At 33.7% G+C, this 72,089-nt stretch overlaps 2 protein-coding genes and 1 pseudogene across 2 annotated transcripts; 1 reads left to right on the forward strand and 2 right to left on the reverse strand.

Moving 5' to 3' along the window:
* The first annotated feature begins 17,353 nt into the window (after positions 1-17,353).
* Positions 17,354-20,002, forward strand: LOC136207222 (cation/H(+) antiporter 15). Its single transcript, XM_065998533.1, has 3 exons — positions 17,354-17,569; positions 17,645-18,640; positions 18,731-20,002. The coding sequence occupies exons 1-3, from the start codon at positions 17,354-17,356 to the stop codon at positions 20,000-20,002; spliced, it is 2,484 nt and encodes an 827-aa protein (XP_065854605.1).
* Positions 20,003-30,267: 10,265 nt separating this feature from the next.
* On the reverse strand, positions 30,268-37,971 carry LOC136205985 (ethylene-responsive transcription factor ERF113). Its single transcript, XM_065996867.1, has 2 exons — positions 37,501-37,971; positions 30,268-31,165 (listed from the first exon to the last, which is right to left on the reverse strand). Exons 1-2 carry the CDS (start codon positions 37,643-37,645, stop codon positions 30,495-30,497), a joined length of 816 nt encoding a protein of 271 aa, XP_065852939.1. The 5' UTR covers positions 37,646-37,971; the 3' UTR covers positions 30,268-30,494.
* Positions 37,972-45,042: 7,071 nt separating this feature from the next.
* LOC136207504 (5S ribosomal RNA) lies at positions 45,043-45,161 on the reverse strand (annotated as a pseudogene).
* Positions 45,162-72,089: the final 26,928 nt, after the last annotated feature.

A 72,089-nucleotide genomic window follows, 5' to 3' on the forward strand; every position in this document is an offset into this window, starting at 1 on the left:
ACTCTTCAATAATAAATTATTAATAAAAAATGAAAGAAGGAGGCACTAAGAGGTGGAGAGAGACTCTCTATTAATAGAGATGATAAAGCTCTTAGTGATTTGAGGAGCCACTAAGAGACTGTTGGAGTTAATTTTTGACTCTCCCTTCTCAAATTTTAACTTAAGAGCCAATTTAAGAAACTGTTGAAAATACTCTTAGGGTGCGTTTGGTATGATATAATGCAATGTAATGTAATCAAAGTTGTAATGGAATGGAATGGAATGATGATTCCATTACCATGTTTGGTTAAAAAAATAATGAAATGTAATTAGCATTACATTACTTATGTTTGCTTAGTTAAATATAATCGCAAAATTTTATTTACATAATTAAAATCAACAAAAAAAAAACATGAAAATCGTGAAATTAGTATATAATTTTCTGTGTTTTCATAGTTTTTTTTTACATTTTTCTCGTTTTTCGTTTTCCATTTTCACCATTTTTTTTCTATTTTCTCATTTTCTTATTTTTCATTTTTTTCGTTTTTATGTTTTCTAGTTTTTTCGTTTTTAAGAATGATGAGAAGTGAGATTTAACAAATGAGAGGTTAGAAGGAACTTCAAAGATAGAAATTAGGATTACTTGTTGGATGTAATGAGAATTCAATCTATTTTTTTTTATGTAATGGGGATTACAATGGTTGTTAAATAAAATTTAATCTATGAATTTATCATTCCATTACAACAAAATTTTAAAGTGCAACTAAACATGGTAATGACCCTTCAATGTAATGCACATTCCATTATAAAATCCATTATATCTTACTAAACGGACCCTTAATTAATTATATTTTAAGTAAATTAAGGAATTATTGAAATAATTTACGTAAATTGAAAGAGCTATAGAAATCCTTTAAAAGTTCGGGAATCCAATCAATTTTTTTTTTTTCAAGTTAAAAGAGAAGTCTATTTAATATTTATAGATTTATGGAATCAAAGAACAAAGTGAATTCAAAATTGGACACATGTGATTAATAATTTGAACTTTAGAAGTAGAGAATGCAAGTGGAATATCTTAACAATATTTATAGGGAAAAGAGTCCAAACCAAATCATAATTGTACTTTATTGTAAGAGAAGAGCCGCAATTTTTGACATGGAAACCGAAAGCATTCTCAAACCCCTTCGGCGTTTTCTCACATCCAATATTTTTTATTTATAACTATCTAACAATAAAACACTATATTTATACCTAATCAATTCAAATTTCTTTCCCAACCCACATTAATATTAGGGTCCTAACATCATAGACATGAGCAATTTTATTCCTAATGTCTAAAATAGTATAGTCCTGTTTGGGAATTAGCTGTTAGCTGATTACATTAGCTGTTAGCTGTTAGCTGATTATATTAACTGATTTGACTAGCTGATTTGATTAGCTGTTTGTGTAGACCTGTTTGGTAAAAATTAACTGATTGATAATAGCGGTTTGTGCAAAAAGACGAATAAGGACATTAATTTTGGCGCAAGAGAAGAGGGAGTCTATCTATTTTTTTTTTGGTAGAAAAGGAAAAGAAAAACGAATAACAACAAACTACCCAGGAATTAGCCTAGGGAAGCTAACCCCAATCCTATCTTCTAAGAGAAGATGAGAGATGAAACTAGGGGAAACAGGAAGGGTAGTAACGCCTAACGTCCCTTCATGGCCCGCCGCCGCCAAGCGATCAGCAACACGATTCTGCTCTCTAAAAATGTGTCTGAACTCTACGAACTCAAAGGAGGAGCAAAGCCTTATAATAGCTTTGATGAGGTTGCGACTGTTAAGACCCATAGAATGATTCTCAGAAATCATTTTGATTGCTTCCAAATTATCAGACTCCACAGAGAGCCTCTTAACACCCAGCCTTTTAGCAAGATTGATTCCAGTAAGAATAGCCCAGAGCTCCGCAGAAAAGGAAGAACCCAACCCTAAATTCTGGGAGAACCCAGAAAGCCAGACGCCCCCTACATCTCTAAGCACACCTCCAGCCGCAATCTTACCGTTACTGAGGCAGGAACCATCAGTATTCAGCTTCACAACCCCCTCTCTTGGCCTGCTCCATCCCACGAGATGGACATCACAACACTGAGAGGCTCTGGCAAGGGACTCTCCTTTGAAACTATCGATAATAGAGAAAAGTTTTTTCGAGAAGAAATCAGCTAAGTTTGTCATAAAAACAGTTTTATCTCCAAAAATCTCCTCGTTTCTCCATTTCCAAACTTGGTGACAGATAATAGCAAAGAAAATGTCACCATGCTCCATGTATGGAAGCAACTTTCCTCTAACACCATCAGAGAACCAGTCGACCTCAGAATGTGCCATGAAGGAAGAGAAAATATGGTGTGGGAGAATTTTCCTCCAAACCTCTTTACTATTAGAGCAATCTCTAAGAGCATGGCACAAAGTCTCAACATGGCCTCTGCATCTACTGCAAGCTCCAGAATCAGCCAAGTGCCTTCTGTGCCTATCCGAATTAGTAAGAAGCCTGTCCTTAACGCCCAGCCACAGGAAACTCCTAATACGGAAAGGAACTTTAAGAGTCCAAATCGACTTCCACACATCCGAGGGAGGATCAGATCTAAAGAGAGAGAAAGCTTCAAAGGCCGATTTGCAAGAATAAACTCCATTGTTAGTCAGCGCCCAACAGTGCCTATCCAAGTCTTCCTCTTGATTACTCACCTTCACTCCCCGCATTCTAAGGAGAGTCTCAAGGCTAAAGAAAGTATCAAACTTTGACCAGATCCAGTCCCCTTCCGAGTCAACCATATCGGCAATCCTCCAGTTGCGTATATCACTAGGCGGGGGGGAAGAACACACCTCAATTAACGGTTTATCCCCAATCCAGTTATCAAACCAGAAACTAATGGACTTACCATTCCCCACCTCCAGGCCAACTCCCAAGCAGAACTCATCAAACACAGCACTAAGTCCTTTCCAGAGGAAGGAACAATTAGCAACTCTCTCTTTCGGGCCCCCGAAGATTTTGTCTTTCCGATACTTACCACAAAGGAGGCGAACCCAAAGAGAGGAAGGGTTTTGCCACATACGCCAAAGGAGTTTCATTAATAAAACTTTATTATTGTCCTTTGCTTTCCTAATACCCAGACCCCCAGAATCTTTAGGCTGGCAAACCTCACTCCAAGGCACAAGATGGATCTTCCTGCCCTCCGCAGCTTCCCCCCACAGGAACCTACGGTTAATCTTGTCAAGATCATTAAGCACAGGATCCGGAAGCTTACAAGCCTGCATGATGTGATTGGGAGCAGCACAATTAACAGATTGAATTAACGTGAGGCGGCCAGCGAGAGACAGAGTCTTGGCTTTCCAAATGGCACACTTTGAATTAGCTTTATCCAAAGTCTCTTTGAAGGAGCCTTTAGACACACGCTCACTATGGAGGGGAACGCCCAGATACTTCCCAAGAGAATCAGTAAGAGGAATACCTGAGAGATCACTTAATCTCTTACAGACTCTCTGATTCATATTCTTAGAGCACATCATCCTAGATTTCTGGATATTAAGCTTCTGCCCAGAGGCCGAACAAAAACAATCCAGAATATCCATAATGACTCTCAACTGCTCCTCATTACCCTCAAGAAAGATAAGGACATCATCTGCAAAGAATAAGTGAGTCACCTGGGGACAGAAGCTGTTGATCGCCACAGGGTGGAAACTCCCATTATCAATCGCATCCTGAATCAGGTGAGAGAGCCTCTCCATAGCAATAACAAAAAGGAAAGGGCTCATAGGATCCCCCTGACGGATTCCTCTGCCCGGGGAAAATTCCTCCGACATATCCCCATTGACCATAACTTGAAACACAGGAGAAGAAATACATACCTTAATTAAACTTCTCCAACTGTCCGGGATTCTAGCTCTCTCAAGGCTCTCCATCAAGAAATCCCAATTAATTCGATCATAGGCCTTCTCTAAATCCAGCTTCAGAGCCACAATGCCTTTCCTCCCCTTCCTAATCTTCATCGTGTGGACCATCTCTTGGGCGATCACCACATTATCCATCATTTGTCTACCAGGCACAAAGCTACCCTGATTCTGACAAATGATCGCAGGAAGAATGCCACGGATTCTATTAGCCACAATCTTTGTAACAGTTTTGTAAAGAACATTACAAAGACTGATAGGTCTCATATGCAAAAAGGAAGAAGGCTTATCAATCTTAGGAATCAGAACCAGGAGGGTTCTATTAACCAGCTCAATATCCTTCGAACCACTGAACACCCCCAAGACAAAATTATAGATGCCTTCCTTCACTACATCCCAATGCTTATGGTAAAAGCCCGCCGGAAGACCGTCAATCCCAGGAGCTTTAGAAGCCCCAATGCTGAAGATAGCTTGGTCAATCTCTTTTCGGGAAATAGGTTGAAAGGCCTCCTGACTACAATCCTCACTGATTAAAGGAAATGTAGCAATAGAGTGAGCCCTCTCCAAAAGAACAGGTTCCTCTTTGAACAGCTCTCTGTAGAAATCCAGGGCTAAGTTCCGAATAACCTCATCTTCATAAACCCAATCACCATTAGAATCCTTAATGGCCTCAATTCTATTTCTCTGCCTTCTGATCAGGGTAGAGAGATGGAAGTATTTGGTATTACGATCCCCATCTCTAATCCAGGACTTCCGAGACTTCTGGAACCAAAGGAACTCCTCCTGCCTAAGCACAGCCTCCAGCTCCTTCTGAAGGGTTCTGAGGAGGCCCTCAAGGCTATGATCAAACCTCCCCTCCAACCTGCGTTGAATGCCCTCCATCCTCTTTAATAACTTGTTCTTCCTTCTGATAATATGCCCAAACACATTCCTATTCCACCCCTGCACCTTATTCCTGAACCCTTCAGCAGCTTGCAGTACATACGAATGAGGTCTCCAACTCTCATGAACGAACTCTTTAAACTTAGGATGGGACTCCCAAGCCAACTGATACCGGAACGGTCTCTTACCCCTAGGGTGCTTACCTCTCAAAAGTCTAAACAAAATAGGACAATGATCCGAATGACGGAACGGGAGGTTCAACACAGAGCACTCGGGGAAGGAAGTTAGAGCTAAAACATTAGCGTAGACTTTGTCCAATCGAACAAAAGTATTATTACGCTTCCAAGTGAATTTATGACCAGAAGCCCCCAGATCGGAAAGCCCACATAAATCCATACTATTCTTGTGATGCAGACAGCGATTAACATAATGATTGGATCCCCCTCTCTGATCACTCATAAAGGCGATATCATTGAAGTCACCCGCCACAAACCAGGGCTCCGAAATGCTGACACTCATAGAATAAAGAACCTCCCAGAGCCGTTTTCGATTAGACAAGATAGGGTCAGCATACACAAGGGTAATAAAAAAGGAAGTATTGCCGGAAATACTCACTTTACAATGAATGAACTGCTTATCCATGCTAAGAATATCAAAATGAATCCGATCTGGCCTCCAAAAAAGCCAAATCCCCCCAGCCCGGCCAGTTGCCTCCGATCTAACACAGTGCCAGTTCTTAAACTTCTTAACCACCTCATCTGCTTTCTCACCACTAATCTTAGTTTCCAAAAGAGCAAAACAAGATGGATTAAACTGCTTAATAAGATCATTAATATGGATACGGGTAGCCTTGCTAGCCGCACCCCTAACATTCCAAAATAACAAATCCATAGAAAGGAGGACAACTGACCACACCCCTACCTAAGCTAGGTATTTACTAGGGGCTCCTGAGAGCCTTACCGAGGTACCCCCGGGCCCCCTCTTATCTGGAAACGCCAAAGTGTTAAGGCCACTTTTTTTGTTTTCCTTTAAGCTTTTTCATATTAGTTTTGTTAACTCCCATAGATTTCCCAATCCCAGGATCAATACCAGGAACAGGAATACTAACCTCATTTGAATTCTTCATCCTTCTAGCTGCAAGGGTCAGGGTCCCCCCCTGGGCTTCATCCTTAGAGACAAAAAGTGGGTTCACAGATTCAACCACCTTCTCGACTGGATCTACAGACTCTAATCCTGGAATACTCTCATCCATATGATTCTCATCTTGGTCTGACTCTTGAACTTCCTCAATCATCAGGGCCCCAAATCTGGACCCAGGCAAGGCTACTGAAGAAACCCCAGCCTCCTTTCTAGCTTTGAGGACAGGCTTCTCCTTGACATTTGGAATAACAGTAGCTTTAGGAGAAAGGGACTTAGAATTTGTGTTGATATCAGGAGGACGATTGTGAACCACTGCAGGTTGATTCCTACGTCTAGCGGGCCTCTTTGCCACCATCCAGGGACCAAAGTTCCCTTCATACCCCTGGTTCCCTCCAGTAATCCGCACACTACTCTCAACCCTCTCTATAACAACCCTCTCCCTTTTAGGGCAACCCTCCTGAGAATGACCATACATGCCACAATCATAACAGATGTTATGTAAACCTTCATACTCAATAAAGAACACTTTATCCTGAACACAGAACTTAGAAAGTAAAGGTTTAGCCAGATCAACATCTATACATACCCTAGCAAACTTACCCCTAATGGCCCCAATTGTAGTCTTGTCCACATGGTGGACCTTACCAACCAAACCTCCTATTTTACTCAGAAAGTTTTCACTGTAGTACTCAATGGGAAGGCCCGGGAATCTTACCCAAGTCAAGATCCTGTTAACCGAACAGTCGTGAGGATTAAAATTAGGAACCCAAGGCCTTAAGGCCAAAACATGATTGGAAATGATATATGGGCCTCCCTTGATAACCGAATTATAATCCTCAACCCTAGTAAATTTAATGACATAGTAGTCATTTTCCAGGTCAGTAATACTGACTTTACCTTTCCTTGCCCACTGCGCTTGTATTCTTTGGGCAAAATAGTTAAAACTAATTCGCTTACCCAGGACAGTAACAATCAAAGACACCTTCCACTTCTCTCTAAGCTCACGCTTCTCTGCAGCGGAAAGTCTAATGACCGGACAGAGAGGATCCTCCTGGCCATTATCTTCCTCATCAGAATCCGAGAACATATCATCAGAATCTCCCACCATTAAAACTTCCTCTAAAACCGGCTCTTCCTCAGCCACCCCCATGACCGTGTCCTTCCAAGAGTTTTTACCAATCTCGCTCATCTGAACCCTAGGTCTGGGGGAGACCGTCTTCCCATGAGCTACTCCTACAACACCCACCCTTCCCGAATTATTAGAAACATCCAGACCCGAGGCAGCCTGCCTCCCCGTCGTAGCCCCTGCCTGCCCCTCACAGCCCGGAGAAGAGGATCCCACGCAAGGCACTGCGCCGACAGCCCCAGCCCACTGCCCGACCGAGGAGCCGGCAGCGCCTGGGCAGTGCCCGGCACTATCGGCGTATAGCCCTGCGCCAGGCACCCCCGGCCCCACTTCTCCCCTCGAGATTGGGGGAGCCTTACCCCCGGCATCAGAAAACCCAGCCGCCCGTATCTCCCATTGATCCGCACCCAGCCGCGACAACCTTGTCGAATCTGCCGCCTGTGGATCGCAAAGATCCGTCCCCAGCCGCACGGGCGGCGCCCGCGAGAACCCTGCCGACGCACCATCCATGCCCACGAGATCCCTACCGACGCCCCTGGATTCCCCTGCCTCCACCCCGCCAAGCGCCCCGCCTCGATCTACACCAGGTGCACGCTCGCCGCCAACAAAACTTGCCTCACCCTTCTCGCCCCAAACCACCAGGCCACCGCCCCCTTCCTTGCCGCAAATCCCCTCCAGATCCGACCCCCCTCGCCGGCCACAGCCCCCCTCTCCCTAGATCTATCCCTAACACGCTTTACCATGAACCCTAGCCGAGAGAGAGAGAGAGAGAGAGGAGATAGATCTAAAAGAGAGAAAAAGATCTAAAAGAGAGAAAAAGATATAAAAGAGAGAAATAGATCTGAGAGAGAGAGGATAGATCTAAAAGAGAGAAAAAAGATCTAAAAGAGAGAAATAGATCTGAGAGAGAGAAGATAGATCTCAAAATTCTCCATCTTCATAAAAATTCTTCACCATGACAACAGATCTGAGAGAGAGAAGCCAGATCTGAAAAAGAGAAGATAGATCTAAAAGAGAGAGGGGGAGTCTATCTATTAGGGTTAAAGAAATCCATTAATTTTAATATTGCAAAACGCTAATTGAAAAAGCTCATTTTAAGAGCTTTTTCTAAATTAGCGTTTTCATCCCAAAACTCTCTCCACCAAACACTCCAATTAGCGGTTTTAGTGGTCAAACCTCTAAAGTTGGTCAAAACCGCTCTTTTTATTCCAAAACGCTCTTTACCAAACAGGGCCTATAATTTTATCCCTAACGTTGAAAGCCAATAGCAATTTTATCTCTAACATTGATAAATTTGGTCAATTTCAGACACTGTTATAAAACACAGATATTTTTGTTCCTTATTCTGCACCAATTGCATAACAATTCGTTTTAAAGAAAGATTTCATGTTTTTTATAATTTAATAATAGAATTGAAGATTAATATTTATAAAATCAGTGAATTTTTTGAATATTTTTTTATCTAATTCGTACAAAAAAAAACATGATATTTTATTATTTTTTTCAGATCCCAACATATATTTGTGATTTGTTATTGATAAAATGACGTACGTGTCCAGTGTAGATGACAAGATTCATGATCGAGAAGACATTTTGATGAATTATTTCTCAAATTGACCCAATTTATTAACGTTAGAGATAAAATTGCTCTTGGCTTCCAACATTAGAGGTAAAATTGCACCATTTAAGATGTTAGGGGTAAAATTGCTCCTGACCCAAAACGTTCGGGGTATTTTTGCACCTTAACTCAATAACTTAAATATTTTTTTGAGAAAAAGAATTTGTTTTAAAAAAATACCACGTAAGTAATTAAAAAATTACAATCCAGAAATACATAAGGGAAGTTTGAATGTATATTTTCAATATTATAGATCGTGATAGAGTAATAATAGACGTTGCTTGAAACTATTTTTGACACAACAATGGAAAATACACTTCACTCAGAATTGACTTCATAGTCTTTTTGAAAGATCATGAAGTCATTGCTAGAGAAAAGAACTATGAGTAAAACGTCGGAGCAAGGAGTGACTTTCAGGAATAACGACAGAGGTGTAAATGAACTGAATCACATATCGAAAATAAAGAGGGAGAGTGACCGAGGCTTATTAGTAAGGTGAATTTCTAATATATGTTGACATGTTTTAAAGGCATGAGGCCCAAGGTTTTTAGACTTGGGCCAAAACACATACTATCTACATGGGTCAGACTGTTACAATTTGTATCATGTACAATATGTTGTTTCAAGGATGAATCAGGTGGAAACTAGTGGCCTTGTAATGACCCGCAGAGTGGGTAGTGTCGGATGAACTAGGGGTAAGCGATTTTACACGTGTGTGCATAATTTTTGTTTTTTTTGCTAAATCGAATTTGCTCAAAATTTGTCCATATATATGCGCGTTATCATCTAAGTGATCCAGAACCAATTTTTATATACCAATATAAAACTTCTCAAAATTAAGCTAGATTTGGACTATAAAAATAAGATTGAGTCGTTTTGAACAAATTTAGAGAAATTTATCACGTAATCAAGTTGAATTTTGTAATTAAGTACAAACTCAATGAGTTAATTAACCATTCCGAATCTTAATTTATCAGAAACAGTGGGCCGAAACCATTCATAATAGGGATGGTTTCACGACCGGGGATCCAAAACCATCCATGGTAGGGGTGGTTTCGGCTAGGGGTGTAAACGAGCCGAGCTGAACCCTAGGTAGGCTCAATATTGGCTCGTTAATATCTCGAGTCGAGCCCTCTCGAACCGAGTTTTGACAAGCTTTGACCGAATCTGACCAAGTTTTGATCAAGCTGATCTTTTATTGAGCTTCTAACGAGCTTTAACCAAATTCATCATACATGCATAGAATAAGTAGCGTAGAAAACAAAAAAGCCTTATAACATACTCCATATGAGTTTAAAACATTTATAAACAAAAACAATCATGTTATTGTCGAGATTTCAGAATAGTAGATGATACTTATAGTCGGAATACACAAACTTAGAGAAAATTTCAAATAATGAAATATATATTAAAGTTTGTAGTGTATTTTGTTCTTTAACAAAACCTAATTGTCTAGCTAAAGACTCAAATGTCTAAGCTTTTTGTGCCATTTTTTTATGGGTTAAATCTTATTTGAGTTGTGAATTGTGATGAAAACTAATAATAACCAATGAAATATATATTAAATAGTAATTAAAAATAATCGAGTTTGTTTTGCGAACTTTCGAGCCGAACCTGAGGAAGCTCAGACTCAGTTCGTTAGTGCTCGAGCTAATCCCGAACTCGAGTCGAACCCTATCGAATCGAGCTTTCACCGACCCGAACTCGAATAGTTTGCGAACTACCAAGACTCGTTTATGCCCATAGTTTTGGCGGCTGAGGGGTCTTAACCCTTCCAGACCCCGTTATCTCCGCCTCTAGTTATCTACGACCTTACATATAGATACGATTTAAAACCATAGATCCAATATGCTATTTTAATCAAAGTGAATAGTAAACAAAACTTTTAGGTCACATGAATAGCTAGAAGAAACATTATTTGCATTGCATGCGAGCATCTCTATCTCATCCCATCCAATGAGATAATGTAAGAAATTATTGATGTGCAATATCTATCTATCACATTGACTGGTTCCAGTCCAGTCCATGGCAGAAGTAGTTCTAGACACACACACTATATACCTTATAGGGTAAGTTGTAAAAAAGATACTTCAAAGAAAGAAAAGAAGTTTCTCTAGGGTTTTCTTTTTTGTCGTTATAGGTTGAGGTCCTATGATTGAAGTGAAGTTATAAGTAAGCAAAAGAACCATTAACAACCTACCATTTTTGGGGTTTTGAAGATCTCTTATGACCCACTTCTTTTTCTTCCTTTATCTTTTGGAAAATAAAAAATTGGCCTAATACACAAATAACCTCCTGAACTTATCCAAATGTTGCAACTGCCCCCTTCAACTTTCAATTATAACAACTTATCCCTTAAATTTGTCCAATTGTAAAAAATAACCCCAAATTGGGAATTTTTTTTACCCCGTACTTGAAACAACCGTAAAAACGTTTTCCCGGATTCGTATCACGTCAAAAATCTGATTATCACATTCCACGAGCGTTGCAGCTTTTGTATTTCACGTGTTTCTTCAATTGCAGTCCATATCAGCAATTTGGGGTTATGTTTTACAATTGGACAAGTTTGAGGGGTTATCTTTTACAATTGGACAAGTTTGAGGGGTAAGTTGTTACAATTGAAAGTTTGGGGAGACGGTTGCAACATTTGGACAACTTCAGGGGGTTATTTGTGTATTAGGCCTAAAAAATTATGCCTCTCAACTTTTCGCGTTTTAAGGATCAAACTTCTGATTAATTATTTTTCACATTGAGCTTGATTATTGATTTCGTTATAGATCTGGATTTTATTTAACTTTTCTATCGAGTTTGAACAGAACACGCCATTAGGGCAATCCGGTGTGTTGACGTAGATAACTAAAAATAAAAGTGTTTTGACTATGAGCAAATTATTAGAAGTACTCGGTTCTCTATGTCAAATGGAGGACCTTCCATATATATTTTGTCATGTGTAACATGGACCCATACATATTATAAGAGGATCCACTATTTTAATTACTTAAATAGGGTCACAATACACTTGTCCAAATGTGAATTGGGGATTCTACAAGTGACATGGAAAACCAGATGCTTAATATAAGAACTTCTTGACTATGAGAGATATAGAGTATAAAGTAAATTTTTAAACGATTTCCAGTAGGTTCTTCTAAGCTCGATCTTCTCCTCTCCCCTTTTGCGATTTCCAGCCAAATCGATCTTCACCCTAACACTAAAATCCATTTCCAGCTGTAAAAAGTAAATTTTTTTATAGAAATTTCCAGCAGGTTCTTCTAAGCTCGACCTTCTCCTCTCTCATATCGCGATTTCCAGCCAAATCGATCTTCACCTCTAACACCAAAATTCATTTCCAACATGTTCTTCCAATCTCAATTTCCAACTTGGAAGAACGTACTGGAAATCGATTTTTATAATTTTTTTTTTTACTTTTTACTCCCCCTACTTAAGAAACTGTTTTTTTTATTTATTCACATAGCAGTGAAAATGTCGACGTAAACAGGTCGAATTTCTCAACGACGCGTGTTGTCCAAACTTGACAGAAAAGTTAAATAAGGGCCGAATTCCATAACAAAATCAATTACCAAAGCCTCAATATGAAAAAATAATTAATCAGAGATTTGATCCTTAAAACATACAAATATTTGATACTTAAAACATGACAGTGAAAATGTCCACATCAACATGCCAAATTTTTTAACGACACATATCGTCCAAACTCGATGGAAAAGTTAAATAAGAACCGAACCCTTTATATCAAAAAATAATTAATCAGAAACTTCATCTTTTAAAACATACGAATTTCATAAACTTAATTATGTTTTTTTTGTCTATTTTTTTTTTTGTTTGGTGCCCCAAGTGGGCAAGGCCCGTGCATGCGTAACAGTTTGAAGATTGAGTTTGCTTTTTATAAAGTTTGTATCTTTATAACCGTTCAAGTTCTATCTCTTCTACTACATTAATTTAAGAAAAAGTAAAAGTGAAAGTAGTAAGTGAAATTGATTGATATTGATTGCTTTGCAACTCGTGGAGACAAAGACAAAGTTTCTAATCAAAACTTTTTGATATTACTACATCAATTCAATCATATGCACAAACCCATGCTTACTTTACAATTAATTAGCACGTTCAATATCTCTATATATCTTCACATTTTGTCTCTTAATTCTTGTTTTTTACTTTCTAAATTTGTACCTTAATGGCCCAAAGTGTTGAGATATATCATTGTTAATGTTCATGTGTTTAGAAAAGTTGTAACAACTTCCTCATATGGACCCCTTATGGTATATGATGGGGCTAAATCTTGTAGATCCTTGCGTAAGTCTGTGGAATAAGACAGAAATAGGGTTAAAGGAAGGGTTGGAGTCCGGTTAAGCCGTTCTGGTGTCTAAGTCAGCTTTTAGGGATGATTTAAGAATGAACACAACAGTAAATCGACGTTAGAGTATACTCTTAATGAATATGAACGACTTCCCCGTATGGACCCTAATGGTATATGATGTAGCTAAATCTTGCAGATCCTTACGTAGGTCTGGAATAAGACAGAAACATGATTGAAGGCAGGGTTGGAGTCCGGCTAATCCGTTGTGGCACCTAAGTTAGCTTTTAGGGATGATTTGAGGGTGAACGCAACAGTAAATCGAAGTTAGAGTATACTCTTAATGGATATTAATGAATGAATTTTGTACGTTGGAAGATGTTTTCCTTTATTTATACTATAATCGAACATGGACTATTTATTATAAGCTTTGGAGCGTGTTGTGCTACGTGTCACCTATTAATAGACGAACGTGTACCCATAGACCGGGGTTCAGTATCCCTCAAGCCCACTTGGTCTGTGATTGATGTGATTGGACATGATTGGTGTAATAGGTTGATCTTTGACGGAGTTGATGGTGATCTCTCGGATCAAGATTGTGAGATTAGGTCGTATAGGGACTGATTCTCTGTGATGATTCTACGTGAGTTTTGATTCCGAGTGGTGGCTCGGGCGTCATAGATGCCACATGATCGTGTTTATACCCGTTTGATATCAGTATAATATGTAGTGTCAGAGTCAGAATTTGAGATTATGGGGTTAATATTAGTCCTGCAAGTGTGCACCGGACTTCGACGCAGGAAGCACAATGAACAGAGGAATGAGGAGAATTGCAAAAAAAAAAAAAAGAAAAAAAAAGAAAAAGAAAGAAAGAGTTCAGACTTTAGAAGAGAGTGAGAATGTGGAAGAGAAGACGAAGGCAACACCATATTTTGGATCTCGCCGGAGCAGGGAGGCTCCGACCTCCCAAGTACTGAAATACCTTCAGTATTGATAATATGCTACATATAACGAAGGACGGGCTAGATTATGACATGTGATATGAGGAAGAACATATAAGATACGCTCGTTAAGTAAAGAAGATATGTATGAAGATGCTTGATAATAGGAAAAAAAAATTCATACACGTCTTCTTCATCTAACGAGAATCTCTTATCTATTTTTTCACTTCACATGTCATGATACAACACGCCTTTTGAATATTTACATCATAGTAAACTATAAGAGGTTGGAGGTTATAATGTTCAAGTGCGAGAATTAACTGGAAATGACGGTTTTATACACACTTCAGATGATATAATAAAATATTTTAAATTTTATATATAAGTTTAAGTTTTTAAGTCAATTGGTTATTCGTTATTTGACACTAAGAACATCCTTTATTAGTAAAAGTTCAACACATGATAAAATAAGCATTTGTTGTATACAATTCAATAGGAATGTGTCAAAATTAATGTAAATATTTTTTTAATACTTAAAAATTAGTTTAAGTTTTTAGGAGAGATGGTTTCTTTACAAATCTAAGTGTTTTATAAATTAAATAATTTAATTATTTGGACATGATGATATCATGTTCACTTGCAAAACAATATGATTTAATTATAACAAATTATTAAAAAATTAAGAGTAAATAATTTATCAATTCCTATATTTTTACCAAATATAGTGTTTAATCCTCATATTTTAATAATGCATTTTTTAACTTTTAACTTTTATAATATTACAAACAATTTAGTATATTATAGACTAAACTGGTTAATAATTCAAATATTTAAAGGACTAAACAGTTCAATAAAATACAAATTAATGATCAAATAATACGAAAATTAAACCTTTTTATTAGGTAAAAATGTAAGAAATTAATAAATTATTTATCCAAAAAATTCACTAAATCTAGTTTGAAGTCCCTACCTATCTTAGAGCATCCTTTTCTAGTTGTAATATATTGATGTGTAATTATATTCAAGCAATCCTAATAACATTATTTCTCTATATGTATATTATGTATGCCTTGTTATTTCCTACTATCTTAATTAATGAATATATTTTTTTTATAAATTATAGAAGAATAGATATGGCTTGTAAAATATTGGAATAATTTATTTGGTTAAATAATTTTTTCCTCTAATTTTCTGATTAAGAGAATATATAGATAGAATTTGAATATGTCCAATGTAATCTATATATAATATAAAACAGTAACGATGGAACTGATGTGTCACTTCCTCTTTTTTAGTGATAAAAAATTTAATATATTAATTTTAATTTTATTATATATATTTATCTATACTCGCTAACCAATCTTTAATCAAAAAAATATATATTTATCTATAAAAAGATTATTTTATCCGTACTATATCTAAGAGTTCTAGAGAATTTAAACTAATCCCTAAAATCTCTCTAATTCTCTACACATCTATATATAATCTATATATAATATAAAACAGTAACGATGGAACTGAGGTGTCACTTCCTCCTTTTTTAGTGATAAAAAATTTAATATATTAATTTTAATTTTATTATATATATTTATCTATAAAAAGATTATTTTATCCGTACTATATCTAAGAGTTCTACAGAATTTAAATTAATCCCTAAAATCTCTCTAATTCTCTACACATCTATATATAGTATAAAACAGTAACGATGGAACTGAGGTGTCACTTTCTCCTTTTTTAGTGATAAAAAATTTAATATATTAATTTTAATTTTATTATATATATTTATCTATAAAAAGATTATTGTATCCGTACTATATCTAAGAGTTCTACAGAATTTAAATTAATCCCTAAAATCTCTCTAATTCTCTACACATCTATATATCTATATATAATATAAAACAGTAACGATGGAACTGAGGTGTCACTTCCTCCTTTTTTAGTGATAAAAATTTAATATATTAATTTAAATTCTATTATATATATTTATCTATAAAAATATTATTTTATCCGTACTATATCTAAGAGTTCTACAGAATTTAAATTAATCCCTAAAATCTCTCTAATTCTCTATACATCTATATTATATAATATAAAACAGTAACGATGGAACTGAGGTGTCACTTCCTCCTTTTTTAGTGATAAAAAATTTAATATATTAAATTTAATTTTATTATATATATTTATCTATAAAAAGATTATTGTATCCGTACTATATCTAAGAGTTCTATAGAATTTAAATTAATCCCTAAAATCTCTCTAATTCTCTACACATCTATATATCTATATATAATATAAAACAGTAACGATGGAACTGAGGTGTCACTTTCTCCTTTTTTAGTGATAAAAAATTTAATATATTAATTTTAATTTTATTATATATATTTATCTATAAAAAGATTATTTTACCCGTACTATATCTAAGAGTTCTACATATTTTAAATTAATCCCTAAAATCTCTCTAATTCTCTACACATCTATCTATATATAATATAAAACAGTAACGATGGAACTGAAGTGTCACTTCCTCCTTTTTTAGTGATAAAAAATTTATTATATTAATTTTAATTTTATTATGTATATTTATCTATAAAAAGATTATTTTATCCTATATATCTAAGAGTACTACAGAATTTAAATTAATCCTTAAAATCTCTCTAATTCTCTACATATCTATATATAATATAAAACAGTAACGATGGAACTGAGGTGTCACTTCCTCCTTTTTTACTGATAAAAAATATAATATAATATATAATATATTAGTTTTTATTTTATTATTATATTTTTCTATAAAAATATTATTTAAAGTAAATGTGAAAATCAAATAATAATATTTAATTTATATAACACATTTATGTCATTAATTGTAATTATTAGATTGTATTTTTATTAATATTTATATATTAAGATGAATCCGTGCATCGCACGGGCCAAAAACTAGTAGACAAATATATAGTTTCAATATAAAAATTCAAATTTGCCTAGAAAAATAAAAATGTTGAATTGAATATGTAAATTAAGAAATTATTTGACCTAAAAACTTAGTTAAAATTGACACACTCACGTACGCGAATGTTCTTTAAATTTAAAGAGTATACAAATTACCTTAAAATAGGCAGATGAGATAATGAAAAAGCTAGAATTGCTTACAAAATCAAAAGGATAAGGTCAATGTTTACATAAAAATATCTTAAAATAGAAGTAGGAATAGATGTAGGAATGGGTAATTGATTTAAACCACAAAAGAAAAAATTGACATATGGAAGGAGGGAGAGAGAACCATGAGAAGATGAGAAACATTTGAATAAGCAGAAAATGAAGATGAAAAACATTTGATTGAATAATCAAGAAATGTGAATTGATTGTAAGAAGAAAAAAAATTAAGAAATATGAATTGATTGTAAGAAAAAAAAAGGAAGAAGAAGAGAAAGAAAATGGATGATCCAAAGGCATCAAATGGGTCGGAAGAGACAATAGTGTGTTATGCCCCGACTATGATAACGACGAATGGGGTATGGCAAGGTGATAATCCATTAGATTATTCTCTACCTCTTTTCATCCTCCAATTGACATTGGTTGTAATCACAACTCGTGTTCTTGTTTTCATCCTCAAACCCTTTCGGCAACCTCGTGTGATTTCTGAGATTGTGGTGAGTATTTTTTATTATTATTTACGAGATTTTTATATACATGTTATGTAATATATGATTCTGGAAATTGAACAGGGAGGTGTTATTTTGGGGCCGTCAGTACTAGGACGTAGTACTGGATTTGCCAATACAATATTTCCATTAAGAAGTGTGATGGTGCTTGAAACAATGGCAAATGTTGGTCTTCTTTACTTTTTATTTCTTGTTGGAGTAGAAATGGACATATCCGTAATAAAGAGAACTGGTAAAAAAGCCTTGGTCATTGCAGCTGCTGGCATGGTCTTACCCTTTTTCACTGGCATTGGATTTTCCTTCTTTCTCCACAAGGATTCAACTAGTATGAATAAATACACATACATACTTTTCCTAGGGGTAGCCTTATCTGTCACAGCATTTCCTGTACTAGCTCGAATACTTGCTGAGCTTAAACTCATCAACACCGAATTGGGTCGTATCGCTATGTCTTCTGCTCTTATTAATGACATTTGTGCTTGGATTCTACTTTGTTTTGCCATTGCTGTAGCAGAAAACAACAATACATCTTTGGCTTCCTTGTGGGTAATCCTCTCAAGTATTACTTTTGTCATCTTCTGTATTTTTGTTGTTAGGCCTGCAATTTCTTGGATCATTCGAAGAACACCCGAAGGTGAAACCTTTAGTGAGTTTTACATATGTCTCATTCTCACTGGAGTTATGATCTCAGGTTTTATAACTGATGCTATTGGGACACACTCCGTTTTTGGTGCTTTTGTATTTGGTTTAGTTATACCTAATGGACCACTTGGAGTTACTTTGATTGAAAAATTAGAAGATTTTGTATCAGGCCTTCTGCTACCTCTATTCTTTGCTATGAGCGGACTTAAAACTAATATAAATGCTATTAGTGGAGGTGCTACTTGGGGGCTTTTATGTCTTGTTATAATACTTGGGAGTGCCGGTAAAATTGCCGGTACTCTTCTTATCACTCTATTTTACCAAATGCCTGTTCGTGAAGGTCTTACTCTTGGCTTGCTCATGAACACCAAAGGCCTTATTGAAATGATTATTCTCAATGTTGGAAAAGATCAAAGGGTACAATTTTTTTCTTTCTTTGTGAAATTTATGTTATATATATATATATATATATCTCAAATGACTCTAACTATAATGAATTAATTGCAGGTTTTAGATGATGAATCGTTTGCAATAATGGTGATTGTAGCAGTGGTTATGACTAGCCTCATTACACCAGTTGTAACAGTAATATATAGACCAGCAAGGAAATTTATACCCTACAAAAGAAGAACAATCCAAAGATCAAAACCTGATGCCGAACTAAGAGTATTAGTATGTGTACATACACCTAGAAATGTACCAACAATCATTAACCTCCTTGAAGCCTCTCACCCTACAAAAAGATCACCAATGTACGTATATGTACTTCATCTAGTTGAACTTACAGGCCGTGCATCAGCTATGCTCATTGTTCATAATACTCGAAAATCCGGCCGACCAGCCCTTAACCGAACTCAAGCTCAATCTGATCATATTATCAATGCCTTTGAAAACTACGAGCAACATACTACTTGTGTTTCTGTTCAGCCCTTAACTGCTATTTCCCCTTACTCCACAATGCATGAAGATATTTGTAACTTGGCAGAGGACAAAAGGGTAGCTTTTATTATAATTCCTTTCCATAAACAGCAAACAGTAGATGGAGGAATGGAAGCAACAAATCCAGCATTTAGAATGGTGAATCAGAATGTTTTAGCAAATGCACCATGCTCAGTTGGTATTCTTGTAGATAGAGGGTTAAATGGTTCGAGCCGATTAGCAGCAACCCAATTATCTCATCATATAGCTGTGCTTTTCTTTGGAGGACCCGATGACCGAGAAGCATTATCGTATGCATGGAGAATGTCAGAAAACCAAGGAATAAGTTTAACTGTGATGAGATTTATACCAGGAGATGATGCAACTCAACCTATAAGGAGAAATAGGAGCGAAGATGAGTTAATACCTGAGGGTAAGATAGTAGCAGTAGATGGAAAAGAGCAGATGGATAAACATGATGAAATGTACATAAATGATTTCAGAGCACATACAGGAAATGATGAAAGTGTAATATACAGAGAAATAATAGTTAATAATGGGGAAGAAACAGTGGCATCAATAAGATCAATGGATATAAATTCACATGATTTGTTCATAGTAGGAAGAGGGCAAGGAATGATATCACCACTTACAGCAGGGCTAACAGATTGGAGTGAATGTCCTGAACTTGGTGCAATTGGTGATTTATTAGCATCTTCAGATTTTGCAGCAACTGTTTCAGTTTTGGTTGTACAACAATATGTAGGAGATGAGCTTAACGCTGATATGATGGAAGTTCAAGCGTATGATCAATATGCTGGTCTACAATTGATGAATAAGCGGCCTACAACAATGAGGTAATCCTTCTTCACTCACCATCCTGCACAGACGGATTTAGAGGGGGCTTGAGCACAAAAATATCAATTTAGTAGCCATAAATCACGAGAGAAAGTGAATCTTGGATTTGTCACTGACATCCTAGATTCGTTAACACACCAAATGTCTATGAGCTATATATATACACGGGTTGAATGAAGTTTTTCGGCAACCAAACCCCCTACTGACCCTCTATATCTTTTTTTCCTATTGTAATTAACAACACCTTTTGATTTCTCATCCATTATATCATTTTCTCTTTGTATTTTTTCCCTACTTTGTATCTATCCATACTTTTTCATTTAGTGTTAATGATCATGTATAGTTTCACAACATGTAATTATAATTTTCTCTAGTTGTTGAATTTTAGATTTTTTTATCAACCATTTCTTTTGATGTTTTATATATTCACATTTTATCTCCTTTTTTTTTTAAACTTTTGTGTTTTTTGCTTTTTTCTTCTTCTAAATTTGTAACTTAATATTCCAAAGTGTTGAAATATATCATTATTAATATTTATCATATTTAGTTCTTTAAAAAAAATATTTATCTTGTTGAGAAAAGTTGTAACAACTTTATCGTTGGAGTACCATATTGTTTTTGTCCCCATTTGAACACCTTTATAGTATAACTAGTTTTTGGCCCGTGCGATGCACGGATTCATCTTAATATATAAATATTAATAAAAATATAATCTAATAATTACAATTAATGACATAAATGTGTTATATAAATTAAATATTATTATTTGATTTTCACATTTACTTTAAATAATCTTTTTATAGATAAATATAATAATAAAATAAAAACTAATATATTATATATTATATTATATTTTTTATCAGTAAAAAAGGAGGAAGTGACACCTCAATTTCATCGTTACTATTTTATATTATATATAGATATGTAGAGAATTAGAGAGATTTTAGGGATTAATTTAAATTCTGTAGTACTCTTAGATATATGGGATAAAATAATCTTTTTATAGATAAATATATATAATAAAATTAAAATTAATATATTAAATTTTTTATCACTAAAAAAGGAGGAAGTGACACCTCAGTTCCATCGTTACTGTTTTATATTATATATATAGATTATTATTTGATTTTCACATTTAATTTAAATAATCTTTTTATAGATAAATATAATAATAAAATAAAAACTAATATATTATATATTATATTATATTATATTTTTTATCAGTAAAAAAGGAGGAAGTGACACCTAAGTTCCATCGTTACTGTTTTATATTATATATAGATATAGATGTGTAGAGAATTAGAGAGATTTTAGGGATTAATTTAAATTCTGTAGAACTCTTAGATACAGTACGGATAAAATAATCTTTTTATAGATAAATATATATAATAAAATTAAAATTAATATATTAAATTTTTTATCACTAAAAAAGGAGGAAGTGACACCTCAGTTCCATCGTTACTGTTTTATATTATATATAGATAGATGTGTAGAGAATTAGAGAAATTTTAGGGATTAATTTAAATTTTGTAGAACTCTTAGATATAGTACGGATAAAATAATCTTTTTATAGATACATATATATAATAAAATTAAAATTAATATATTAAATTTTTTATCACTAAAAAAGGAGAAAGTGACACCTCAGTTCCATCGTTACTGTTTTATATTATATATAGATATGCAGTGGTCGCAAAGTTAGAATTTGAGATTAAGGTGGGCTAATTTACTCATGTGCGGGGGGGGGGGGGGGGGGGGGAGGTATTTGATGCCGACGGCACCGTAAATGGAGAAAGGATGAGAATTGGAATAAAGAAAAGAAAAAGAAAAAGAAAGGATTCCGACTTTAAAAAGAGATCGAAGAGAAGATGGGGGCTAATTTTGGTGGAGGCATCATCCTACTCAGGGAAGCTTTCGACACTCCCACTAGGCTACCTCTATCACTAGTAATATGTTATATATATTGAAGGGCGGACTATATTATGACATGTGATATGAAGAAGAACATTAAGAGACTTCTGTTAGATGAATAGGACATGTATAAAGATCCTTGATAGTTGAAAATAATTTTTCATACAAGTCTTTTTCATTTACCGAGAGTCTATTATTTGTTCTTCTTCATATCACATATTATAATATAGCATGTCGTTCTATATATATATATATATATATATATATATATATATATATATAGGGGAGAGCTCTTGTGAGAACCCTTTTTTATGTGAGGACACTTTGTTATGTGAGAACACTCAAAACTACGTCGTTTTGAGTATAAAAATTAAATAAAACTTACAATACTTCAAGCAATACTCCATGCTGCTTACCACTAAGCTAATTACTCTTCTTGTATATTATGTCGCGCGATGCTTAATATACTACTGTCCTTGTATCTTCTATTGTTTAATATTTGACGCATACACTTATTAATATCGATTAAATGTGTATAATAATAAATTATTAATAGAAAAAAAAGAAATGTGCATAATAATGAATTGTTAATAGAAAAATAAATCCAAGAACATGCTCTAATTTCTTATTTATTTAATTCCTCTATATTTTTGTAATTTATGTTTTAAAATGTTAAGGACGATGTTCTAAATATTGTTACATACGTTCTAAACTTTATAATTTGTGTTCTAAAAATTAAGTATAATGTTTTAAAAAAATCAGTAAATATATGAACCATTTTTGCATTTGTTCTATAATATAATTTATAACTCATATTCTAAATAACATAACGTATGTTCTAAAAAACATAATGTATGTTCTAAAGTTTATAGTTTGTGTTCTAAAAATTAAGTATAATGTTTTAAAAAAATCAGTAGATATCTAGATCTTTTTTGCATTTATTCTATAATATAATTTATAACTCATGTTCGAAAAAACATAACACATGTTCTAAAAAACATAACGTATGTTCTAAAGTTTATAGTTTGTGTTCTAAAAATTAAGTATAATGTTTTAAAAAAATCAGTAGATATCTAGATCATTTTTGCATTTGTTCTATAATATAATTTATAACTCATGTTCGAAAAAACATAACGCATGTTCGAAAAAACATAACGCATGTTCTAAAAGACATAACGTATGTTCTAAAAAATATGTCGTATGTTCTAAACTTCATAGTTCGTATTTTAAAAGTTAAAATATATGTTCTAACGTATGTTTTAAAAAATATATTTTCTTATATAAATAAAATATTAATATGAAATTTTATTAAAATATATAATATATTTTTATTTAAAAAATATAGTATTGGATTTTTTTTAGCATCAGATGCACTTAATAATATATAAATAAGAATTGTATAATGAACAAACTAAAGCAAGCGTATTTTTATTTAAAAAATATAGTATTAGATTTTTTTTAGTATCAGAAGCACTTAATAATATATAAATAAAAGAATTGTATAATGAACAAACTAAAGTAAGTGTATTTTTATTTAAAAAATATAGTATTGGATTTTTTTTAGTATCAGAGCCACTTAATAATATATAAATAAATGAATTACATAATAAACAAACTAAAATAAGTGGCCTAGCAGTAGGTGGTGCACGTGTGTCACTCCTTCTTTGCCCTAGTCTCAGGTTTGAATCCCTTTACCCTCATTTTTATATTTAATCTTTAATTAAAGGTACCAAAACTACGTCGTTTCATCTTGTTCCCACATAACAAAGTGTCCTCACCTAAGGGATGGTTCTCACTTGATCTCTCCCCTATATATATATATATATATATATATATATATATATATAGGAGGGCTCTTGTGAGAACCCTTTCTTAGATGAGAACACTTTCTTAGGTAAGAACCACTAAAACTACGTAGTTTTGAGTCTAAAAATAACAAAAAAAAAACACTGCTACCAAGGGGGTTCGAACCTAAGACTCTTAGTTTGCACTCCATGCTACTTACCACTAAGCTAATTATTTTGCTTGTATAATGTATACCGCGCAGATTAATATACCACACTGTAGCTTTCATTGTTTAATATTTTACGCATGCACTTATTAATATTGATTAAATATGCATAATAATGAATTATTAATAGAAAAAAAAGAAATGTGCATTATAATGAATTATTAATAGAAAAAAAGAAACGTGCATAATAATTAATTATTAATAGAAAAAAAAATCTAAGAACATGCTCTAATTTCTTATTTATTTAATTCCTCCATATTTTTGTAATTTATGTTTTAAAATGTTAAGGACGATGTTCTAAATATTGTTTAATATTTGACGCATGCACTTATTAATATCGATTAAATATGCATAATAATGAATTATTAATAGAAAAAAAAGAAATATGCATAATAATGAATTATTAATAGAAAAAAATACAAGAACATGCTCTAATTTTTTATTTAATTTCTCTATATTTTTATAATTTATGTTATATAAGAAAATATACGTTATGTTTTTTCGAACATGAGTTATAAATTATATTATAGAACAAACACGAACTATAAAGTTTAGAACGTACGATATATTTTTTAGAACATACGTCATGTTTTTTTAGAACATGTGTTATGTTTTTTCGAACATGAGTTATAAATTATATTATAGAACAAATGAAAAAACGATCCAGATATCTACTGATTTTTTTAAAACATTATACTTAATTTTTGGAACATAAACTATAAACTTTAGAACATGTGTTATGTTTTTTAGAACATGCGTTACGTTTTTTCGAACATGAGTTATAAATTATATTATAGAACAAATGCAAAAATGATCGAGATATTTACTGATTTTTTTAAACATTATACTTAATTTGGAGAACATAAATTATAAAGTTTAGAATTATGTAACATTATTTAGAACATCGTCCTTAACATTTAAAAACATAAATTACAAAAAATATAGAGGAATTAAATAAATAAAAAATTGGAGCATGTTTTTGGATTTTTTTGTTCTATTAATAATTCGTCATTATGCACATTTCTTTTTTTTTTCTATTAATAATTTATTATTATGCACATTTAATCGATATTTAATAAGTGCATATGTCTAATATTAAACAATAGAAGCTACATGGATAATGATATATTAATCAGCGCGCTCCATAATGGATAAGGAAAACAATTGTTGTTTAAAAAAACAGTAAATATATGGACCATTTTTGCATTTGTTCTATAATATAATTTATAACTCATATTCTAAATAACATAACGTATGTTCTAAAGTTTATAGTTTGTGCTCCAAAAATTAAGTATAATGTTCTAAAAAAATCAGTAGATATCTGGATTGTTTTTTCATTTGTTCCAAAAATATAATTTATAACTCATGTTCGAAAAAACATAACACATGTTCTAAAAAACATAACGTATGTTCTAAAGTTTGTAGTTTGTGTTCCAAAAATTAAGTAAAATGTTCTAAAAAAATCAGTAGATATTTGGATCGTTTTTTCATTTTTTCCAAAAATATAATTTATAACTCATGTTCGAAAAAACATAACACATGTTCTAAAAAACATAATGTATGTTCTAAAAAATATGTCGTACGTTCTAAACTTCATAGTTCGCGTTTTAAAAGTTAAAATATATGTTGTTTCAAAAAAAAAAGTTAAATTATATGTTATAACGTATGTTTAAAAAAATATATTTTCTTATATAACATAAATTACAAAATATAAAGGAATTAAATAAATAAGAAATTGGAGCATGTTCTTGAATTTTTTTCTATTAATAATTCATTATTATGCACATTTTTTTTTCTATTAATAATTCATTATTATGCACATTTTTTTTCTATTAATAATTCATTATTATGCACATTTCTTTTTTTTTTTCTATTAATAATTCATTATTATGCATATTTAATCAATATTAATAAGTGCATTTGTCAAATATTAAACAATGAAAGCTACAGTGCGATGGTATATTAATCAGCGCGGCACATATTACATAAGGAAAGGAATTAAATAAATAAGAAATTGGAGCATGTTTTTGAATTTTTTTTAATAATTCATTATTATGTACATTTCTTTTTTTTTTCCTATTAATAATTCATTATTATGCATATTTAATCAATATTAATAAGTGCATGAGTCAAATATTAACAATGAAAGCTATAGTGCGATAGCATATTAATCAGCGCGACACATATTAGATCAGAAAAGTAGTTAGCTCAGTGGTAAGTAAGATGGAGTGTAAATTAAGGGTCTAAGGTTCTCGAACCCCCGTGATGGCATCATTGTTTTTTTTTTTTTTAGCCTCAAAACTACGTAGTTTTAGTGGTTCTCACCTAAGAAAGTGTTCTCATCTAAGGGAGGGTTCTCACTTGATCCCTCCCCTATATATATATATATATATATATATATATTATCATAAGGGGATCCTAGCGACAGAATAACATCTCTAGCTAAGAATGGAATTACAACACTTTCATATCATCTTTTCATTTTCATGTAGAGTGCTACCTATAACCACCCTTACTTTCATATCATCTTTTCATCTAGAGTACTACTTAGGGCCCGTTTGATTCAGCTGTTAGCTAATAGCTGTTGCGGTTGCTGTTAGCTGTTTGCAGTTGCAGTAAGCTGTTAGCTGTTTGCAGTTGCAGTAAGCTGTTAGCTTTTTAATTACTAGTGTTTGGTAAAATTATATTGAACTGCTGCTGTTCGGATTTAAAATGTCTAAAATGGACATGTTTTAAATTAATCAACGATGAAATTATAAAAGGGAAAATGTGAAAAAATACCTATAATGTTTACAACTAGGAATAATTTTACTCTTAACCTCTAAAATGGTGCAATTTTACCCATAACGCTAGCCGCTAAGAGCAATTTTACCCCTAACATTGACAAGTTTGATCAATTTCAAATATTATTAGAAAAGATAGATATTTTATTTCTTATTCTACACCAATTGAACATATCATTAGTTTTAAAAAAGAGATTTCATATTTTTTTGTGATTTAATAATAAAATTGAAAATTAATATTTATAAATTTGGCGAAATATTTGAATTTTTTTTTGTCTAACTCGTACAAAAGACAATCTTTTTTTAGTTTCTTAAAAAAAATTCATATCTAATCATATGTTTGTGATCTGTTACTAACGATGATAAAATGGTATGTAAAGTGTAGATGATAATATTCATGACCAAGAATGCAGTTTGATAAATTATTTCTCAAATTGATCCAACTTGTGAATGTCAGGGGTAAAATTGATTTTGGATGCCAATAATAGGAGTATAATTGCACTATTTTAGACGTTAAAGGTAAAATTGCTCCTAGCTATAAATGTTAGGGGTATTTTTGCACCTTATCCTATTATAAAATAACAAATGTGTTACACAAATTAATAAAAATAATCTATATAAAAAATAAAAAATTTATTGAAAGTAACAAAACATTGTTTTTTTCGGTAATTATTTTGTAGAAATATAAATAATATTAAAGAATAAACATATTTTGTGAAAATAAAAAGGATAATTTTATCAATAACAAATAACTACAAACAGCTGTTTATGAAAAACTCCAAATAGGAGCTTTTCGTGAAACGCTCCAAAACGCCGTAGTTTCCAGAGAAAATGCTAAACGCAGCGGTTATATAAACCTAATCAAACGCTATATTTCCTGCGGTTTGGAATGAAACGCTAAACGCTCCTCCGAAAAGCTGAAACAAACACCCTCTTAGAACCATCCTTTTTACGATGGATTTCGGTTTTCAAGGGTCTATAGATCCCATACATCCCTCTTTGCCATGGATACTTATCCTTTTGGGTAAATAATTTATTATTAGTTCCTATATTTTTACCTAATACACTGTTTAGTCATCGAGTTTTAGTAATACATTTTTTAGTTCTTAATTTTTTTTATTCAATAGTTTAGTCTCTCAAATATTTGAATTATTAAACAGTTTAGTCCCTCTACAAAGGACTAAACTATTGAATAAAAAAAAAATTAAGGACTAAACAGTGTATTATTAAAATACGATGACTAAGCAATATGTTAGGTAAAAATATAGAGACTAATAAATTATTTATCATATTTTATTATTCAATAATGAAATTAATTGTGAGAACACCTCCTTATGTGAGAATAGTTTTTTTACGAGAGCATTAATGGCATTATTGTAATATCAAATAAAATTCTCCCCGCTCACCATAATCTTCCCCCTTACCTCATTTCCTCCATTTTTACTCTTCAAACTTCTCCAAGCTCATTCTTCCTTATTTCTCACCCGTTATTCGCATTCTTTTTATCGAATCGAAGACCACAACATGAGCTACAAGTGCATGTAAGTACAAGTGACTGATTTTGCATTCTTGTTAGTAGAAATTCGTAATATGGATTGTCCATTCTATTTCTCTACCCTCTATTCATTATTTTGCAATTATAACACCAAAAATGGACTCAGAAGGATGTTTTACCTTTAAGTATGGTGGATTCAGGTTGCATGCAAGAGTTTTGAATGGTGACCGGAGCTACATCGGAAAATGTACAACATGTTTTCAGATGTACGAGTCGAGTCGATCAGGCTCGACGATCGGCTTTCTAGTGTTGAATAGTATGGTGATTTTGTTAATGGTCTGGTGATTTAGAACACAAGACATTAGTTGCAGAATATACGCCATTAGTTTTAGAACATATGTCTAACATAACTATGTTGGAGTATATATTCTACATTTTATAGCATGCGTTCTAAAAAATTAAGTACAATGTTCCAAATAATGTTGCATATCTTCTAAATTTTATAGTCTTGGTTCTAAAAGTTAAGTATAATGTTTTAAATAATGTACATAAGACATTAGTTGTAGAACATAAGACATTAGCTGGGGTATATGTTCTATTTTTTATAGCATGTGTTCTAAAAAGTTAAGTACACTGTTATATATATATATATATTCTAAATTTTATAGCTTGTGTTCTAAAAGCTAAGTACAATGTTCTAAATAATATTACATATAAGACATTATACAAAACTATGCTAGAGTATATGTTCTATATTTTATGGCATGTAATCAAATAATGGATATCACTTATACATATTTATTTATTTTAACACTAATATTTTTTATAAATTCATTCATATATTTATTTATTTTAACACTAATATTTTTTTTATGAATTCATTCTTGATCTAGTATATTACTCCAAAATTATAGAATTTATCATTTACTTTGCTTGTTAGTTTGACAATCTTTTCCATTTTCTCCATGTTAGTTTTTTCAAACAAAACTTAACTTGTATTTTCAAATAATGGAAAAAAGAACCCCTTGATTGACAAAATAGTATTTAGTTTTTGAATGCTTATACTTTCAAGGAGCTAATTAATATAACCTATAAAATTTAAGAATACTATTTTATTATCTTTTTTCTTTAATTCAAATTGGTTTATAAGATTTAAATCTCATTGTGTTAATTAGTATATTATAATGATTAGAAAAAAAAAATATGTAGAGCAATAATTAATTAATTAATTAATACTGGGGTTACAAACATCATTACTCTTAGAACACTAATTAAAAATAATGCTTAATATATCATTTGTCTTCTGAATTTATCCAAAAAATTTTGATTGATCCCCTAAAATTTTAAACTATCCCAATAGCTCTCTCAACTTGCTTAAAATATCTTGATAGCCCTCCTCAATTTGTTTAAAATACAGTCAATTAATCATTCGGTGACAAAGAAGTAAGCATCATACGTAAAGTGTATTACATACGTTGTATTACATAATTAAAGGATATATTACAATATATTAAAAATGAAGTTCGTACTTGCTCAACTCCAGTATTAGAATCTCATACCTGTACCTTGGTCGTTTTAATTTTCAAGGCGTATACAACACACCTAACGCGCAGAGCTTATTTCTTTGCTACCAAATGATTATTTTAAGCAAGTTGAGGGAACTATCAGATCACTTTGAATGTTTAAGAAACCAATCAAACTTTATATATTAACCCTAAAATAAAATAGAACTCTTGGAATACTAGTTAAAATACTCCCTCCGTTTTTTATTATATGACGTTTTGGACTTTTTAATTTGTTCATTTTTATATGTCGTTTTGTATTATCAATGCACTTTTTACAATGCTTTCTCTAATTTGCCCCTATTTATGGTAAGAGAGAGATATAGTTATTAATGCAAATTATCTTAATTAAGCCCTAAAAATTAATAAGAGAGAGAAATTTTACATAGAAAGTAGAGATCTCGGAAAAAGTATTAAGGGTACATTAGTCATTTTAATAGCCTCATTAATATTGAATTGGTCTTGGTGAACAACCTTAAACGACATATAAAAAAGAATGGAGGGAGTAAAAAAAAAATTCTGGACTTCAGAATCAATCATGACAATGCAAAATACATAATTAAAAGCACAAAAACAAAGGGCAATAATAGTACTAACTAAAATCCCCCAATTGATTTACCCAAAATAACAATAATAATAAAAGAGCTTCAAAAATACAATTTAAAAGAAAGAAAAAAACATACAGCTCTTTAGTTCATAGAATCACATCTACATATAATCTAATAGACACCATCTAGTCACTAGGGTTATCAGAATCCTTCCCATGTTCTTGATAATCCGGACCTCGAAACCACGGCGGGTATAATCTCGTCGGGTCTTCTTGTTGAAACCGATCATGTTGATGTTGATCTTGTTGTTGTTGTTGCTGTAACGGAGAAAAAGTAGACGTATAACGTGGATCATTATACGTCTGTTGTTGATGCTGTTGCTGTTGTTGTTGTTGTTGCGGGTTGAAAAGACTAGAAGTGTAGTACGGGAAATTGGCGTCGCTACTCGAGAGAATTTGCGCGTATTGAAGCAAATCCGGGTAGGATTCTTGAGGAAACGGTTGAAGGAAAGGCGGTGGTGGCATAGGAGGAGATGGAGAGGGAGGGACCGGGCGAAGGGTTGGATTTTGCGGAGCAGGCGAAATAGTAGTAGGGTTGGAGTGTCCGGCTCTGGCGGAAGACGACGACATGAAGTAGGTGAAATCGGGTTTTCCTTGAACCTTTTCGGGGAAGTTTAGTTTAGCTTTGGTTCCTTTGAATTTAAGAGCTGCTTTGTCATATGCAAAAGCTGCATCCTCGGCAGTGTCAAAAGTACCAAGCCATACTCTGGCTGCTTTCTTCGGATCTCTTATTTCTGCTGCCCATTTTCCCCATGGTCTTTGCCTTACTCCTCTATAGTGTCTTCTTCTTGTATTCTCTTCAAGAAAGAAAGAAAAAAAAATTATATCATTTCAATAGTATAATCAACATATTCATTTGGGTAAAATAATTTATTAATGCCTACATTTTTACTTAACACATTAAGGGACTAAACAGTTTAAAAATCCAAATGTTTGAAGGACTAAGGTGTTGAATAGAACAAAAGTTAAGGACTAAACATTGTATTATTAGAATACAAAGACTTAAACAGTGTATAAGGACTAAACAGTGTATAAGGAATTAAACTATTTAGTAATTCAAATATATGAGGGACTAAACTATTTAATAGAATAAAACTTAAGGAATAAAGTGTGTATTATTAAAATACGAGGACTAAACAGAGGGATTAGAGTGTTTAGTAATTCAAATATTTGAGGGACTAAACTGTTGAATAGAAAATCATGGACTAGACATTGTATTATTAGAATACGATGACTTAACAGTATATAAGATTAAACTGTTTAATAATTCAAATATTTGAAGGACTAAACTGTTGAATAGAACAAAAGTTAATGACTAAATAATGTACTATTAGAATACGAGGACTAAATAGTGTATAAAGGATTAAAATGTTTAATAATTCAAATATTTAGGGACTAAATTGCTGAATAGAACAAAATTTAAGAACTAAACAATGTATTATTAGAGTATGAGAACTAAATAATGTATAAATAACTAAACTATTTAATAATTTAAATATTTGAAGGACCAAACTTCCGAACAGAACATAATTTAGGACTAAAGAATGTATTATTATTAGAATATAAAAACTGTTTAATATTTGAGAGACTAAAATATTAAATGAATAAAAGATTAAAACTAAAGTATGTATTATTAAAATACGAGCATTAAACGGTGTGTTAGATAAAAGTATAGCTACTAATTCATTTTCATAATTAAGCAACTTAAATGAATCATAAAACTATTTTACACACCAAAAAATAATGTGTCAAAAAATAATGTAATTATTGTTTTTAATATATCCATAATAATTAGTTTAAGTTTTTAGCAGAATGGTTTCTTAATTAACAAGTCTCTAAGTGTTTTTTTTTAATTAAATAATTTAATTATTTAGACATGATGATAGCATGTTCACTTGGAAACAAAATGATTTAATTATAGAAAAAAAGTATGCATGTTCATTAATCATGCCACTTCTCCCATGCATTTTCCAAAGTACAGAAGGATTACCCCTAACCAATTATTAAAAAAACTAATAGTAAATAATTTACTAATCTTTATATTTTTTTTTATGTAATACTGTTTAATTTTTATATTTTAATAATACATTTTTTAGTCTTTAACTTTTATACGTGTCTTACAGAAAGAAACTGTTTAATAATTCAAATATTTGAAGACTAAACTGTTTAACAGAACAAAACTTAATAAATAAATAATATGTTATTAAAATATGAGAACCAAACATTATATTAAATAAAAATATAGAAAATAATAAATTATTTACCCAATTTTTTTTAAACTAAAACTAGTTCAAAGTCCCTAGCTATCTCAAAGCAACTTTTTTCTAGTTGTAAAATATTGATGTGTAATCATATACAGGCAATCCTAATAATATTATCTATCTGTATGTATATTATGTATGCCTTGTTATTTCCTATTATCTTATAATTAATATATATTTTTTTATAAATTATAGAAGAATATAATATTGCTCTCCTAGAATATTGGAATAATTTATTTTGGTTAGATAATATTTTTCTTAAAATAGTATTCCTCTAATTTTCTGATTAACAGCATATACATAGATAGAATTTGAATATGTTAGGGTATCAAAATTCAAATTTTCCTAGAAAAATAAAATGTTGAATCAAATATGTACATTAAGGGGTGCATTTGTTTCAGCAAAGCCGCTTTTAGTGTTTCACCTCGAAATAACCAAAAAAAAAAGTGTATTGGTTAGGTAAGTAAAAACTAGCTCTTAGTTTTTTTTTATGGCTTTTAATGAAAAGTTCGTTTGCATTTATTTAATTGACTTTTACAAAATTATTCTTTTTATTTCCACAAATTACAATTCTTTTTTATAATTATTCATCACTATAATATTATGATGCAAGAATAAGGTTTGTTCTGTTCAATAAATTATTATTTTGTTATTTAAGTATTTTATTAATTTATGTATTACATTTTTTATTTTATTAATTTATTTAAAAAATACCCACATTAGACACTTTATATATTAATATCAACATATCGTAATAATTTTAGTAAATAATAAGCTTTTTTTTTGAAGAAAATAATTTTTCTAAATAATAAGCTAATAACAAATAACTACCTGTAACAGCAAACAACTAACTATAACAAGAAACGTTACTAACCGCTGAATCAATTAGATCTTAAGAAATTATTTAACCTAAAAGCTTTATTAAAGCTGACACACTCACGTATTGAATTTAAAACGTGTACAACTTATGTTCATCTTGTAACGTATTAAAATTTATAAGAATAAAGAATAGAATTTATAATTAATTGTGACATTAATTAATCAAGAGAAAGTATATGAAATATGATGAAAAGGGTGTTATATGAACATGAAAAGCAGATGATAAAATTCAATAAATAAAGAATAGAAATTTATGGAAAGAAGCAAACAAAAAGAAAGAAGTCACTATCAAAGATTAGGCAGATAGAGATAATGAAAAAGGTAGAATTGCTTACAAAATCAAAAGGATAAGGTCAATGTCTTTACCATAAAGGAATGCTAGTGTTTCACGGAAGACATACATCCTATATACTATACTAGGAATTCATATCACTAGGGATTAGATATAAATTTAATCCCCGGTATAAGGATGGATTCAGAGAGAAGTTACGAGGTTTGAGTATTCATTAGTCGTTAGAAAATATTAAAAATTTTATGAAATTTGTGTATCGAATTTTAAACTTTTGGGTAAAAACATCCAAAAAGTATCGATTTAAGATTCATAAATTACGAAAGACCAGTACAAGCGTATGTTTCAGTGAATCTAGTATGTCACTGTCTATGGTTATTGCAGTAAAACAGATTTAAACTCTACGTATAAAACATGCAATTTTAAGACTAACATTTACTAAGAAAAATTGAGTTTGTGTTTCATATGAAATCTCATGTTTTGACCACCTTTATATCTAGAATGCTCTGACCATGCAATAACACTTGAAATGACACGTTTTCGGTTAATGAAAAAAAAATCATTTTTCATTAAGATGGTTAAAATAAACTGCTTAGTAAATATTAGGGTTAATACAAAAACGATATATAAAAAAACAAATTGAGAATCCTAAAACGACATCTATTCGAGACCAGAGTGAGTACTAGACAGTCCAATTCCAAACCTTGTTAATAAAAATATATATGAAATAAGTGTCCGTTCTTTTACATTTTTTGAAACCATTTTTTTGTTTTTTAATTCTAAACAGAAAAGTGTTTCAAAACAACTGCTTTTAACAGAAAAAGCAGCTAATATCTACTATCTATCACAAACCAATAAACAACAATAAATAAACCAAACGGACCCTAAAGCTTGAAATTCCATATTTTCAATTAATGAAAAAACCCGTTTTCTGTTAATAAAACTTGAAATTGCACCATGTAGTAAAAGTTCTACTTATTCCAATCTACTTCAAGAATAATCACGGAACTAAGGAGGTGTTTGATAGCTCTTTTTCATATTTTGTTTGTTTTTTCACTTTAAAATGGAGAATTTTAGGTGTTTAGTTAGTGACCGTCTGTTTTGAAAAATCAGTTTTTTTTTCCAACAGCAAACCGTAACAGCAAGTAAACAGTAGATAAAACAAACGGTAACTAAATTTATAAATATACATTATGGTATGATAATTGGTTATGTAATTTATGAAATTATGGTGTCAGAATTGGAGTCCTTCCTGACTAGTACTAATAAATAAGAGTGAGGTTATAAGATAAGAGACATGCAAAACGACTACGTACCAGTTTCAATCGACATCACTCTTGTCTTGAAATAAAGGAAGAAAGAAAAAGAGTACTTGCTGCTTTTAATATAGGGGAAAGTTTAAATAAACCCCTGTGGTTTTATTAATTTTCAGATAAAGGAATGTGGTTTACTTTTTGTCAAAACGAGGACTGAGGTTTCACACTTTTAATAATGCTATTAAAACTATCTTTAACGGCCTGAAAATGAAAATTTTCAAGAATTAAAGTTGTTCAATGTCATATTTTCTATGGAACTACATTTTCGATTTTAGAAAATCATCTTTTTTGGAACTTTCTCTCTCTAAACATTAACTTTCTCTCTATTTACCAAACATCATCTAAATAATCTCGAAATAAAAAAGTTGAAAAATTAAAGTTGCTTAGAATATTAGTAGTTCTTAAAATGTGTCATTTTTGAAGTTGTTAAGGGTGATTTTAATAGTATCAATCGAAAAAGTCCTTATTTTGCTAAAGTTGAAAACCTCAGTCCTCGTTTTAACAAAAAATAAACCACAATCCTTTATCTGAAAATTAGTGAAACCACAAGGGTTTTATTCGAACTTTACCCTTTAATATACTACAAGCAATGAAGAAAGAGAGAAAAACTTCTTTACGGAAAGCAAGAATGATGCATTGAACTTGGCTCTAAAACCCTAAAATTAATTCACCATTTACACGCATGCTTCTCTTCTCTTCGTACTCATTTCTTAAAATTACAAATCTAACCCTCCTCCAAAAAAAATAAAAATTAAATATCTTTTTCCCTTTAAATTAAAATATCCATCCGCTCTCAAATAGATATCGTTTTAGGATTAACATCTTATGAAATTTTGAAATTTTTTTCGATTTTAAGATGAGAAAACAAGAAAAATAGAATTTTTTAATTAGAGAGTAGAGTTTTATGAGAGAAATGTTGAGGGTAAAGTAGTCATTTTAACAGTCTAATCGATATTTTATTGGTTTTGGTGAAAAACATAAAATGAAAACCAGGGAAGAGGGAGTAGTATGATAGATCACTTAATAGTCAATACTTCATTCATCCGGTCTGTAATAGTATCGTTTCAATTTGTCATTTCCTTGTACGATGTTTTATATTATCAAAGATTTTTTTATATATATATATATAATTTGTGCTTGTTTTGACAAGAGTTTAAAAAAAATAGAATTTTTTGCATAGGAAGTAAAGTAGAGTTTTAAGAGAGATGAATTAGTCATTTTAATAGTATAATTGTGATTTTATTGGTTTTGATGAAAAACCTAAAACGAAGAACGAAAGGAATGGTAAGGTAATAGTCGAACTAAATAGACTTTAAATGTTGGCAAATTTTCTATGATGGTTTATATTATTAATGTATTTTTTTATAATTTTTCTTATTTTTGTACAAAAATTAGAGTTTTAGGAAAGAAATATTGAGAATAAATTAGTCATTTTGATAGTATAAACATTTTATTGTTTTTGATGAAAAACTTAAAACGGAGATTAGAAGGAGTAGCAAGATAGATCGTAATAAAAGTTCAACTAAACCGACTCTAAATGTATATGCAAGAGAACTAGAACTTATCTTGCACCGAATGACCGAACTAGAAAAGAAAACAGAAACAATGACGAAGAGAATTTTTTTCATAAAATCTAGAGTTTTAAGAGATAAATAATGAGGGTAAATTGGTAATTCTAATAGTCGGTCAATATTTTATTAGTTTTGATGAAAAACTAGTACGAAGACGGGAGAAACTAGCAAGATAGATCGTGATAATAGCTCAACTAAACAGACTCTAAATGTGTACTTTGCAAATAAATTACTAGAATTTATCTTGCACGAAATAGAAACGGAACGGAAACGGCTATCGGGAACCATTGCTTCTAAAAAGATCTTATGAAGAAACGGAAATGGAAACGGAAACAGAATTGGAAACTTGGAAACGCTTCCAAAGAAGTGTAGCAAGATAGATCGTTAAAATAACTCAACTAAACAAACTCTAAATACATATTATGCAAAAGAAAAAACTAGAATCTATCTTGCCGGTTCGGAAATGGAAACGAAATTATAAAGGAAACGGATACCGGGAAACATTAGAACCTAGTTAAGTAACGGAAATGAAAACCAAATAGAACTGTGGAAACGAAGTAGAACAGGAAATGGAAACGGAAAAGAAAGGGAAACGGATATCTTGAAAACATTATTTCTGACCAAACCTATTTAAGAAACGGAAATGAAAACGGAATTAGAAACTTGAAAACGCTACCGAACAAGAGTTTTTATCCAATTGAGATCAGAATTGAAAAAATTGAACAATCCAAAGCTAGAAAATCTAACTTTGCTATGTTCTAAAACAAGCAAAAAACCAGCAAAATCAAGAAGACTCATAAAATCAAAATTCAGTACCTTGTTCTTGAGGAGGTTGAGCAGTCTCAACTTTCATAGCAGAGGAAGATTGCACCGTCGTCGTCATCGGCGAAGTTAATTTACTATCGGCGCCGGCGGTAGTAGTAGCGATGACTTGAGAAAGAGCAGAAACCATAGCAGACATGTCTGTTTCAGACCAAGAAACAAACTGATCATTATTATTATTATTATGTTCTGTCTCTTTCTCCTCCTCTGATGTTTCCGATGGAAGTGGCCTCTTTCCATGCCGTCGATCCACCTTTACAACAACTGATTTATTTTTGTATTTATGAGTGATTTTATGGCATTAAAACAGAATTTGGAGCTTGATTGAGATTCAATTGATTGTAGGAATATTTTAAAAATCAGATCGAAGATCGATGTGGGAATTTGATTGAAGTAGAGAGAGAAAGAGAGATAGAGGAGAGAGAGAGAGAGGAAAGGGAGATGGAATTGCTAACTAGAAGAGGAACAAATGAGTTAGAAACTTGTATTTATTGTTGAGTTTGGCCTAGTCTTGAAAGAAAGAAAGAAGCGATAAAGTACAAAAATACCCCTAATATTTACGGATGGAGTAATATTACTTTTAACGTTTAAAATGCTATAATTTTAGCTCTAACACGTTGAGTCAATTGGATATATTATTATAAAATACAGATATTTTATTCTTTATTCTGCAAAAATTAAATTTAAGTTGATTCTGAAAAAATGTTTTATATTTTTATGATTTAATAATCGAATTGAAAATTAATATTTTTAATTCGGTGAAATATTTGTAGTATATTTTTTTATTTTTTTTATTTTTAATCATGTGTTTGTGATCTGTTACTAATGAGTTATACAATGACACATATGTGAAGTGTAGATGGCAAGATGCATGATTGAGAAGACAATTTGATGAATAATTTCTCCAATTGACTCAACTTGTCAACGTTAGAGGTAAAACTGTTCTTGGCTGCCAACATTAAAAGTAAAATTGCACTATTTTAGATGTTAAAGGTAAAATTGTTGTGTAAAAGTTAGGAGTATTTTTACGCCTTATCCCAAGAAAGAATATAAAAAAAATTACAAAAATAAACCTTTTGGTTTACCGATTTGCAAAGACATTCCTCGTGATTTAAAAAAATTTTAGAGAGGGGTTCTGTGTTTTGTGAAATTTGTAGTTAAATGATATATGAGTTAATTTTTCAATCAAATAATACTTAGCAGTTTAGTTAAATTGCAAAGTCAGAATCTTGTATTTTCATTAATTTGGAAAGTCGGTTTTTTTTATTATTTCAAATCGCTCAATTTTGAGATAAATATTAACGATAAAAATTTTTAATTTTCTATCTTTGTAAACTGCACAAAACATATAACCATTGTTTATAAACTTTTAAACCACGACAACTGTTTTGCAAATGACCAAATTATTATAAGGTTTATTTTTATACTTTTAATAATAATTTATTTTCTTTAATTTTTTGGGATTCTAATAATAATTTATTTTCTTTAATTTTTTTGGGATTTTATTTGAGCATTGAAAAGACAAAAAAAAAAAAAAAGGATCTTGGATAGAATTGAAAAATGTAACTTCCAAAATTACCCTTTTGGTACTTAATTGTCTTTTTCTTTTTCGGTAAGGATCTTTCTGTATGGGTCCTTAATTTGCAAGTACCTACAGTGTGCCCAATTATATACCACATGCCGGTATAGACACAATTTTAAAAGTAAATACACATATTAATATCTATATCTATATATATATATATATACCCCAAACGTTTATAGGTAAGAATAATTTTACCCCTAACATCTAAAATGGTATAGTTTTATCCCTAACATTGTCATGTTGGGTGAATTTGAGAAATAATTCATCAACTGTCTTCTCGGTCATGAATCTTGTCATCTACACTTCACATGTGAGTCATTTTATCACTAATTAGTAACATATCATAAACATATGATTAAACGTAAAAAGTAAAAAAGTAAAATAAAAAATATACTGTTTGTTGTACGAGTTTGACAAAAAAAAATTTAAAATAACCGAATTTATAAATATTAATCTGTATTTCTATTATTAAATCACAGAAAATATGATTTTTTTTAAACAAACTGATATGCAATTATGACAGAATAAGGACCAAAATATTTGTGTTTTATAATAATGTCTGAAATTGGTCCAATTTGCCAACAACAACAACAACAACAAAGCCTTAGTCCCGAAATGATTCGAGGTCGGCTAACATGAACCATCATATAAAACCGTGAAATCAAGCTGTGTCAGCGACACAAATTCTCTCCCTCCACTCTTTCCTATCCACTACCATATTTTCCTCAATCCCAAATACACCCATATCACTCTCGATCACCCTCATCCAAGTTTGCTTAGGTCTTCCCCTACCCCTCACCACTACATCCCTTTGCCACTCTTCAGTCCTCCTAACCGGCGCATCAAGCGCTCTTCGTCTTACATGGCCAAACCACCTTAGTCAGTTTTCCCTCATTTTATTCTCAATAGATGTAACCCCTACTTTTGTCCTAATTATTTCATTACTCACCCGATCCTTTCTCGTATGACCACACATCCATCTCAACATACGCATCTCCGCCACTGACATCTTATGAGTGTGACAGTGTTTCACTACCCAACACTCCGTACCATATAACAGTGCTGGTCTGATTGCCGTGCGGTAGAATTTTTCCTTCAATCTATTTGGCATGCCGGGGTCACAAAGGAAACACGTAACACTCTTCCACTTCGCCCAACCAGATTTAATCCTATGAGCAACATCTCCATCTACTTCTCCATCCGTTTGGATAATAGATCCTAAATACCGAAAGCAATCTGATGCCTGAACAACTCTCTCATCTAGGGTGATTGTCCCTGCCTCCCTACTCCTATCGCCGCTAAACTTACACTCCAAATATTTTGTCTTACTTCGGCTCAATTTAAAGCCTCTAGATTCTAAAGTTTGTCTCCATAGTTCCAACTTCCTCTCAACGCCTTCTTTTGTCTCATCAACCAACACAATATCATCTACAAACAACATGCACCGTGGTATACCATCTTGAAGTGAACTCGTTAGTTCATCCATAACGATGGCAAAAAGAAATGGGCTTAGTGCAAAACCTTGATGCACTCCAATCGTAATAGGGAACTCTTCAGTCTTCCCAACACTGGTGCGTACACTCGTGCATGCTCCCTCATACATGTCCTTTATGATGTCAACATATTTCCGCGAAATGCCTTTCCTTATTATGGCCATCCAAAGTACTTCCCTTGGTACCTTATCATATGCCTTCTCCAAGTCAATGAAAACCATATGCAAGTCTTTCTTCTTATTTCGATAGTGCTCCATTAATTGTCACATTAGGTGGATGACTTCCATAGTTGATCTTCCCGGCATAAAGCCAAACTGGTTTTCCGCGATCTTCGCCGTCCTCCTTAGCCTTTGTTCGATCACTCGCTCCCAACAGGTTCCTAGCAATGAAAAGATGGTACTAGGTGGTGATCTCAATGGACACGTATGTTCTAAGCGAAATGGGTTTGAGAGTGTTCATGGAGGGTATGGTTTTGGAGATAAAAATGAAGCAGGAAATGATATCTCGGAATTCGCATCAGTTTATGACTTGAGTATCATGAACACATGGTTTATGAAAAGAACATCCCACTTAGTGACTTATCGGAGTGGCGGTAATGCGAGCCAAATTGACTTCTTCCTAGTAAGGAGTGCTTGGAGAAAGAGTTATATTGATTGTAAGGTGATCCCTGGTGAGAGTACGGCAACCCAACATAGAGTAGTGGTGCTTGATTTTCGAAGTAGGAGATGTATGAGAAAACGAACACCACAAGTAGAGACTAAGATTAAGTGGTGGAAACTGCAAGGGGAGAATCAACAAAAATTTGTGGATGAGATGGCCAAAAAAAATATTTGGACTTGTAATATGGATTTAGATATAGATTCGATATGGACTAAGATGGAGCATAGTATAAGGGAAGTAGTGAAGGAAGTTCTAGGGAAGGTAGCATGCCACCGAGTGAGGACACATCTTGGTGGACAGAAGAAGTACGACAAGTAGTAAAGAGTAAGCGAGAATCCTATAAAATATTAGGGAAGTGCATGAGTGATGAGAACTACGAAAAGTACAAAGAGGCTAAAAGGAAAGTAAAGAAGGTCATACGAGATGCTAGAGCAAAGGTGAATCGGGATCTGTACACAAGATTGGATACGAAAGAAGGGGAAAGAGACATATCTAGAATTGCTCGGAGGAGAGGTAGGAAGACGCGAGATCTCGGAAAAGTTAAATGTGTGAAGGATGTGGACCAAAAAGTCCTAGTTGGAGATAAGAATATCAAGGAACGATGGAGGTCCTATTTTGATAACTTACTTAATGGAGATCGCGGACAAGAGGTTGGAAATATAAGTATCCCTCACGATATGATAAATCGTGAATGCATACGGAGAATTCAAAAGGGTGAAGTCAAAATGGCATTAAATAAGATGAGATTGAAGAAAGTAGTAGGACCTGATGGCATCCCTATATGGGTAAAATTGATCCCGACTATAAACGTTAAGGGTATTTTTGCACCTTATCCCTTAAAAAATAGGGTTAATGTATCATTTGCACTCTTGAACTTGTCAAAAAGCTTGATTGCCCTTCGAACTTTTAAAATATTCTAATAGTCTTTTCAATTTACTTAAAATATACCAATAGTCTATCAACTTACGTAAAATATAGTCAATTAATCAATCAATGACAAAAAAAAAAATAGGTTGCATGTATACAGTGTGTTAACCAAGATTAGACTATGAGGTTCTAATATTAGAGAGGACAAGTTTTATAGTTGAGTAAGTAATAACGTCCTTTTTGATATATTATGTTTTAATCTATTATGTGAATTATGTATCAACATTTCAAGACGCGTGTAACACACCTTCCGAGTGCAATTTACTTTTTTTTACAATCGAGTGATTAATTTGTTACATTCTAAACTTGCTCAAGGCGAATCGACTAATGACATTCACTTAGCTTCCTCCATCGATAATCACCTCATATTTCTCCCCAAGAACTAAGGACCGAGTTCTAAATAATTGATGTCATGGGTTATGGTCCTTTTCACTAGACATGAGCACCCTCGTCATCAAATACACACTACGCTCATCACCATCATCATCACCCTCATAAGTATCTTCGTTTTGGCTCCACTCAACGTTCTCCAACTCATCATCATAAAGGAATCTATCTTTATCATCTTCATAAGTAGCCCCATATTGATTCCACTCAATGTGCCGAAACTCACTCTCATCATGATAGAACCCATCTTCATCATCTTCATAAGCGGTCCCATGTTGATTCCACTCAATTTTCCGACGCTCGTTCTCATCATGGTAAACTCTATCATCTTCATCATAATCATTTTCATTCACATGATGATAAAATTCACCACCATCGCATATCTCATCCTCGAAAGCGTTCTTTCTCTCTTCAACCCCATCCTTGAATTCAATATCATAATAGCCAACCTCTGAACCTCACCATTTCTTTCAGCTCATTCTCGAATTGGTTCTCCTCTTCATCAATCTCCTCTTCTCACTCATCTTCTTCATGATCATATTCAAATTTGTTTCCGCCCACTTCTCCATATAGTTCAAGCCGACTAGTCCATTTCATAAGTTACCCAACTCAAATGACATGTGACATCCCACCATGGTTGAACCCCCAACATCACTCCCATCACCATAGCCATCAACCTCCACACAATAAGTGATTTCCTCATCCTCCTCAAAGAGTTTATCAAACCTAAAATCACTTCAAGATAAATATTCTCACTTTCCTCAAAGAGTTTCCCCAATATCCTCACCTACAAATACTCCTTCCTCCTCAACCATACATGAACTCACATTCTCATTCACAATTTCATTATCAACAAACTCATAATGAGAATCTAATTCACACACAACATCACAAACATCCAACTTTTCATTAGTACTTTGATTACCCATAACTTCAACATGAGAAGCTAAAAATTTCAGATTTACCTCTTGAATATGCAATGGAGAAAAGATTGGTGATGAATCTTAAGGAGGTAACATTGGGTGTTCTTCATTTCTTATGGGATAGCCCTCAAAGCGTTGTTGCAAGCCGTTTCAAATTCTAGCTTGAGACTCTCCATGGAGGCTATCAACTTTCTCACTATCTCGTCAGTCACCTATTTTCGCTCTCTTAGTTCGGCTCTCCAATCATCGAGTGTCTTGAGATCCTTCATCTTCTTGCCAGCGGCTTTCGTTGTTTCTTGTGGTGATGGAACTGTTATCGAAAGAAGTTTCGAGTTAGAAAATGATCAGCTCTGATACCAACTGATACATATTAATGTTGAACGAGTTGATTTTAATCTTAAATCAACAAAGGGGTTTCTTCTCTAGCTAAACTATAAGGAGTTAATCACGGGCTAAACCCGTAGAAAATCATGAATCCCCCATTGTTGATGGGTTAAACCCATAACAAGCTCTTTGAAAGAGAATATATAATTTTGATTAATGAAAAGTTGATTCATTCTTACAATAAGGAGGCTTATATAGCTCTCCTAATTAAAAGTAAAAGGCCAAACTAACCTAGCTAGGGTTACAAGTCATTAAGGAGAGATAGAGATAAGATGGGAAACGGGATGCCAAAATGGTATTTAGGGAATTAAATCTAAATGGCGAGACAGTAAATAAAGAGTGTAAAACAGTAATTAACAGAAAATCGGAATTCTAGCAGATTTTGTTCTTCCTATCGCCTAGCCATTTTTTGGATGAAAATCCATATCACATGGCGTGTGGGGGTGCCACACGACATGGTCAGCTCGCCAGTGTCAAATTATGTGTAGGCAGCACACACGTCGTGTGGCACAACTCAGGGGCTGCCCAAAATCTGGTTTGAGCTCCACACGGTGTGTGGGTGTGTGAGACGTCATGGGGGAGGGGGCAGATTTGAGCAGTTTCTTCATGCGTTCGCCCTTACTTCGTATCTCATCCGACTTCCTTTGATGTGACTCGAATCCTTGAAGAAGACGTCCGCATCATAAAATGAAAAATTCTAAGAATTTAAGTTGTTTAGTACCACATTTATAAGGAAACCAAATTTTTTATTTTCCAAAATCATCAACTTTCTCTCTCTAAACATTCACTTTCTCTATTCTCACTAAAAAACACCTAAGTAACCTCAAAATTAAAAAGTTGAAGAATTAAAATATCATCAAGTTTTTAAATTTTTTAATTTTAAAATCGTCAATACTCATTTTAACTTTGAGGTCTTTATTGTTAGTAAAGTGAAACATCTGTCATTTCTTGGTCGTAAAAAAACCTTTAGTCCCATTTGGGAAAAAAAGAATCCACAAATACTTGTTTATAATAAATTGTGAAAGCATATGATTTTTTTTGGAATTTAGCCATGGTTTTATACTTGATTTGGACTTTGTAAATTCTCCTAATTTGATGCTGGAATCTTTTTGTTTATCTTTTTGTATATTCTCCCTAATCTTCATTCAATTCAAATTTCATCGTAGCTTTTGACTTTGAGGTGCAACACGAAAACCTTCCGAGAGGTCATCCATTTTAATACCACTCTCATCCAAACACGTTTAATTTCAGAGTTCTGATGAGATCCGATGCATTAGTGCTGATATGATCCCACACTTTGAGTGTTCATTTTACTTTAAGTTTTACATGTGTCCTCCAAATGAACTAGGACATATACTTTATACCGACTACTAGATTTTCCTTTAACATTTTACAAATAGAACGTGACTTTATGGTTAAGGTACATACACACATTTATTGCAATTTACTCACAATTGTATTGTGCTCTCGTTCTAAACCATCTAACTTAGCCATCAAAATAGAATTACCAGTTAACGACCTCGCCTCGATCTTTTTTTCTTTCCTACTTCAGGAACCGAAGAAGTTGTCATCAATGTTGAAGCACTATACATATTCAATCATATCAAAATAAAAGCATCATATATAATTTCAGCAAAATAACTTACTAAGTGTATATATATATATATATATAGGCAGAATCCAGGCAGTTTACATCACTTAGTAGGTCATCAATGCAGTTTACAATGGATATTCTTCATTAAAATAAAAAGATTTGATGTGTGACACATGATCACCTAAAATCCATAGAAATATCAAACTAAATTATTTCCAATCTCTCATGGTAGAATGAGTGCCTAATGGTAGGCACGAAGATTCCTCTCTATACAATTATGTATATGTATATGCATGATTCGAGAATATATATATATATATATATATATATATATATATATATATATATATATATATATATATATATAGGGAATATTTTAAGGAAACATTATTGACATTACACGTGGATTAATATCATCCTTCAGATTTGGAGAATACATAGGGAGCGCTCGATTTAGGGAGGGAATATTCTTGGATGATGCGAATGAAATCGTTCGGCCACGTGAAAGAATCTGTACTATCCATCCACATAGTTGTACAGTTAGGAAGGAGCGATTGTTAGATCAGTAGAAATGGTTACGCAAAGGACATGAGACAAGGAATAGTGTGCGACGCCTGACAGACTAGAGGTTGTAGGTCTAATGAAACATAGCTATCTGACGGAACGTGTACTATGGCAGGTTGTACCACTTGACAACGTCACAGTCTGATAGAACCAACTGAAGGCTGGGCGTGTCTTGTGACTCGTCACGACGCATTACCAGAATGACAAAGATTATCCTTGGTAGTTAATATAAATAGGAAAAGTATATGACCTAGACAAGCTACGTAGAATATACAACTAGTATGGATACTCCGAATATCTTCAACCCTTCTTCTACCTTTGCTAACTTAAGCATCGGAGCAGCTTCGCCGGACGCCGAACTCTCTCTGAGATGTTATTCTTATCCCATATCAGCGAAAGAAAGGATCCAGAAGACTATTCGGATACAAGTAAATATGTGTATGTATATATATTCGAGATTTTTTTAAAAGTTTGTTATTGTTGTTTGATTCAGAATATCTAGTACTCCTCCAATATGAATTTTATATCGTTTAAGTGAGGGAAATTTTTTTCTGAATTATAAGTTGTTTTTACTCAATTTCACTTTTTTTTTTTTAAATTTTGTCCTTGCTACAAATTCTCCTTTTTTATAACGCATCTTTCCAAAAAAAAAAAAATACGAGTTTGATTCTATAAGGAAGAATATGGAAAGTGTATGCAAGAAGCTTGGTTGAGAATATGAGAACTTCTACTACACACCGGATCTAATACATCCGACCAATCGAAAGAGAGAAAAAAAATAGAATTTTATAGGATATGATTGATGTTAAGCAATAAACATGTACACATGTCATTATTTGATTGGACGGATGAATTGCATCGGGAGTATAGTATAATTTCTCTGAGAATAGAGAGAAGATTGTGAAACTTTATAAATTTATCTATTTTAGTATTATAATTAATAAGAAGAGAGTGTATATTGGATGAGAATTAATCATATTAAAGAGGAGATATATAGGGTGATATTATCTTTTTAAGCTTTATTTAAAAATTACACAAATGTTGACAAGTTTGGTCAATTTCAGATATTATATAAAACATAGATATTTTGTTTTTTTTTTTTATTTTATACCAATTGCATGTAAGTTGATTTTTAAAAAAAAAGATTTCATATTTTTTTGTGATCTAATAATAGAATTGGAGATTAATATTTTTAAATTCGGTGGAATATTTGAATTTTTTTGTCCAACTCGTATAAAATATATTATATTTTTTAATATTTTTTTTAATTTCACGTTTAACCATATGTTTGTGATCTGTTACTAATGAGTAATAAAATAACGTACATGTGAAGTGTAAATGACAATATTCATGACCAAAAAGACAATTTATGAATAATTTCTCCAATTGATCTAATTTGTCAACGTTATGGATAAAATTGCTCATGACTGCCAACGTCAAGCGTAAAATTGCACCATTTTAGACGTTAGGAATAAAATTGCTTCTAAATATAACCGTTAGGTGTATTTTTTCACCTTATTCCAGAAAAAAGGTTCAATATTGTTCTTGTATAAACCTAATCAAACGTTATATTTCTTGAAGTGCTAAACGCAGGGGCGGATACAGGGAGGGGCCCGGGGCCCTCTAACCGCCGGAACCATCATGACCACGAGTAGTTTCGGCCTCCTATCTCCACAAAATTTAAGATTGTGGTGGCTCCGACTCCCCTGTCTCCAAGAAATTTAGATCGGGTCCTGAATTAGCACCTCAAAAATTGACCCTGGTCCTCTTAGGTCCTCTCTAAATCTAAAATTTAAACTTTTTTGGTCTGTTAGGCCATGTCTAAATCCAAAATTCTAATTCCTTTAGCCTGTTAGGCTCTTTCTAAATCCAAAATTCTAATTTTTTTGGCTTGTTAGGTCCTCCTTAAATCCAAATTTCTAATTTTTTTTGCTTGTTAGGCTATTTTTAAATCTAAATTTCTTTTTTTTTTGGGCCTATTAATGTTAAGAATCTTAAACACAATGTAGCTTAATTTTGAATAGTTTTACCTTGGTACTTAAAATTTGGTTCTCGACTACTCAAATTATAACATATATATACACGAAAAAAATTTAGCAAAAGAATTTTTTTTTACACATCACGTGTAAAATCGACTCCCCAACTGAACAATCTTGTATTCGCCACTGACTACACGCATATATAAAAAGCTGAAACAAACACCGTTTTGGATTTAATAAATCTAAATTAAACCATTACTTACCGATTGACAAACATGTGATCAAAAGAGCAAAGAAAAACTATCAAAGGAGAAAAGGTCAACGACAGAATTTCTTGTATAGACAGGGACACATAATATGTCTGTTATGAGCATGTGCAATTACAAGCACAGCTACGAGAGAGATATGGTCAGATGCTTATAACCAAATCAATATATATATATATATATATATATATATATATATATATATATATATATATATATAAAATATGGTTTGATCTTCATAAATTTATGTCTTCTCCTTCATGTGATCTTGCTTGGTTTATTCATGGCGAGCATATTTTTTTTGAAGACTTCTTACGTATGTGTAGTCTTCGCGGCAGGGCGGAGACAAAGAGCGTGGGCCCCGGATCGCTCGTCTGCCGAACCACTTTTATTATGAGTGGTTTCGACTCCTATTTCATGAATAACAGGATTGAGAGTGGAAAAAAAGTGTGGGAAAAAAATTATATACATTGATATGTTGTTTTCGAGAGTTTTCTAGATCATTTTTGCTTGGTCTGAGATAAGAATAGCGACAGGTCAGAGAGGGACTGACGTTCAGTGAACCCGCTTCAATGCTTAAGTTAGAAAGAGTTGAAGGAAAGTTAAAAATAGTCAAAGTATTGATAAAATAATTGTGTTCAAGTAGCTCATGCAGCTCCTTTTCTATTTATAATGGTTACCAAAGATAACTTTTGTCATTCTAGAAAGGTGCCCTAATGAGCCACCGAACACGTGCTCTCTTTCAGTTGGCTTTGTCGATTCAGACTATGATCCTGTCCGGTGGTGCACACTGCCACATTATAAGCGGGCTGTGTCCTGGTTTCATTGGGTTTGAGGCTTGGGTCTTTTAAGAGTCGGATGGCGCGCTATGTCCTTTGCGCAACCGTTTCTCTTAATCCAATGGCTGCTCCTTCCTATCCGTACGGCTGCATGGGCGGACAATAGAGATTCTTCCACATGGTCGAACGGTTCCATTCGTATCATCAAGGAATTTTCCCTTCCTAAATCGGACGATTGTGCACCTTACGGATCTGAGGGGTGACATTGATCCTATTTACAAGATATCTTAATGGAATATTCGTTAGGATATCATACGCATATGTAAATTGTCCCTCCTACATAGCAGTTATGTATTCGTCACTGCCTTTGCGGTCTAGTCATGCGTTGGGGTGGAGAATTCTAATGGTAACTTTAATTATAGATTTCAGAGAAGGACAAATGTAGAAATGATAAGTTGCCTCATGTACGAGGACATGTTCCCTAATCATATATAGATATGGTAGGATCGAAAGTACTTAAGTCCCCTTTGATGGGGTGGTTTGTAAGTTCGGCCTATACGATTGGTGTCTTTCGCTATATATATATATATATAATTGTGTATTGTCATATGAATACGAGGATATTCTAATCGACAGTCATATGATGAGAGTGATCTTTCGTATAAACTCTAACAGTAAAATTAATTAGTATTGAACATGTAGAAAAAAGATAAAAAAGAGATAGATATCTTTATAATACTAAAATTGAGAGTATATCTACTTGAAACGAATATAGCATAGTATAATTTCTCCCTTTATCGTCTTGTGTATATATGTTAAAGATGAACAAAAAGACCATTATACCCTTTAGTTGCAGTCACCGCTAATATTTTGGTGAGATGACAAAGTTTATAACCACATTGAGCCTGTAGGTTCTATATGCCCGCTCATTATGGGTTTTATCAGTGTATATATTGTGACACGTATATATTTTGAGAAAATAAACATTTTTCATAATTGTAAAATTTCATTTTTGCAATGGTTCACATTATATCTTGAAGATCATCACACGTAAACTGTCAAAAAATTCATTATTGTCATGTTTCGAAGATATTTTAAGCTTAGCACCTCATGTAAATGCTCGAATGACTTCCAAAATCCTATATAAACTTCGACAACAAAATATAAAGAGAGAAGTGAGGATAATTATAATAATAATAATAATAATAATAATAAAACTAAGAGCTTATCTTATTAAATCATAACTTTTGTATATATATAGGCTATGGATATGCACCATTATACCTTTCGGTTGGACGCGATTATTATTAGTATTTTGGTGAGATGAAAAAGTTGACCATAATAAGCTTGTAGGCTCCATATGTCAACTCCTTCCGAGTTTTATCAATATATATATATATATATATATATATATTTTAAGAAAATAAACATTATCATAATTGTAAAATCTCATTTTCGCAATATTTTCAGTATATATTAATGATCATCCACCTCGATAAGAATATTACTTATCAAATGACGTGGAAATTGTCAACAAAATTCATTATTGCCATGTTTTGAAGATATTTCAAGCTTAGTATCTCATATAAATGCTCGAATAACTTCCAAATCCTCTTTAAACGTCGACAAAGAGAGAGAAGTGAGGAAAATAATAATAGAACTAAAAGCTTATCTTATTAAGTCATAACTCTTGTATATATATAGGTTATGGATAGGCACCATTATACCTTTCGATTAGACGCAGTTATTACTGGTATTTTGGTGAGATGAAAAAGTTGACCACAATGAGCTCGTAGGCTCCATATTCCAACTCCTTACGAGTTATATATATATATATATATATATATAGTGACATGTATATATTTTGAGAAAATAAACATTATTCATAATTGTAAAATCTCATTTTCGTAATGGCTTTCATTATATATTGACGATCATTCACCTTGGTAAGAATATTATTTATCAAACGATGCAAAAATTATAAATAAAAAAAATCATTATTCTCATGTTTTGAAGATATTCTAAGTTTAGTACCTCATGCAAATGCTCGAATGACTTCCAAATCGTGTGTAAACTGCAACAGTAAAATATAAAGAGAGAGAAGTGAGGAAATTAATAATAAAATGGAGAGCTTGTCTTAATAAGTCATTACTCTTATATATGTAGGTTATGGATAGACATCATTATACTTTTTGGTTGGACGGTTATTGCTCGTAGTTTGGCAAGATGGCAAAGTCTGACCATAGTGAGCATGATGAGACCATATGTCTACTCGTTACAGATTATATCAACATATAGTGTGATACGTATATATTTTGAGAAAATAACCATTATTCATAATTATAAAATCTCATTTTCGCAATGATTCTCATTATATTTTAAAGATCATTCACCTTGATAAAAATGTGATTTATTAAACCATGCAAAAACTGTCATAAAAATTCATTGTTGTCATGTTTCGAATATATTTTAAGCTTGGAGCAACATCCCTTGAGAAATATGAGACATGGTCCAATTAATAACGAATAAAGCACGTAATACTATTTCAGTTTCCATTTAAAAGGGGAGATTTGATTCATTCCAAATTCTTTAATTCGGAATATCAAAATGATAGGATTTCTTTTGACAGTTAAAAGTTGATAAATCATTTCTTGTGTTTTTTTCCATTGCATTCTATCTCATTATATCACATTATATTCTGTGATATTTGAGAATGCGTCAATACTTCGTTATAAGTTAGTTAAGTATAATTTTTTATTTTATAAATTGAGGTTATTTTACAACTAGCCAATTAATAATTTTGGTTTCAACACTACGACTCGAATCTCTAATAAAAGTAATAGATAAAATCTAATAATAAATTTTATATGTTATTTATAATATATATGTTAAAATTATAATATATATGTTATTTATAGTAATAGATAAAATCTAATAATATATATGTTATTTATAATATATATGCTTGAGTTAAAATTATATTAATAAATGTAATTGTAAAAGTAGAAAAAAAATATAATGTGGTATTTTTTGTTGTATTTTTTTATATATAACTTTATAATGTTTATTAATTTGTTCAAGAAAATACAAAATGATAAAGAATTTTAGGTGAAGATTTTTCTCAAGTGGTGTATATATATTTAAAGAAAGTCATATTCTACGAAAAAAGGTTCCAATAAATAAGAGAGAACTCAAATTTGTCGGCTAAACAATTAAAAAATTATTTAATTAATTTACTTATAGTTCATGGAAGTTGAATTAAGCAAATGTAGATAATGATTTTGCTTCCTACATTGTCAATATATTGAGTTGGAGCCATTGACAAATGAAGATCAATGCTATTTATATATATATATATATATAATCAACAAATAGAATATCAGTAAATATTAAACAACCATAATATTATCAACAACAAAACGTAAAATGGAATCAGAGACTTTCTCTAGCAGAACTTGAAAAATATTGAGCGTTGATCTCTATTTTGAAAGCTCGTGTGATGGCTTGTTACTGTTCCGCTTGATATGAGTAAAGTTGAGTTCATGGAGTTGAGCTTCCTTTTTTGCAATATCTTCTACCACAAACGCAATATCATCAACATGAATTAGCTCATCATTCAGCATGTCAATCAGGTTTTTAGCATTTGACTCCACCAATAATGCATTGAAGCTTGCCTTTGCTGCAATTTGAAGACATTCCCTCAACGTTGTTGTTTCTACTACCTGGGCTCAGGCATAGACCTAATGCAAACCCCACAGCCAACATAATCTGCCCTTTCTGGTATTGGATTACCGCTCCACCACCACATACTTCTCCATTTTGACCGAACGAAACATCACCATTCATTTTAAATTTTGTAGGCGGAAGGGCTGCCATTTCGCCAACGAGACAATAGCTTGTTTAACGCCACCATCAACGCTTTCTACTGAAGTCCATTCCTTCACCAGAGACTCGACCTGAGCAACACAATTTCTGACCTCTTTCCTCTCTCATTCTCTGAATCTTATGTTTTGCTCAAACCATATTAACCAAACTGTAGCACCAAAAATTGAAAATAAATTCCTAGGCAAATTGCACTGCATTAGCCCCAATCAGTCCACTACATACATTATCCTCATGATATTTATCCAGTCTCCAACCATTGGAAAAGAATTTTCACTCTCGCTTGCCCTCTTACAGAATTTTAACACATGGATATCTCACTCCATATGATTCCTACAACACGAGCAACATAAATCCACTTGAAGATACCTTCTGGCAAGGTTGAGAGAGCAAGGTAAGATTCCTTTACAAGCCCGCCATAAAAAAATGTTTAAATTTTTCCGGTGTCGAAATTTGCCAAATTAGATTCTATAATCTTGAAACTGGGGGAAGTGACAAAGAAGAAGTTACCATTAACCATCGGAGCTTCTCAGTTAAATGATAGTCGAATTTCACCGCATAACATCCACTTTTTGGATTCACTCATTCCAACCTATCTCTAGGCTTCCTGAAACTAAGAGAAATTTTTAAAAGTTGCTTTGCATCATCATCAGAGAAGCCATATTTGATTTCCATTGGCCTGAATCGACATCTATCAAAGAGTGAACAAATAAGCTCGGTGGCTGAGCTTTTGTGAATAACGGATACATACACTGGAACCTGGGCATCTACTTATCCTTTAAAATATGAATTGAAAGACCATCCCCCACCTTCCAACCTAAGTCTGCTTTCAAAATATCCTACACCTTCAAAATTCGTCTACACACATAACTTGGATAATGGCATAATGTTGCATCCAAAAAAGTTCTATGAAAAAAGTGTTTACCTTTAAAAACCCGAGAACACAGAGAGTAAAGATTCGATAGAAAACACCAACCTTGTTTAGCTACCATAGCTAAATTAAAGGAAGACATCCATCTAAAACTCAAACCACCTGACTCCATGAAACATAAGGTAGGTAACCCTTCATACTTGAATTAGACCCAAGATATTTTCCTCATTTGCTAATTTCCATCTTCCTCTTAAGCGGTTGGACCAAATCCATCAAAACCCGGATACGGAGATATGTTCTTCCCACACCCAAAAAGTTGTTTAGATCAGCCTCTATAAAGAGACCCAAAAGGTTCCCAATGTAATTTGCAACATTTTCTGACATGAACCCTGCTGACAAATCATAGACGTGGATCCAGAATTCCGTGTCTAATAGCTGCACATCCTTCGGGTTTGTTCATTTTTCTAATTTTTGGATGATAAGTAGGTGTTGCTTAAAAGTCCATGGACCTCCTTTGAGTACTCGTTCTCTCTCCAAGGGATGATAGAATTCAAAACGGAACAAGTTTGGTCCCAAGTCTTCAATATATAAACCTTTCGATGGCATCCATATCTCTACCATAGTGTTTTTCATAAATAGGGCCTCACAATACAGGCTGTCAGAAACGTTTCGATGAGACTCCATTTCGGAGTCCGATGAGTTGGAGCAACCACGCCAGCTTGGAGGACAAGACCAGTCGAGTTTTCTATTTCTAGGGTGATTTGACCGCATAAGCCAGTGATGGCATCCATGGTGGTGATCGACGGAGATGGAGGATGTGTTAAGGTTGGGATGGCGGCGGCAGCTAGACTTGACACAAGCGAGAGATTCTAAGATTCTGCTAACTTTTACATTAAAATTTAAAACAACTTGATAAAATTAAATAATACAATGGATAATACTTAATCATTAAGAAACAATGTTCGTAGTGGTTAATTAACTTATTAAGTTTGTATTTAATTACAAAATCAACTTTGTTTTTGAAGAGTAAATGGACTTTTATTAATTAACGTTTAACAAAGCAGTAATAAAAGGAGGGGGAACAGACTCTTAGCTCCTTAGTTCAGGCGAGGAACTCAATACTCGTGCAAGAGCATGTGCAATAACGTTCGCTGAATGGTGAACAAAACTAATCGAGCAGGACTCGATAGATTGGAGGAGTGCTTTGCACTCTTCAATAATAAGACCAAAATATGAGCATGTACTGGATGTGCCAGACAATGCTTTGACAACCAGAAGACTATCCATTTCAATCACTACGGTGGTCCATCCCTAGCCATGTATCTAGTGAAGAGCCTCTCTGCAAGATAAGGCTTCCACCAACAGCGCGTTCATAAGGCAATTTAGGCATCCACTCCGACCCGATGTGAATCTACCATTTGTATCCCGTGCCACCATTCCGAAGCCCACTAACTGGTCCCTATAAAAAACTGCAGCATCCACGTTAACCTTAACTGACCAATCCTCGGTGGAGTCCATACAGTAGGAGAAGTCGATACCACAGGCTGAGCGGGTAAATTACATACATGGTGTACAACTTTTACTCATTTTCACACTTTGGTGTATAACCTTCAATTTTGCACACAAAAGTGTACAACCTTTTGGTGACCTCACACTAAAGTGTACAACCGGTAATTATGACCGGTCAACCCAGAGTCAACACGCCACAACATCATTTTTCATCCTACCCATTATAAAAAGTAGGACCCACTTTTTATTCAATTACTAAAATATCATTATCCTTTATATAGTTACTAAAATACCATTATCTTCTTCCTACCTTCAATTTTTCTCCATCTCCTCTCTCTCTCTAACTCCTCTCTCTCTCAGCCTCTCTCTCTAACTTGGTTTCTTCGCTAAGCTACATTCCCCAATTTAACGCCATCGGTCCCTCACCTTCCCATAATCTTCACATTCACCATCAAGTACATCACCGACATGTACATCTAGCTTACCACTCAAACACACAGATACTTGATGATATAGTTCAGTTTGCACTCAACCAAAGCAAAAAGATCAGTAAAAACAAAATCCTCCTCCCTTCCTTCCTGATCTTCCACTGGAAATTCCAACTTCAAGATTTCCCCTCCAATCCATTCCTTATCAATTTCCCTCAATTCATCTAAACATTAATCTGGGATGACATTTTGATTCAGATCCAACACCTCCCGTCTCCGTCACCGTCAAATGGGACACCTGAATCTTTCCGCATCAAATCGTCTCCGCTGCATTTTTTGGATTAGTTTTTCTTTTCTTTCTTCTCGTCTTTACTCCTCTTGGTGATTCTATTGCCGCCTCCAGTCGCGAGGCTCTTCTTTTATCCATGTCGGATCTGCGGCAGCTTCACCATCTTATTGAGCTAATCGAGTCCAGTCATCATCCTCAGACAATCGAGGCTTGCCCTAAGGAAGCTATTGATCATATGCCTTGTGAGGATCCTAGACGCAACAGTCAGCTCAGTAGAGAAATGAATTATTATAGAGAGCGTTCGAGGATGATAAAAAGGAGAGTTAGAGAGAGAAAGTGAAAGTTAGAAAGAGAGAGAAAATGAGAGTTAGAGAGAGAGGACATAGAGAGAGGAGTGGAAGAAAATGAAGCATTGAAAAAGACAATGACATTTTAGTAATTATATAAGGGTAAAGGGTATTTTTGTAATTTTATTAGAAGTGGGTCCATTTTTTTAAATGGGTATGATGAAAAATGTTGATGTGGCGCGTTGACTTTGGGTTGACCGGTCATAATTACCGACTGTACACTTCTGTGGGAGGTTACCAAAAGGTTGTACACTTTTGTGTGCAAAATTGAAGGTTGTACACCAAAATGTGAAATTGGGCAAAGGTTGTACACCACATATGTAATTTACCCCAGGCCGAGTTGATCCTTTACAACGAGATTGCCTCCATCGGGAAAGGAAAGTCGTAGCTCTGCTGAACACTACCCCTGCCTGTTCGTGTTGCTGTTGCTAGACAATGCCGTTCCTAGCATTCCAAATGGCCCAACACAGAACAACAGCTTGTTCTCTCACTCCGCTATCAGGTAATGAAGCTACATGTAACCATAAGCTTGTAATATTGGGGCACACAAAGCTAACGTCACCAAGCTGCGAGAAATGCCAAACTTCCTTCGCCTTCACACAAGCAATTAACGCATGATAAGGGGTAGGCAAATTTGCATCTCGGACATAAGTCATCTACATGTCCGTAATGAGCGTGCAGATTCTGCATCGTGGGAATGCAATCGGACGCAGCCCGCTAACTCATCTTTTTAACCTTAGGCGGCACCTGAATTTGAAAATAAAAGCCTAGTGTGGAGATGATCTTTCCCTCGTGGTCTGAAGCTCGCCTACAGCCTGAATGTAACCAGATTTTACAGTGAAATTCCCATCCCTCTTGTGACACCAGTACCATCTGTCTGGTTTCAGACTGCAGAAAATTAGAATCTGCAAAATCAGCAACCCATCCCTATCCTTGAACATGTCCCGTAGTACATCAGCATCCCATTGGTTTAACTCCGAACATCTCAGCTGATCTATCATCGTCAGCTCCATTGCTAGGGGACAAGGGCTCTCAATACAAGGATTTGCTGCATGAAGCCATGGCGAGTTCGAACCCGGCGTTTCCATTCCATTACCTATCGCTCGACGTAGGCCCTCGGTGATCACTTCTCCTGAGGTAAGTACACTTCACTAGATGTAACTCGGGTTATTTCCAATCTGAGCTTCTAAGAAATTACAATGTGGAAAGTACCTAGCTTTATAGACTCGTGCCACAAGTGAGATTGGATTAGCTAGAAGCCGCCACCCCTGCTTAGCTAAAAGTGCCAAATTGAACTCGTGTAGTTTCCTGAACCCCAAACCTCCGAATTTTTTTAGAACACAGTTTCTCCCAGGATTGCCATCTAATACCTTTAGACCGTTGGGCCTCCGTATCCCACCAGAACGAATTCATCATTCTCTCCAATTCAGCACATAACATACGTGGAACTAAAAATAAGCACATAACATAAGATGGTAACGATTGAAGAACTGATTTAATCAGCACTTCTTTACCTGCCCATGAGAGAAACTTGGCCTTCTAGCTCTTGACCCTTTTTTGAATCGCATCTGTTAAAAACTGAAAAACCTGAGCTTTACTTCTACCAATCAAAGATGGTAAAACGAGGTATTTACCAGGTCTATCAGTAGGGGATACTCCTAGCATGTCACTCAAACTGGCCCGTAGGTCTGGAGAGCAATTTCTACTAAAGGACATAGACAATTTCTCAAAGTTGATCTTCTGCCCAAATGCTAATTCATAGAAACAGAGGCACTTCTTAACTGTATATGGCTCTTCTATAGACGCCTGAAAGAAAAGGTAACTATCATCCGCGAAGAAAAGATGGGATATCAGGGGTGCTGACCTGGCAATTCGACATCCAGGGACCTTCCCTCTCCCTTCCAGATTAGAGAGCATGGTAGAAAGACCTTCCGCACATAATAAGAACATGTAAGGTGAGATAGGGTCCCCTTGTCGAAGACCTCGTTGTGGAATGACCGGACCAATCTTATGCTTGCCATTAACAATGAAGTAATTAGCCTTAGAGACACATTGAACAACCAAGGAAATGAGGCTCTCTCCAAAACCCAGTTTGCACATCATACCTTCCAGAAAGCTCCACTTGACCCTATCGTATGCCTTAGACATGTCCAACTTCAGAGACATATACCCAGTCTTCCCCTGTGTTTTCCTGTTCAAGTAATGGTTGACCTCAAAAGCGAGCATCACATTAGCAGAAATCAACCGGCCTGGAATGAAGGCACTCTGGTTCTGGGAAATAACCAACGGCATCACCTGCTTTATTCGGTTAGCAATAACTTTTGAGACAATCTTATAGATGACATTGCATAGTGATATTAGTCTAAGATCAGTAACTAACTCTGGTCTGGATTTTTTTTTGGAATGAGCACAAGTGTAGTTTCATGTATATTGTCGGGAGCTGGCCCGAATTCAACCATTCCAGACAAGAAGCAGTAACTGACGGTCCCACAAAATCCCAGAACTGTTGGTAGAAACCAGGGTTAAAGCCATTTGGGCCTGGGCTTTTGTTTGGGTGCATCCTAAAAACTGCTTGTTTGATTTCTTCTGCCACAAAAGGCTTCTCCAGGTCACTCGCCCTCTCTACGGACACTTTAGGTAGAACGTATTAAAGGATATATTCTGCAGAGGAACCACCCGAAGAGAAGATGGACTGATAGTATTCAAAGATATGACTTGACAAACTCGAGTTCCAATCTAGCCATTCCCCGGAACCGCTCAGTAATCGATGGATGATATTCTTCTTCCGTCTACTGGAAGCCGCTGCGTGAAAATATTTTGAATTTAGATCGCCAGAGCTAAGCCACAGTTGACGGGATCGTTGCCTCCAGAATGTCTCATACTGTTGCAGAAGCATTTCTAGACGCTCTCTCGCAGATAACACCCTTTCCTGAGGTGTAATACTGAGCAATTAGAAAATCCAACTTGATTAATGATAAACGATAAATTTTTCTAAATTTGTTCAAAATGACTCAATTTTACTTTTGCAATCTAAATCTAAATTAATTTTAAGAAGTTTTACAGTGGTACGTAAAAATTTGTTTTGGACCAGTCAGATAGTAACATATATACGCAAAAGAAATTTGAGCGAGTTTAATTTAGTAAAAAAAGACGCACATATAAAATTGACTCTAACGGACCCATCCTGTATTTACCACTTAACAAAATTGATGTGTTTTATATCTTATTACATACAAATTAAAAATTACTTCTAAAGAGAAAAAGTCATTGAAGTAATTTTCATTTTTGATTGCCTCTCTACTATGTTAAAGAGGTAATATAAATTCACACACTTAGATATAATAGGTCTGACCTTGAATTAAGGATTGTCGTTGACTTTAATGGCCATAATAAATTCATAATACCCCTTTGACTATGACCACCGTATTACCTACATAATGACTTAAGAGCCAAAAATGACATTAACTCAATTAATTAACAAGTCAATTAATCTTAATTAGAACATACTCAATGCTTCCATTTCAATATTATATATATAGACAATCATAAACTATTATTAAGAAATAAGGTTGAAATCTCTGGAAATAACATCACTAAGCCAGAGAGGAATATCAAAAGAACGGAAATTATTAACATTGGATAGTGCATGTCGAACAATTAAGTAGATAACAAAATTCGTTAATCTAAGAAAATTACTCAAAGAAGACTTCTAACTACCTGATCTGGAGTGGGTGGCGCCGAGGTAATAGACCTGAGCAGGAATGAACTGAATCTTACATAAAAAATGAAGAGAGTGTGATTGGGGCTTATTAGTAAGGTGTGGATCCAATACATGCAGACGCGTTTTAAAGACGTGAGACCCAAAGTATTGGATTTAGATCAAATCAAATAATATCTACATGGTATTGGACCAGGATGTTACAAGACTCTTCCTAAGTCCAAGGACTTCCACAATCTTGGAATCATGCAGGTCATGCACAATTGAGCTGCAACATGCCACAAAAGCTAAGGAAGTACCACGTAACACCGCCCTAAGTCCACATAAATTGGAACCAGCGAAAATCGCTTCATTCACGTTGCATTTAAGAAAAACTTTCATGGGAACCAGTCCATCGGATCAACTAGGTAGTATAGAAGACATGTGACCCGTGAGGCGCATCCTACACTCCATCCACTATCGATCAAAACAGAGCGCAATGACAACCGTTGTGGTGGGAGACGAGTACTTATAATTTCATACATGATTATTTCTCTGCTGTCAAATAGTGTGGAGAACCAAAATAGCTTTAACAACATCCTTTATGCTACCATTTTGACAAAAGGCAAAAAAACCAGTCGACATGATTGGCATAATCACCCTCCGGCAGCCTCATAACCGTCGCTCTCCAATAACCTCTGACAAAAATACAGTCACAAAGAGATGCCAACTATGCTCCACACCAGCTTCATAGAGAACACATTCGATCAGAACATATGTCCTCTCTAGTACTAAATGGAATACTTAAATTGCAAATATAAGCAACCACATCATAATTCAAAACAGAGAACACTTTTCCCTTATCTCAAACTTTTGATCCAAAAATATAAACAACCGCATCATAATTCAAAGAGCTCAAGTATAAAGAAATTTATATTGTCATGATATTTAGATGATATCCATATAGTAGAGAGATGAAAGATATATGATAAGCATCATATATATATTATCGAAGTTAAGATTTCGAGAGATCGATCAAAGAACATGTTGGCACTGTCTTAACAGACTTATGTCAATAGAATTATAGATCGGTTTAACATGCAAAACTACAAGCCCATAGATAGCCCAATGTCAAAGGATTATATCCTTAGTACTAACATTTGTCCCGAAACACCACAAAAAGGACTATATGGAAAAAGTATCTTGTGCAAGTGCCATACGTAGTGTGAAGTACACAATGCTATGTATAAGACCTGATATCTATCACATTGTTAGGATGATGAGTAGATATCATTCCAACCCATGACAAACACATTAGATAATTATTAAGAGGATATTGATGTATCTCAAAGCAACTGCACGGTATTCTCTATGTTATCAACGCAAAGATCTCTGATTGAGAGGATATGCAGATGCTAATCGGGCAGGAGAACTAGACGAGCGGAAGTCCATGTTAGGTTATATTTTCTTGCTTGGCAATGGGGATATATCATAGGGTAGCAAGAAACAAATGTGTGTGGCTTTGTCCATTATAGAAGCAACATATCTCGTATGTAAGAGGCAATATGGCTCAACAGATTCATGAATCATCTAAAATCTAACCACCTCCAATACTCCCATAGTGATAAAAAAAAAAGTTATAGCTGATGCGCCTCCAGACTAATGCTCCGATAGACTCACTAAGGGATAAGTGTACCCCGTCGTTATCAAGTAATAATCTGGACAAGTCCAGGTATCGAATCCATATGATTTACTCCTGCAAGCTACTCAGTTTCTAGTGTTATGTAGGCTTTGGGGGGTTTAAGCTTGGTTTTGTTTTTATGTTAATATACTCCTAACTAAGTTATTCTACTCCTAGGTGATCTTTTAACAATGCAATTACCTTGAGGAAAATGGAATGATAAGATAATGGCAGATTCAACCTATTTGAACAACCAATTGTTAATCTAATCTAAGTCACTTGTGCCTAAGGCGATTAACCCTACTTATCCTTATGTGGGTCCTAGCTCGTGATTCCCTTGTAAGGCCGAAACCAGCTCCAAGGCTCAGAAATTTGGGCGTAATCTTCTATAGGGTCGTCAATCCTATAGGCTCTAACTAGGTCAGATTCAGCTCGCAATGTGTGCCAAGTGTTTGTTTGGATTTATGAATGAGTTAAACCGATTAAGCAAAGCGTAAGATAAAGATTAAAAGATAGAACAATCAATTGAACAAAACAGAAAATTGAATTAACACTAAAGATGGAGAAATTGTTTGTCACGAAGATACAATTAGCCTCAGATTCATAGACTGGATCAGAGATAAACATAATGTAAAAAGAAGAAATCCCTTTTATGGACCTGTCGACCAGTGCAGCCGTCTTCTTAGGACTTGAAGGATGGAACCTTGAATAATCCTCAAGGAGCGGAGCTTGAGTGTTCTTTAATGGTGGATGGAAGAGGTGGAGAGGATTCTGTTGAAACACCTTTTCACAAGATTTTGATTTGACAAAATCATTTAAGTTTAATCCATGATTAAGAGACAATTAAATTTAAGTGCTTTGATTTAATTGTACTAATCCGTTTGTTCAATATTGAGTATAAATATAAATGCAAAAGGAAATAAAAATTAAGATAGGTCAAAGTCAGCATGAGAACACAACACAAGCTGAGTGAAGAGCGACTCAGCACAAGAGAAGATAAGTCATCTTCAAAACAACAGCTCAAGAAAGAAGCTAATCAAAGAAGCTGAGTAGAACGGAACTCAGCATAAAAGAAGTCTGCTTCAGAACTAGATCTTGCAGAACGTAGCTGACCATGGAAGCTAAGTGAAAAAGAACTCAGTATGAGAATTTGTGACAATCAAAGACAATGATTAACGAAGTGAAGCTGAGTGATCGTCAGGACAGCATGAATGATCCGTTAGCTAAAAGACAAATCCGACAACTGTCTGCACCAATAATAGAAGCCTTGGAATTACGCAAAAGCCAAATTCCGAGGTGCATGGATCAACTGTTCGTTGCTATAAGACAAACTACCGTATGAAGACAAAGTCTGTAGGAAGAAGACAAGCCTGACATCTGAAGAAATCAGAAAACATGATTGGTCTGCACATATGAAGCTGACCAGAAGGTTGTCCCCCAAAAGAGTCGTTTTGGATTCAACAGACAAATCAAATTCAAATCATTTGATCCTCAAAGTTCAACTATAAAAGGACAAGCAATCCTCTTGGATTATCGCCGAATCAAAGAATATACAAGAGAGAAAAATCCAAGCTCAAAGCACTCAAAAACAAGAAAGAAATCTTACACCTGTAGACACCGAGTCGGAGGACCTACGACGAAAACCTGTAACAAAGCGGTCGAAGCGGTTGGTTCCGGAAAAATTTAAAAAAAAGAGAGAAGAAAAATATATAATAAGAAAAAGAAAGAAAGAAAAAGTCAACGAAAATCACGGTCGTCAAGTGGACGGCTCGCGAGCGCTCAGCGACGTGGTGCGAGCGCCTAGCGGCAGCCGACGTGTGTCCGACGACAGTTGGATGCACGCCCGGCAGCGCGGGGCGTGCGCTCGACGTCCGCGGGGCGCGCACGTCCGGCGGCGCGCGCTCGATGACCGTTGGTCACGCACGCCCGATAGCGCGGGCGCACGCCCGGCAGCCGTCGGGCGAACGCCCAACATCAGTTGGGCGCGCGCCCAACTGAGGTTGGGCGTACACCCAACGATAGTTGGGCGTTCGCCCAACCTGTTTTGGGCAACGCCCAATCTTAGTTGGGCGTCGCCCAAAACTTTCCGGGATCCGTTGCCTATATAAGGCACGGATCCCCATGCATTTGGAGGGAGGATTTTGGATAGCTTCTCACACTAGAACATTTTCTAGAGAGAGAAAGTTGATTTTTTTGGGAGAAAACATTTTTTTTCCTAAAAATTAAAAATCTCCAAAAAGTTAAATATTTTATCAAAAACATAAAAAACACCGGAAAATCACAACTCGTGGAATCGAACGACTTCGACTGTCAGATACCGAACTTTAGGTATTATCCGAGGACTAGACTCGTTTTATTTTATTTTATTTATTTATTTTATTTATTTTTATGTTATAATCTTATTTATTTATTTATTTATCACGTTTTATTTAATTTTTCGTATTTATTTAATTTTCGTCTCGTATTAGATAAACGTTCGATTTTGTTGTTAAAATAAAAACCTCGTTTTAATATCCCAATACGAACCGTGATCCGATTCAAAGGTAGTTCGGGTATTAAAAACGTTGTAATTATAAGTTTTAGAAATTTTTTCTAAATAACGTTTTAAATAAAAAACATCGTTTAAGAACCTCCGTTATAGACTATGATCCATTTTTGGTAGTTCGGAGTTTCAAAACGATAGAATAGATCTAATTTAAGGTGTTTGAATAAATCTGGAAAGTTGTGGACTGTTTCTGTAATTCTTCTTTTTCTGTCACTGATTGCCGTTTACCTACGGATTTTCTGTCGGTAAATCTGCTGAAATGTAAAAAATGCTGTTTTGATCCCTCCATCTCAACTTTTAGGCTTTTGGTCCTTTATATATATATATATATATGTATATTTATGAAATACATACTTTCAAGCTATTTTTAAATACTTTGTATATATGTTTATTTAATGTGTTTATACATCTTTTCTTTCATCAATTTGATTTAATAAAATTATATGTATATATTTTCGTTTTAATTCATTTAAACTATATTGGGTATTATTTTAGGAGGTTATTTACTTGGACATTTTGGGGTAATTAATTAGTAGATGTTCTGAGGATAATTAGATATTATTTTGATGTTTAATGTATATTTGGGAGGGTTATTTCCTATATATTTATTATAATAGTTATTTTAGGATATAAGTTTTATTTTCTTATTCTTAATGAACTTTGTTCATTGTTTTACATTTTTTTTATTAGGATAAAAGTGTATTATACTTAGTATCTTTCATTATCCTTATTATACATATATTTAGTATCTTTCACTTATTTTTAATCTATAGATATATCCTTATTTTAGATGAAAATGTATATATATGTATATATGTATGTATATACCTATATTCATTTCACTTTTTGACTTTTATATGTTTATATTTCCAATTTGTTTTATTTGGTGAATTTTGGGGATTTAAGTGGTTCATTCTTGTGAATATGTTCAAGTAAAGGTTAATTGAGTGAAAAGGGGAAAGTAAAATCACAAAAAGAGAGTTTAATTTGCTTATTTAAACGTAAAGTTTTCTAGACATTCCTAAGTGTAAATAACGTTTTCTTGACATTTTCAAACCATTTCTTAAAACATCACGTTTTAAAACCTTAATTCGTTCCAACGACGGATTAAGCGAACCTTGTAATTAAAATTGCTTTTAATTGTAAATAATAGAGTTTTTGAATCGTTTTCCTAAATGGTTTTTGAACAAAATAAATTGACTTGTATGCTTAATCACGTTTTCCTGTTAAAAGCTTTTATCTCAACATTTTCAAACGCTCGAGTCGTTCCAACGGCGATTCGAGTGAACGTCATTAAACGGGGTTTTGAAACTTACCTAAATCGTTCCAACGGCGATTAAGGTACGAACCATGTAAATAAACTCGTTTTGGGGAAAGAGTTTAGCTTAGAACTAGTGTAACGATGACCGGACAATTAAGTATATTTTACCGGTTAATGGCCGGTCAATGCGATTTTGACGAGTAAATTATACTGACGGTACCTGAACTTTACCCGAATTCATATTTTGGTACCAGCATGATCATCATCAGCCTTATGCTTCTGGTAAGCATCAATTTCCTCAATGGGAGCATCATCAACAGGGAGAGGGGGTATCGATGTATCAAGTACATACTCAATTTTATCGAACTTCAAAACAATTTTGAGGTTACGAAACCAGTCGGTGAAGTTTGAACCATTCAATTTGTTATCGGTAAGAATGTTTTGCAGATTGGTTTTAGTCATGATTATAAGAGTGGGTTTAATTAAACCTGAGAGTGAGAAAGAGTAAACGTATGTCATTCATTTGCTTAAAGTATATCAATCTAAAATTATAGGCCTTTTAGTTTATTTTAGATTGCTCCCACTATTTTGCCAAATTAATAGCCCTCCATATTAATTCGAAGAATTTCACAAATCCTTTAGTGAGCTAGGATCCTAACTCCTGAGATTTCGCCTTGAGTTTACTCAACAAGCTAGTCTCATTCATTAGGTAGATTCATGTAATCAATCACATCTTTAATGTGATTCCTAGGTTATTGGGTTACTAACCACATTAGTAACTAATATGCTATTCATATTAATCCCAACCGTCTTGCCCATTAGTTTATGACAACATGAGTTTACTCATCCAATTATCATAATCTAATTTAAGTATTACCCCATATTCATGAAAAATGATTTTCGATAATTCAGGTGTTACCGAAAGGACCCCGAGCTTGAGTTTACTCAACAACCCAAAGGCCCTCAGCACTGCCGGCTGAATTATATTATTAGGGAGGGGCAACCGATTTTAATAACTTGTTTATTTACTTAACTTTTTAATGAGGGATTTTATTTTAGGTCTCATAATCTAACTTAGTCTTGATTTGCTTTAGCATACATCAGACACATACATTCACATACATTGGCGTTATGGACATATCATCTAAATTATTCCGTCGAGCTAGAGACGGAATAAAAGGGCAAACCTAAGGAAATACTAACTATTACATATTTCTCTTTAGGTCATCCGTCTTCTCCATGGCGCCTTGAAATTACATATTAATTTCTATACTACTAAAGAAAACTTCAATTGAATTGAAGGGAATCAGATGAGATGAGAAATTACAATAGATAGTAGAAAGGCAGGACTCGCAGACCCTATTTCAAAAATACCAAAAGACTAAAGAGGGTCCAAATATGTCCATAACTCCAAACATGCATAGACTCAATTAAATAAATTTAATTGGTTGATTACATAACTATCTTATGTAATATTTATGTTAATCACATTAACATATCAAATTAACTTTCATCCAATTTTACTTCTAATAGTTTCGTATCTTTTATATTAATCTTTAGATTAATATAACTATACAAATTCTACCAAAAAAAATATATATATATATATATAACTATACAAAACTTTAATTATGCACGTCCCAATTATTTTGATTTTAATTCATTTAACATTTTGATTTACAAATTGGTAAAACAAACTTTTAAACAAATTTTAATTCGATAATCAAAACAGAAAACTATCAATTTCTGAAACATATATATTTAAATATAAAAACGATTTTAAATATATATATATATATATCAGTTCTAAAACGGTTTTAAAACGATTTTCAAAAAATAGGAAAAACTACTATAGATTTCCGTTTTATCTTTAGAATTAATAAAACTGATTTTATCAATCTAACTATAAAACTAATAGATTTCGTTATAATGATTATCAACCAAAATAATTAGGAACATACGCATAATCTATTTTAATTAACAATTAATTAAAACTTATTTATCTTTAGAATCAATTAATTAAAACAATTTGTTAATTAATCCTAACTATAAATATTTATTCAATCCTATTGAAAAACTTCTAAATTTTCATATATGAAATAACGGATTTAACGATGGCTCTGATACCACTGTTGGGAATTAGGCTAAGGTATAGCAGCGGAAATATAAAAATTTTAACCTATTTTCATTTAACCACAAGATCCGTTAACCGTTATTTCATATAAAGAAGGATAAGAAGAAATACCTTTTAGAAGTTCTATCTACCGTTGCAAACGAAGTGCCCACAACTTCAAAAGAGATAGAAACTGTCTACCAATCTGCCCCTATCCGAAACAGACATTCCAGACCTCCGAACGACAATCCCTTCGGTGGAAACATGGAAGAATATGTCTAGAAGCTCCTGTCCAAAAATCGCGACGATCCGACGGTTCAATCTCCGGAAATCCGTGAAATCGTGAACTGACCTGATGTAGGAGTAGTAAAACGAATTTCTCCCTTTTGTTTGTTTTTCTTCTTCGAGTTCCCAAACACGAAATAAAACACGGGAAGATTAATTTAGAATCAACCGTTGAATAGCAACCAAAGTAGATTGCCTCTAACTAATCAACACAAGATCAAGGATAAAAGAAATAGATGAAAATCAATTGATCAAACGAAGCCGTAGAGAAATCTCGTCCTCGAACTAGGGGTGTCGAATTTTCTCTCTCTTGGACTAGGTGAATTTCGAAAATCACAAGTAGGGTATGGCTTGCTTGGATTTCGAAAATCTCAAGGGAATGGGTATTTATAATCTCTTGTATCTAATCCCTAGTTAGATAGAATTAGGTTACTGAATAGGAATTCCATTCGGAATAGAATTCCTAATTATTATCTCACTATATATCTAATATATTAAGGATAATAATAATAACCTTATTGGATAATAATAGGAGTATATTAATCTAATTAAAACTCCTAACTTAATTATCTCTTAATTAATTTAATTCATATTCCTAATCTAATTAGGATTAACAAAATCAAATTAATTATTCATGTATATCACTTGACTAAGTCTAGTGCCTGTAGTAGATGCAGAGGCAATGTGGAAACCTTGTGCCATGCCTTGAGGGATTGCCCAAATAGTAAGAAGATCTGGGAAGGGATCCTCCCTCATCACATCCTCCCTTCCTTCATGGCCTTTTCTGAAGGGGACTGGTTCTCTCAAGGAGCCAAGGGGAACTTGCTGGCCAACATGGAGCACGGTGCCATCCTCTTTGCTATTACTTGTCACCAAATCTGGAAGTGGAGGAATGAAGAATTATTTGCGGGTAAGGCTATCCTTATTCCTGATTTACTGTTTTTCTTCTCGAAGAAGCTCTTTGTTATTACTAAAAGCTTTGAAAGAGATTCCCTTGTTCGCCCCTCCCCGGATAAAGAGATCCTGCTAGTTGGCTAGAGTAAGCCTAGAGAAGGGTTTGCTAAGTTGAATACTGATGGCTCCTGCCTTAGCAATGGCAGAATTGCTGCTGGAGGAGTTCTTCGGGATGCTGGTGGCAATTGGATGGCGGGGTTTACCCATAACTTGGGGACGGGCTCCTCCTTTTCTGCGGAGCTCTGGGGTATCTTGTCAGGTATTAAACTCGCCATTCGCATGGGTGTTAAAAAGCTCTCGGTGGAATCTGATAATCTGGAGGCTATTAACAGGATTTCAGATAGCCAGGCTGTTTGTCTGAAGAGCCAGAATCTCATCAAAGCTATTTTGAGGCTTCGTCCTGCCTTTGAGTATCTTAATTTCTCCCATATTTTTAGGGAGCAAAACCGCGTGGCGGATCGCTTAGCAGCTGCTGGGCATGGGAGAATGTTAGGTGTTTCTACCCTATCTGTTCCTCCTTCTTTTCTTTTGCCTTCTCTCCTAGAGGATAGGATTGGAGTCAGCCTTCCTAGACTGATCCCGGTGTAGGTTTTTTGTTGGTTTTGTTTTTTTCCTTTCCTTTCTTACCAAAAAAAAATTATTCATGTATATCACTACATGAATTTCGACCATCTTATGTCCATGGGCCTTATTGGGCTCAATTGGGCTTCTATCAATTAATTAACATCTATCTCTCTTTTAGGTTCCAAGTCTTATGTGTGATCCATTAGGTTCTTATTGCTTCTAGCCGTATGCAACGTTATTAAATTAATTTTCGAAGAATTATATTTAATCTTTGCATAACGGAATGATGTACAGAGTATGTGATTAGCAAGTCCGTAATCATTCCCCCAGAGCTATAAGAAGACAGGTTGATTCTGTCGTTAACCTTTCCGTATTAGTTACAGTATAATTCGATCCTTTATCAACTACATCCTTGAACTGAATCTTATGACTATGGGTGATGTCAAGTCACATATAGCGAGGCGTTCGTTTTACTTATACAGGCCGAGTCAACTCAAAAAGATAGGTCAAGTGAAATCTGTATTTCTTACTCTTAAGCTATCACCTTGCAAGGATTTAGAGTCGAGTCTTCCACAAGCGATCCATGGATGTATCTCCCATTTATCGGGAGTGATAAATGCTCAATCCAATATATAACGACTCCGCAATTACTTCCTGTGATACCCAACGTCTACTATTCACACCCCAGAGTCATCTCTGTTAAGGATCGTGTTACACCAGAGTCAAAGCATCACATTCCGTAATCCAGAATACCAATTAATATTCCTTTGAGTATGAGGATTAGTTATACCTATTAATACCAATGAGATGAACAGGTGACAAGGATGAATCTACCCATCCTGTTATCTCAAATCGGATCCCCAATCCTAATGAACAACGTTTCATCGGATCTATGTAACTGTCCAGATATCTGTATATATGAAGCTTGTGAGATCAGCTTTCTGTCGGACAGAAGACATTGTTACATACAAGTCTCAACAGTGATATGTCAATCCCAAAGATATCACTTGACTTGGGGTGGTTTTAAGTTTATCAGTTTACTATAAAGTTTTGTCTCGCTTCATGCTTGTATGAACACTTTATAATCACTTTAAATAAACTTACGGATTTCCTTTTATTAGACTTTATTTAGTGCTTAAAAGGGATTGCCTTTATATAGTTATAAAACATATATCTCATTAAACAAATGATATAAAGAACAATTCATTTACATTAAGTTTGTATCCTAGAACAATTGTCTATAGGACACTAAACCCCAACAAATGGGGTTGTTGAAAGGAAGAACAGAACAATTGTCGAAATAGCTAGGACAATGCTGAGTGAAAATAGGCTTTCAAAGTATTTCTGGGGTGAAGCTGTCCACACAGCATGCTACATTCTCAATAGGGATTTAGTTAGACCTATTCTTAAGAAAACCCCATATGAACTTTGGAAAGGACGAAAGCCCAACATTGGCTACTTTCGTGTCTTTGGGTGTAAATGTTTTATACTCAACACAAAAGATAATCTTGCAAAATTTGATGCCAAAGCTGACGAAGCGATCTTTTTAGGGTACTCAACTAACAGCAAAACATATAGGGTGTATAATAAATGAACTCAGGTTATAGAAGAGTCTGTCCATATTGAGTTCGACGAAGCTGGCCCTGCAGGAAAGTCAACTCAGCTCAATGAATATGAACCAAGCTCAGCTTCCGCTGAACAAAATGGAGCCTCTGAGTCATCAATACAAGGGCTGGCCAAAGGTAAGCAAGAAATTGAAATAACCTTTGCTGACCAATCTATTCCTGCAGAGATTGTAGAAACACTTGTTCCAAATAACTCAACATTGCCCAAAGAAATAAAAATTCCAAGACGACATTCGGAGAAGTCCATTCTTGATGCTGCTGACAACAAGCTGATGACAAGAGATCAGCTTAGGAAGTATCTCAGTAATGTTGCCTTCGTCTCAATACACGAGCCAAAGAATTTTGCTGATGCTGAGCACGATGAATATTGGATCAACGCTATGCAAGAAGAGCTTGATCAATTCACAAGAAATGAGGTATGGGATTTAGTACCTAAGCCTAGGAATCAAAAGACCATAGGAACTAAGTGGGTCTTTAGAAATAAATTAGATGAGCAAGGCAACGTAGTCAGAAATAAAGCCCGACTTGTAGCCCAAGGCTATAGTCAGCAAGAGGGCATTGACTACGGTGAAACCTTTGCACCCGTTGCTAGGTTAGAAGCTATACGTATACTGTGTGCCTATGCATGTTTTATGAACTTTAAATTATATCAAATGGATGTTAAGAGTGCACTTCTTAATGGCTTTATAAATGAAGAGGTATAGGTTAGTCAGCCTCCTGGGTTTGAAGATCCAAAATTTCCAAACCACGTTTATAAACTCAAAAGGCCCTATATGGGCTAAAGCAAGCTCCAAGAGCTTGGTATGAAAGGTTGACCAACTTCCTGCTGACCAGGAATTATGTCAGAGGCAAAGCTGACACAACCTTGTTCATTAAGAAAAAGGGTAAAAATACCCTACTTGCACAAATCTACGTAGATGACATAATTTTTGGTGCCACTGACGATTCTATGTGCAAAGAGTTTAGTAAACAGATCCAAACTGAGTTCGAA

This window comes from Euphorbia lathyris, chromosome 9 (genome assembly GCF_963576675.1).
Source record: "Euphorbia lathyris chromosome 9, ddEupLath1.1, whole genome shotgun sequence".
NCBI lineage: Eukaryota > Viridiplantae > Streptophyta > Magnoliopsida > Malpighiales > Euphorbiaceae > Euphorbia > Euphorbia lathyris.

What these genes read in the sequence shown, in the direction of transcription:
- LOC136205985 (XM_065996867.1), bottom strand. Translation starts at nt 37,645, where the DNA reads ATGTCTGCTATGGTTTCTGCTCTTTCTCAAGTCATCGCTACTACTACC. An exon ending in TCAACCTCCTCAAGAACAAG is followed by an intron (nt 31,166 to 37,500) that starts GTACTGAATTTT and finishes TCTTTCTTGAAG; the next exon opens with AGAATACAAGAAGAAGACAC.
- LOC136207222 (XM_065998533.1), top strand. Translation starts at nt 17,354, where the DNA reads ATGGATGATCCAAAGGCATCAAATGGGTCGGAAGAGACAATAGTGTGT. An exon ending in GTGTGATTTCTGAGATTGTG is followed by an intron (nt 17,570 to 17,644) that starts GTGAGTATTTTT and finishes GAAATTGAACAG; the next exon opens with GGAGGTGTTATTTTGGGGCC. An exon ending in ATGTTGGAAAAGATCAAAGG is followed by an intron (nt 18,641 to 18,730) that starts GTACAATTTTTT and finishes AATTAATTGCAG; the next exon opens with GTTTTAGATGATGAATCGTT.